The following is a 72,089-nucleotide window of genomic DNA, read 5'->3' as shown; positions in this document are numbered from 1 at the left end:
TTTATATCTTTTGATATTGCATGAGGAATTTCTTTTGGTTTTAAAACCCATTTATGGCCAATGGCTTTTGCTTTTTTAGGCAACTCTACAATATTCTAAGCTTAGTTATTAGCCATTGAATCCATCTTATCCTTCATGATATTATGCCATAACATGGATTTACTACAACTTATGGCCTGTAAAAATGTAGTAGGGCACCTTCAGCACTAATGTCAATGTCAGATTCTTATAAGTATACAATATAATCAGAAGTAATTGCAAGTTTTCTCGTCCTTGTAGATCTTCTTAATGTTACATCAACATCCTTTTGAAGATGATTTTCAATAACTGTATCTTCAGGAATTAGTTATTGATAATCTTGTAAATCTTGAATTACAACTTATTTTCCCGAAGATTCAAGAGTAGATTCTATACTTGGATCTCGCTAAAAAACTAAGTTTCGAGATTGACTAATCCTATTATTTGTATCATTCTCTAGAAAATGTGCATTTCATGCTTCTACAATTTTAGAATTATAGGACGGTTAATAGAATCTATATCCCTTAGACCTTTTCGTATAGACAATGAAAATATCCTTAACATCCTAGGTCTAACTTTTTCTCTTGTGGATTGTATACTCTAACTTCAGTCGGACAACACCATTCATGCACATGTCTTAAACTAGGTTCCAACCTTTTCATAATTCAAGAGGTGTTTTAGGAATAGCTTTTGGTGGAACTCTATTTAACACATATAAAATAGTTTTTAGAGCTTCACTCTATAAGAATAATGGGAGACTGAAGTTGCATATCATACTCAAGACCATGTCCATTAATGTTTGGTTTTATTTTTCTGCTACATCATTTTGATATGGCAAGCCTGGCATTGTGTATTGAGCAACAATACATTCTTACTTTAGAAACCTAGCAAATGGACCTGGTTTTTATCCTTATCCCATGTACCAACTATAATATTCTCCACCTCTATCTAATATGATGATTTTAATTTATTTTCCTAATTATTTCTCTACTTCTACTTTCAAATTTTAAAAGCATCTAATGCTTCACCTTTATCATAAAAAAGTAGAGATATGTATAACATGAATAATTGTCAATAAACGAGATAAAGTATTTCATACCATTTAAGCACACTTATAGGCCACAAATATAAGTGTGCGTAATTTCTAATCTTTTAGAACTCCGTCTACCACCTTTCTTGGTCTTCTTGGTATGCTTTCCCTTAAAGCAGTCCACACAAGTACCAAGATTAATAAAGTCAAGAGTCTCAAGGATGCCATCCTTTATTAATCTTTTGATTCGCTCGATGGCGATATGACCTAATTCCATATGCCATAACATAGAGGAGTTTTCATTTAAAACACCTCTCTTAGTACTAATATTCCCGTGTAAAGTCATAAGGTTATAATAAAAAATAGGTTTAATTAAAGTTTAAATAAACTATCATCTAATATTGCATTACAAATAACAATAGAGTCTTTAAACAAATGAAAAGATATCCAAATGAAATTAAAAGTAAAACCAAGAGGTAAAAGTCTTGAAACAGAGATAAGAATTCTAGAAAATAAAAGAATATAAAAGGTTTTCCCAAGGTCTAAGACAAAGCCATTATTAAGACCAAGTCTGTAGGTCCACATAGCTTCACCATGTGAAGACATCTTATTTCTTGAATAGATTATACATTAACTGTTCATCGATTTCCTTTGGTTTAAGAAACCCGCATGGTATTCCCAACATTGATTGTAGAACCAGAGTCAATTCACCAAGTATTTTGAGAAATTTGAACCGTATTAGATTTGTAACATGCTAGAGATATATGATTACCTTTCTTTTCAAGCCAAGTCTTGCATTTGGGGCAAGCCTTCTTCATGCGTCTTTTCTTTTTAGAATAAAAGCACTTAATAACATCCTTGTTGACTTGATTAGAGATTTTCCTTTTCTTTTCCCCTTTGTCATTTTTCTTTCCGTGAGTCAATATATAACACTTTCCATCCTTTCTTGATTCAGCCTATCCTCTTTTTGCACAGACAAAGTCAAAAGTTCATTGATAGACCACTTTTTTTTATATGTGTTATAGGAGATTATGAAATGTCCATATTCAGATGGGAGTGAATTAAGGATAAAGTGAACTAAAAAAGACTTAGAAATGTCAATTTCTAAAGACTTGAGTTGAGCAATTGTATCTGTTATTTCAATATCCATCATTTCCATAATGTGCTCATGGATGGCTTTGGTGCCGTTGAAATATATAGATGACAATTTGCTCATTAAAGTGCTTGCTAATGCCTTGTCAGATGTCTCAAATTGTTGCTCAGTGGCATTATGATAATTTTTCATATTATCACAATTAGAAATAGACCTATGAATGCTTTTCCCAGCATGAGCCTTGATAAACATCATGCTTAAGCAGCTGGACCGCTCCCACCATTCATATGATGCTTTGTTTTGACTCTAGTGCTAAGTCAAGGTCCGTGCACCTTAATGCAAGGGGAATTTTCTCTTTCCAATCCTTAAAATTGTCACCACTTAGAAGAATGATGCGAGATGCATCATAGCTTGGAGCAGATAAAGATTGAACAACTACAAAACAAATAAGTAACAATTTGTAATTAAAGAGAAAGAAATATAGAAAATCTACACATGTAAATAATTTCAAAAATAAATCAATGCATCATTACAACTATCATGTGGGCAAAATTGCAACATTAATTCTATATAATAGAGCTGACATTTTATTTTTTCTTTTACTAAAATCCATTAGGCCTGTTGGCAACTAGATTTTCTTTTATACATTTATTTTAAGTAAAATAATAAATAATTGCTATCCCATTTTACTTAAATACAAATATTATAATCTCCCTATGGGGACAACCTATGATATTCTAATGTTTAAGTACAATCTTTGATGTCATTAAATATAATGTGTCCTAATTATTCCATTCTTATAATTTGAAGGTGCTGTGGCTATTCCTGAGTTTCTTAAATGTAACTAACTTCAAGATCGACATCTAAAATCAATTGCCAATAATGCATAAATAATGCAAAGGTAAACGAACAAAAATAGTACTCCAGATTCCATATAAAATCAAAATTTTCATAGAACAAGAATAAAGTATTCCAATTCATGTAAAATATATATAAGGAAAGTTAACACATCATTGTAGCATACCAATTTAATTATCTAGTGGCATAATAATCACTTATGTGAGCCACACATGCATGCAATCACATGCAAGCAGCCCTAACATATACATCTATAACAAATATAGAGGAATTTAAAAATGTATTATTGTTGTCTAATATTATTCATGCCACTAATATTAAGAACACTATTTCTAGTCCATTCAAAGAATTGAAAGCCAGATTTAAAGGAATATGCTTTAATGCCAAATATAATATTATTTGATTTGAAAAAAATCAAGCGGAAGCATATGAACTTACCTCCAACCAGAGCCATCAGATTCTCTAGGATACTAAATTATATTTTATAATTTCACTAGAATTTTTCCAGTCTATCTAACACCACTGTTTGTGTAAATAGATAGAATATGCAGGCTTAAGTTGTTAGACCAAGGACCCTTAATTTTAATTTTTTTCTAAAATTCGTTCACTTCTTCTCCCATCAAGAAAAATATAAATGGAAGGGAAAAAGATGGGCCATAATTCCTTAAATTTTGTTAACCACCATAACATGTAGAGATATATTAGGAGTATTGGAAGTTAATTTAACTTCTCTTTAAATTGCTCATATATTAAATTTTGGAATTTAAATAAATATAATAATGATAATAAGTATAAATAAGGATAAGAAGTTTAAATTAACTAAAACAAAATTATGAAATGATAATTATTAATTCTATTAGATGGGCCACTTGACACGACTCAAAAACATTAATTATTCCCAAGTATAAGAATATTTGGTTTTAATACAACTCGGTAAGTTCAGGGTCGATCTAGGGGAAAAAGTTTTAATTTGTTAATTTCTTTTAATGTATGTAAAAACTAAAAACAATAATTTGAATTCATGCTATTTAATTTAAGTAAAACTATGAAAATAAATTAGCTAGGGCTATGTAATCACTTTTAGTTGTAGATATAATTTAATAAATTCTTTTATTTTTTATTGTCCCAATATTAATTGTATAACTTAATATATTTTTCCATTAATTTTATTATGGATACTTTGTGGGCCAAAATTCAGTTTGTCTACAATAAGGCAAAATACAATTTTACCGTACTTGATACTAAGATATTAAGAATTTATTGTGCCAAACTCCCTTATTTATCTACAATAAATCAAAATTTTAAAATATAAAATATGGATAAAATTAAATAGAAAATAATTTAATTTTTATAATTAAAAATTTAATTTGATTAAATCATATTTTTCTATTAAGAGTTTCACATACCGTAACCATTATTATTTAGCTAAGTATAATTGAAATAAAAATAATTGTTAAAATTAAATTACACATAATTAAGATTAAAATATCTAAGATTTAAAATAAAACTAAATTTATTTATGAATTAAATTTCAAATTTCTGAAATAAATTACAAGAAAATTAAATACAAAAGAAAAGAGAAGAAATTTTGAAAACTAAGCCTTCCGTTTCTCATCCCTCTTCTATACTTCACTTTCTGTCTTATTTAGCTCTTTTTCTTTTTTTCCCCTTTTGTTGCTTCTCTCTTTGCTATCCTTTATCTTCTCTCCTTTTGCACTCCTTCGCTGCTCTTTTTATAGGCAGCTAGCAATCATTGTCTCCTCTTTTCTTATTGTTATTTTTATAACTATTATTGATAGTCAAGCGGCAGCCACTTGCCACTTGACTATCAATTGACGAAGTGGCTCTACTTTTTTTTTTTTTTTTTATTTCAATGTAATCCATCTTATGTGTCTTCCGCTTTCGCCTTTGATTTCCTTTTTATTTTTAAAATATATCTACAATATAAAATTAATATAAGATTAATATACCACAATTTAATTTAACATAAAATTATATTGCGGGATTATTAAGATAATTTATAAGTGATGAGTGCATTAATCAACACTGTAAGTGAAAAAAATGATAATTTTAACTTTTATTAAATGTATACTTTCTAGTGTTAATCACACATCTCACTCATCATTAGTTGACCAATCAAGTTAGTAATAAGAGCACAGATGAAGAGGTTTTTCACTGAAACTAGAATAAAATAATTCTTAATTGCATGGTTAATATAAAAATTATTCACATTTAACAAATTGATGGATTTTTTATGAATGTTCAGATGAGCAGTTGCAAAATCACCTAATAAGAAAATGAAAGTTTCCACGTAATTTAAAATTTTGGAAATTCTCTCTTGCATGCTTGAGACAACTAACTCTTCTTGAATTGGTGGCCCAAACAAGTATCCTAGAGGTTTTAAGGCTTTTGAGATGATGCCTACCACTTAGCTTCCTCTAATAAAAACAGCTTCTGAGACAAGTTTTGATAATCCTTGGTCACCTTCTCCATATACAAGGTGTAGTTTTCTCTCTGCTATAACACAACCAAGATTTATAGCTATATGAATGAACTCCTTGTATTTCCTATAGTGAAACTCAGAAAGCACACAAAGGTTCTTGAATTGTCTATTCGAAGTTGTTGCTATTGGAACAATCTTAAAAAATAATTTGTGAGTGTTTGAAAAAAAAAACTCTTATTTGAAGATTTTGGTGATAGGCACAGTCATACACATACGCATATGGGGTGGTAGGTTTGTCAAATGATACGTAAAGCTTTGGCTTATAATTTAAAAGAACACAGAAAAAGAAAATGGTAAAAAGAAAAGGCAAATAGTGATTAGATATAAAATCAACCATTAAAAGCAATAATGCAAAAGATAAAAAAAATATTAAAATAAATGAATATTTACTGGTAGTTGTGATTGTGGCTCACATTTTCTTACGGTTTTACATTGCACATATCCACTTGGACGCATCTCAATGAATCGTAGGATATCATTTAACCATTCTTTTCTTAGGCTATCTCTAATAAATTTAATTTTATCTTCATGATTTTCAGAAGTCATTCCTAAAGTTTTACAATATGGTCGATTGCAATCAAGTCATAAATAGTTAGGATATTTAGAGCCGAGTCAATTAGCTCTCTTTCTTTTAGCAAATGTGTTTTTACCAAAACTAGGCATGCAACAAACAAATAGATTAAAAAACTCACTTGCCAATCGAATTTTTACTTCAATTAACCAACAAACGTTAGAAAGAATTTCATTGATCATCAACAAAAGCAATCATTCACCATGAGCTTTGTAAATTTTTTTAAGGGCATTTTGTGGGAGAGAATGAAAACGCATATGCAATTTACGTTGTATTTCTTCCATACTTAATTTTGGGGTTTCAGTTATTATAGGAAACTAAAGATACTAGCTTAGGAAATCATGGAATACTTCCACCATTTATATAAGAAAATGAATCAAAACATACCAAAAAAAGAGTCAATTATGCGATATCAAGTCAAACATAAAGACGAACAAAATAAAAAAAAATGAAATCACACAACGTACAAACAATGGATATAATCAAATACTTAACTCACCTTCGTTCTTTTAATCGAGTTAACCTTAAGCTCTAATTGAAAACCATATATACTACCCCTCTATTTACTTAAGTTGTCTTTCTAGATTTTCAACATAGGATACTAACATTGGTGGTTGTAAATCCCAAATAAAATGGACTTACAAAATCGTATTAGGCCTCTTAGATGCAATTTCACACATAAACATTCTCCAAGATATTTGAAAATCATATTTCTTATTATGGTACTCATGACATATACTAAAACTGATGAAATGGAACACAATTGCCAAATAAACACATTTAAGCAAAGAACACCATAATCTGAATGATTTAAGATACTTAAGAAACTCAAATAATTCAAATAATAAAATAACTATAAAAAAAGTTAAATCATCCATTAAAAATGAAAAAAAATTAATCAAGATTTGGTGGGTCATTCAAATTTATTTCGGTATCTTCTTCACGTGGTTGGTATTCCAAATATGGTTTTAATCTTTGACCACTAACTTTAAATATAACATCTTTTCTTGGATTCTTAATATATGTGGCCCCATATGGATATATATTTTTTTACAAGAAATGAGCTAGTCCAGTTTGACTTTAACTTCCCTAGAAACAAATGAAGACGAGAATTATAAAACAACATGTTTTGACCAATCTCAAAAAAATTCTTTTATCATAAACAGCTTTGGCTCTTGCCTTGATAATTCTTGAATTCTCATATGCATCATTACTTAATTCCTCAAATTCATTCAGTTGTAATTTATGCACCTACCAACATCATCAAGATATGAATTAAATGCTTTAATATTCCAAAATGATTTGTGATTAAGTTCAACCGATAAGTGATAAGGTTTACAGTAAACTAATTGATAGAGTGACATTCCCAAAGGCATCTTAAATATAGTGCGGTATGCCTAAAGTGCATCAGCCAATTAAAGAGACCAAGCATTTGCTAATTGGGTTAACAATTTTTTCAATTATTTTTTTTATCTCTGTACTTGCTAATTCAACTTGATCACTTGTTTAAGGATGATATCGGGTAGCAATTTTACTTGTAATTCCATATTTCTTCATTAAAGACTCAAATAACTTGTTACAAAAATATTTACCTCCATCATTGATAATGGCTCGAAGGATTCCAAATTTAGTCAAAAGATATTCTTTTGAAAAATGGATCACAGTTTTATGATAGTTGCGACGACAAGAAATTGGGGTTTAAAGGCATTGTGTTTTGTCTTGAGTTGGACCTTAATATTTGATGATTCTTACATATTTTTCAAAAAACATGTAAATCTTTAAATAATATAGATCAACAAAATCCAAACTTTAGTACTTTTACAGCTGTCTTCTTTGAAGAAAAGTGGCAACTACTTGCTTGATGAAAAACTTAATTAGTAGTACTTACCTCGTTGTTTGGTATGCATCTCTAAAAAAATTGATCTGAACAACACATAAACGGGTATAGATCATCTCAGTAAAAACTTTTCACTTTGTTAAGAATTTCTTCTTGTCCTGGGAGTTCCAATTAGATGGCATTTCACTTGTTGGAAAATAATTAACAATGTTAGTATACCAAGGCATATTATGTACGGAAAACAAAAATTTATCAGGGAAAGAATCATTAATGGATATTGTATTAATTGATCACTCATTTGTAAATCTTAAAAGATGGCCTGCAATAATATTTTTGGCTCCCTTTTTGTCCTTGGTTGTCAAGTTGAATTCTTGAAGTAGCAAAACCCATCCTATTGATCTTTGATTGGCATTCTCTTTAGACATTAAATATCTAGCGGTAGCATGAACAGAATAAACAATAGTGAATGAACAAATTAAATACGAAATAAGTTTATCGAATACGAATATTATCGCAAGTATTTTTTTCAAAGGTGGTGTAATTCATTTGGGCATTATTCAAATTTCTACTTGTGTAATAAATGACAACGGGCTTACCTTCTTTTATTTGCCCTAGAATAGCTCTAATTGCATAATCACTAACATCTCACATTAGCTCAAAAGACAAAGACCAATCAGGGGGTTGCATTATAAGGGCAAATTTTAAAAAGACTAATTATATTTTCAAAGGGCTTCTGACAATCTTCGGTCTACTCAAATAATGTATCTTTTATCGGGAGGTTACAAAGTGGTTTAAATGTGTCACTAAAGTCTTCTATAAACCTTTTATAAAACCCGTCATATCCTAAAAAGAAATGGACTTCCCTAATTGTCTTTGGTGAAGGTAATTTTGAGATGACTTCAACTTTAGCTTTATCAACTTCAATTCCATTAGAAAACACTACATGGCCTGCGTACAACAAGGAATTCCATGATGAGGACATCTCATGAGTAGCTCCTTGAATCTTTTCCATGCATCATACAATTTTTCATCTTCAAGTTGATGGAAAGATGTGATCTCAATCCTCAATTTTGTATTCTTGGTCGGTGAAAAGTATTTCATAAAAAATTTGTTAGCCAAATCATTTCATGTAGTAATGAAGTTAGGTGGCAGAGAGTTCAGCCATACTCTTGCTCGATCCCTTAAAGAAAACGGGAAAAGTCTGAGCCTCAATGCTTCCTGTGATGTTTCAGTAATCTTGAAAATATCACTTACTTCCAAAAACAACTTGAGATGTAAATGAGTGATAACCCTATGAAATGAGAGTTATCGTGACTTTTTATTTTTAAATCAATATTACTTAGAGAATAAATGATATGTTTTTGTTGCATTTTAGTTACATTTTGCATGAATAGTCATTTAAGTTTAATTTTGATAAAATTCATATGTTTTTAGATTATTGTGTGCTCTAATTATGTGCATAATTGTAGGTGACCAAGAAACTCAAATTTCGCGAATGGAATATTGTAGCAAGAGGTGTGCAAAGTTACAAAAGAACTTGGATGTAATGGAATTAAAACAAGCCTGTAATAATGAAGATGCTAGAGCAATATGTTGTAGTATTGTTGCTGTAGCAACGACTAAAGCAACGATAAACGAGATTTCGCACATTAGATAGAAAATTACAATCTAAAGTTTCCAAAAATAAGAGATTCACGGCCATACGTTTCTGGTAACCCTAATTTCAACTTATAAAAGGAGCACATTACAACGAAAAGGGGGGCCGTCATTAGAGAAGATGAGAGAGAAATAACACAAGAAAAAACAAACTGAGATCAAGAGAGAAAAGTAAGGAAGGCAACAACAAATTCAAGAAGAACACCGAGCGAATTTCAACACCTGTTCTTGTTCTCTTGTTTCTATATTGTTATGAAAATTCACTACAAGAAAATAAGCAATAGATGACAGAAAATAACTGTCATAAAAGGAAAGTGTATGACAGACAGTTCATTCATCATCTATGTCATTGTCATTAATTTATGACAGAATATTTTCTATCATGAATTCATGATTGTATTTCATAGTCATATATCCGTCATACAATATTTTAAAGTAAAAAAATAATTAAATTAAATTAAAATTTATTTAAATTTTCGGGCCAATTTTTTTAAATTTTTGGTAGAAAATTCAATTATTATTTGAAAATTTATTATTTAATTTTGGCAAAAAATTATTTATGATAGAATATATGATGACTTTTTCCCGTCATAAAGTTTTGATTTTTTAAAATTATATTATAATTATAATTTATTAATGAATTCTTATTTACAAATTTAATTAATTAATAAAATGAATATCATAAAAAAATTAATATTAATTAACATTCATTCAATCCAACAAATTAATTTTAAAAAAAAATAAATCTAATATCCAATGTGATCACCACCAACACATAGTAAAATATCCCAAATTGAAAAAAATCATCCTAAAGTATTAAATGACGGTTAAATTCCAATCAAACTCTAAGAAAATCAATAAGAATTCCGGCCACCAAGCCAAGTTACCCAACAAAACTTCCAAAGATTAATGCAAGTACTCCAACAACAAGACTTCTAGTAAGACTTCCAGTGAAAATTCCAGTAACAATACCATCTTCTGACAGCGCTCTAAATGAAAATTAAAACTTACAAAGCGACCTGCAAGATTCATGGGAACAAAATTAATTCAGACACGAATCATCAGTGCATTTCAGACACAGCTACTGTTTTTCCTGTTCAAAACAGCAGAAACAACTGTTGTTTCTGCACTTTTGAACAGAACAACAGCAGCTATCTTTGCACATTTCGACAGCAAAAACAGCAGCTGTATGAAAAAAGAAGAATGTATGAAGAAAAGCAAGCATTCAGCATTTGTATGTATATCAATATAAATATATGGTTTTGCATACTACCAAGTAGCCTGATTGCAGCAGACAAGGTCCCACCAATTGCAACTAGATCGTCTACTATTAAAGCACGCTCCCCTGCTTGTACAGCACATACATGCATCTCCATTACATATTTTCCATATTCCAAGGAATACTCTTCGGAAATAATCTCCCCTAATGAGACCATCAAATGGCAAAACAGTTAGCATTCAATAAATATAAAGGTACCAATCCTCGTAATAAGAGTTGCATAACCAATATTTGGTTAAGTGAAACAACTCCAAAATTTTCATTTAAGAGTACCACAGCCAAAAGTAATCATGTTGCTTTATAGCTAAGCGTTGACTCTAGTTGAGGTGCCTGCAATTCTAACTTGAAGTCACCTCTACTCTTTTCTAAACTTTTAAATATTGGAACATACTTTTTCAGCTACAACACAACCCCTCCATTTATTTTAAGCTGCATGTTTTTTGTAGCAATTTCATGGGAAGTAAATCCTAATATTCTTCTCATTTTAATTAGAGCAAAAGAACTGAGAATACTACAATCTAGAATGGTTACTCAACCACCAATACGATCAGATTCACACTTTCTGTAATAAGTAATTTGTTGAGTTGGTTTCATAGGGCCATTGTCCATTTATCAAGGTGGGAAAATAACATTTGAAATTGGAGAAAGTATGCTTCAAAAAGATTCAACCGTGCACAACAATTTCTACAGAAGTATAAAATATTTGTGGGAACAAGTAGAGAGCAACAGTAAGCATATGAGGCCAGTTAACACCAAACTAGTGCAAAATACTATAAAATCGTAGAAATGGTGTTATCTTGGATATTCAGACTTTCGACAAAACCAAAGTAAAATACCATGCACACTGAAGAGTATGAATGCAAGTGTTGCCAAACTTTTCACCATTTTGACATTACTGTGATTTGTTCTGTCACTGAAACAGTTGCTAAAGCATGTAGTTTGAGCCACACTTCACACCTTAAATTATTATAAATTCTTTGGTTATCCAAAATTTCTCTAGAAGCCAGAAAACTACACAGCCAAGCAGGAGATTACTAAAGTAGATGTAAAGATTTACCAGGAAGCTTCTTAGGTTTCCTCATAGGAACAAACTTTGCCCCAATAGCCCATGCAATAGGAGGCCCAAATATAAAACCCCTAGCTTTAATACCTGCATTATGCGACCAACATAAGATCTCATAGGAAAGCACAAAAGCTTTAGCTCCATTAAAAAATTCAACTTATCAATGAATTAGAAAGCCGTCACCCAAATATCTACTATTCCAACTTCATTAATTCTTTAGAAATTGTGCCAGTCAACTCTCCTAGTAGGAAGTCTATCTTTTGCAGAAGTTGGTTAAAGACTACCAGTTTTCATCGTCAACTATTAAACTGTGTCCAACTCCAATGATGATACGAGTAAAACTTGAGCATAGCGCTAAAACTCTATAATTTTGATAAAATAAATTCATAAATAGTATAGTTTTCCTTAATTTTGAAGGTACAACCGCTTTGCACATTTCAACAGCAAAAACAACAGCTGTCTTTACACATTTCAATAGCAAAAATAGCAGTCGTTTCTGTATTTTTGGATAGCAGAAACAACAACTGTTTATGCACTTTTGAACAGCAGAAAAAGCAACACAAATTTGCTTGCTGTTTTTACAGTTTTTGGCAAAAGGATTTAACTTTTTTCTGTAGTTTTGTAACATCAAAAACAAAAACCAGATTAATGCTATTGTTTCTGCAGCTTAGTGCACCAAAATCAATTACTTGAATCATGATTATCATCCTCATGACAGATTTACAAACAAAAATTTGTCACCATTTCATGTAAATCAGAACTAATAAGTTTTTACAAAAAAAAACTCATTCTAAATACAAACCCCATGATTTCTGGACCCAATTCAAAGGACAAATTGAAAAGAAAAAGACACTAAGCATTTACCTTGCAAGAATCGAACCGAAGGTGAGGGTTCGCTGAACAACTTGTGGCGAAAGGACAAAGAGACTGAAAAACGATGCGAAATGGGTGTCCAATTGAGAATGATGGTTTGGACGGTGGCAGAATGGTGGCTTTTCTGATCGATTTTTATTCTAGGGTTTCTATTATGAGAGAGTGAGGAAAAATGTTTGGTGAGTGAGCAAATGTAACACCTAGACAAAATTTTGCGTTTTATGTAAACGCACACTTAAACGCCATCGTTTTTGTTTTATTTTTTATATTTTTTATATTTTTAAATGAAATAATATATTAAAAGTTAGTCAAAAATGGTCAAAATCAAATAATTCTATTATGATTTCGTGATAGAGTAAATTTACATCACGACTCTATCATCAATTCTTGATATACAATAATTCTATTACAAAACCATCATTAATTTATGATAGACTAAAATTCTATCACGAGTCTGTCATACATTTATGATATAAGTCATTTCTGTCACAAGTTGTCCGTTATCTATTGTCAGTTTTCTTGTAGTGATTTGTTTGATGGCTAAAACTATTTTGGTTTTTGTTTTCTAATAAATTATGAACTAAAATTACGTGTGATTAGGTGATAAACAATCTTGATAGTTAATTGACTAATATTCTATGTTGCTACATGTTTGCCATAGCATGTTGTTTTAATAATATTTATTTCAATTTACTATTTCGACTGACCACCCATTTAGTGATACTAGCTAAGAAAAAGCCTAAAAAATGCCCAACTTAGTGGAACATATCAAAGCAATACTTGGTTTTAGATTGGGTTTCCTGAGTTGAGTTTAACTTGATTCGAAAAATGTCATACTTAATCTAAAACTTATGATGAACTTGACATAGGGATTCACCTTACAGGGTAATTAGAATCTAGGCATGTAATTTTATATCTTATGTTAGCATAACAATTGGTCACTGTTAAGTTGTATCAAGATATAAGATATCAAACAAGCGACAACTAAGGGTGTACTGTAGCAGATGATGTAGAAACCAAACCAAAAATTAGGAACATAGTCAAAACCATTAAGGTAGCGTTTACTTTTTGGATTGTAGTGGGAATCCTGAGGAGTAGGAATCCTAGGATTGGGAGTGTGGAGTGGGATTGAGAGTAGGTTGTTTACTTGCACTAAAATTGAAGCATGAAATGAAGATCATAATCCAATTTATGTGTTTACTTTGTCTTGGATTGGGAGTAAATAGTTTCAAATTATAATTTTATCCTTATTTAAAGAATAATAATTTTTAATTACAAAGTTAATAAAAATATATTTAATGAATAAATATTTATTTTATTATATTTGTAAATTTATAATAATAATTAATATTCTTAATTATGACCATCACAATTTTTATTAATTTTAATTTTAATTATATAAATTAAAAATTGTTGATAAGGGCAATATAAATGAAATATTTTTACTGTTAACATCGTATGAAATTAATATTTTCTTAGAATAAACTATTTATTAGTATTAATTATTAATATTAAATAAATATAATACTATAATTTTTAAATAAATATAATAATATTATATTTTCAAATAAAGATGGTATATAATAATATTATTAATTCTCTATTAATATAATATTATTATTTTTAAGTAAATTAAACTTAGAATCAAACCCAATTATTATTTAATTAAATATAATAATATTATTTAAATATTTATTAAATATAATTATAGTAAATTTAATAAAAAGAAGGGTAAATATAAAATGAAACTTTATTTTATTTAATATAATTATATTAAATTTATTATTTATTAATATAATATTATTTAGTACAAAATTAATATTTTCTTAGAATAAACTATTTATTATTATTAATTATTAATATTAAATAAATAAAGTACTATTATTTTTTAAATAAATATAATAATATTATATTATTAAATAAAGACAGCATATAGTAATATTTATTAAGTCTCTATTAATGTAATAATATTATTTTAAAGTAATTTTAACTTATAATCAATGTAAATTATTATTTAGTTAAATATAATAATAATATTTAAAAAAATATAATATTATTTAGTTTATTAAATATAAAATATTAAATCAAATTAAATTAAATTAAAAAAAGGTAGAAAAGGGAGAGGTAGGAGTGGATTCCCACTCCCACTCCCCACTCCAAAAATGGGTGGGGCCCACGGAGTGGGATTCCCAATCCTTCCTTAATTAGTTGAAGTAAACACTGGAGTGGGAGGAATCTACACTCCTCACTCCCACTCCAGAAAGTAAACACAGCATAAAAGAATTTAATCACTCAACTACTCCATTCTCATTAATTAGTCTCTGGTGTTTAAGTTTAAATTCTTCTTAATTACACTTTATTATTGCCTTGTAAATTTTAGGTAATCAATTTTATCAATTGTTATTTTGTAATTAATTTAAAATTGAATTGACAAGATTGTTGTAGAAATTGCTATAACATCAATCCCTAAGGAGACAATTTTAAATACTTATCATTATATTACTTGTTGTGTACACTTGCACATTGACACCAATAGCATTAGAAATCATACAACAATGAGGATTTTCTAATGGCAGTCCATTGAATTGCCCTACTATTTGAAGCATCTGAAACATCATTGGTTTGAGCTCAAAATTATCAGCTTGCAGTTCGGGTCTAACTATTCCAGGGTTTATGGCTTGAGGGGTCAACACTGCATAATCTCTAATGACTTTGTCTCTATCATCTGCCATATGAATAATATTGTTATTCCCTATTTGCCCATAAATAATCTGCCCATTCTGACCTTCTTGACCTCCTTGGGCATTTATTGGTTATATTTCTCCTCGAGAATTCAAATTCCTCGTGCCTTGCAAATCATCCATTGCTATAACAGGTTTTGAATTTCTTTACTCTTTTCTCATTCTCTTTGTAGTTCTTTAAATTTCTAGATTAAACTGGAATTCAATAGGTTTATATTTCCACATCAAAGGCTATTAGAGCACTTCTATCAACAAAATAAACAAATTAAAATTAAATTAAAAATTAGCATAGATCAAGATTAATTTCATAAATCACAATGAACAATTATTCCCCAGCAACGGCACCAAAAACTTATTGGGTTATTTCTCTCAAATCTCTATCTTAATTTTTTATTTCCTTGTTGTTTTTATCTATTATTCTCTTTGGGTGACAACTCTCTCTTTTTCTTTTCATGCGTACTCTTTTTATAACTTAGAATTAGGGTAAACGAAAGTTTGTGGTGCGTATCCTCTATTTTTTAGAAACTTCAAATTGCAATCTTTTAGTTATTGCACACAAAATCCATTTTTTTTCATTACTCTAGGATTACTGCAGCAACGGTTACAACATCTTCATTATTCTAGACTTGTTTTAACTCCTTTGTATCCAGGTTATTATATCATCTGTGTAGGTCAGTTGCAGTAGCATTCCATCGCTAAAACTTGAGCTTTTCGGTCACCTACAATCATGCATATAATCTAAGCACAAAATGATCTAAAACAACTCAATTTATTAAAAATAAACTAAAAGGATACTTATGCTAAATGTAACTAAAATGTAATAAAAACACATCATTTACTCTCTAAGTAATATTGATTTAAGTATAAAAATATCATGATAACTCTCATTTCATAGAGTTATCACACCCCCAAACTTAAACTATTACTTGTCCTCAAGTAATGACAACAACATTAACACTTCAATCACACAATCATGCAAAAAACAATTTAGCTCTGTCATCAAGCTTGCTAGGATTCATCAACCCTTAGATCACACTTTTAACCACGCAAAATTGTCATAGCAGCTCAAGTTCTAAACTTAGGTCTTATTTTGTCCACACTATGTGTGTGACTTCTTGATCAAGTTCCAGAGATGCTGCAGCATCACACAGATATCACATATAACTCAAGAATAAAGCATAAGTATATTAATATATGGGGGAACATAAGTCAAAAATAAGTTCAAACTATGCTACAGTAAATTTTTTTTTTTACACTCTTCAATGTATCATTGATGTTTCATGTGAATGTCTATCACTTATAACGATGACACACAATTACTTAACCAATACACATATCAAAGTTGTTATAACAATAACATGTAAAATGCTACATGATAGTCTTATCTATAAACACCTTTAACTCAAGGCTGAACATGAGGCTTATGAAAAGATCTGCTACTCAATATTCTAGACAAATGAGCTTTCTCTCTTTTTTTTTTTTTTATCACTTTCTACAACAATGCTCATAACTCTTGCTGCCTTTTAACTCAAATCTGCATATGGGGTACATACTCAGCCCTAGTTACTCAGCAACTAAGCCATTGGAGCAAGATTTATTTCATATCAAGCATAGTTTATGATAAATCTAAACCCCCCCCCCCAAACTTGAGATATTTTCTAACCTTTTTGGTCTTCTTGGCTTTGCTACAACAGACTCACAAAACACAACCAAAGCCTAAGTGTGAATGCAGAGTTTCAACCTTTGTCTATAAATTATCTCTACTTGGCAATCATTCATTGCCAAATATCAACACTCAATTCATCCTCATTGGGTTCTATAATCCACTGAAAATTACTAGATAAACAAGGCAATACATATAACAGAAACACATTCATTCATTAACACACTACACTATAGCACAGCCCCCCCAAACTTGAGAGGTATTGTGTCCTCAAATGCATATAAAATGATTAAAGACAACATGCATATACTAACTATAAAGAAATGAACAATTTGAAATAAAGAAAACAAAAGAAAAGTTTCAGAAATTGGAAAACTAAATAGGGCTGACAGGGGATACTCCCATGTTGTTGAATGTTCTATTGTAGCTCTTGTTGAAAAAGGGTCACTTTTTCTTAGTTATACTTCGCAAATGTTCCTTAGGTGAACCTACTGACGTAGCATCTAGTTGTTTCTTTTTCTTGCTTTGAGTTGGACTTATTTAAAGGGTTCTAGCAGCTTCAGTTGCTTTGGGCTGAGTTTACTTTTTTCTTTTGTGTTCTAGCACTTTTGGTGTTGTAGCACCTCTAGAAGGCTGTACATTTTGTGTTTGCTGGAAACCTTGAGGGTTGTAATGAGGGATTTTATTATGGTTGGTTGTGTAGCAACTTGTGCAAGTGCTGCTGCTAGTTGTTCCTCAACAGTGATATATGGGCGGCCCAAGAACAAAACTGTGCGGGTCTTGTTAAGGCCCAAAACAGAAAATATCTTATTAGGTCTGGGTTAGGTCATGACACTACTAATAGCTTCCTCTATGGTCGCATCCACATCCTCTTCCCACTCTGATTCTGACTCTTCTTTAACCCAAATTTTCTCTTTTCCTTTGCGTGTGAGAGTCACTTTTGGAGGTTCTGCCTCCTTTTCCTCATAATATGCTTACTCTTCCTCTTTTTCTTCCACTACTTCATGTTGCTCTGACTATTGTTCTTACTCAAATTCTCCTTCAGCCTCTGGATCTTTACTCCATTCTACTGGAACAGCTTCCTCAGCTTCTCCGAAATTAAGTTGTTGCAGCAACGATTCTAGAAAGTTTGTATCTTTATTTTTTATGTATAAAGCAAATTGGTGCTTTTGTTCTTGAAAATGTTGTATGCCCAAAATCTGTAATTTTCTTCCATATGTTGCTTTGACTGCTGTTCTTAATCAAATTCTCCTTCAGCCTCTGGATCTTCACTCCCTTCTACTGGAACAGCTTCCCCAGCTTCTCCGAAATTAAGCTGTTGCAGCTACGATTCTAGAAAGTTTGTATCTTTATTTTTTATGTATAAGGAAAATTGGTGCTTTTGTGCTCGAAAATGTTGTATGTCCAAAATCTCTAATTTTCTTCCATCTGTGCTTGGACAAATGCTTTCGCGGCTTCACTAAGTTCTTGAAGTATATTCTCAATCCATGTAGCTTGTTCTGTATTTGTTGTGGTTGCTACAGCTGTAGATTATACAGTAATCCTCTCAATTGTCTTCACCGCAATGACCCCTTTATTCTTTATTCGTTCATCATTGTCCTCAAGTTACACTTCTGAGGCTTCACATATCCCCGTGATAAGAGAAAGGAATAACAATGCAATAGATTTTTGTGTCTTCATTACACAATATCTTATTTCCTTCTCGATGATCTTGCCTACATTTATAGTTAAGCCTTTAACTATAGCATAAAAGAGGATGAGTCTGTCTTGAGAAACTGTGGTACTGTGAGTAGTTGACATTAATCTAGACTTAAAAAACATTGCACAAACCTTGGCAATAAGTTTCAAATCTATCCTACTAACCACTCGTCCCTCTTCGTTCATCTATTCACTACCTGGGACAGTCAAGGTTTTAAAAACTTCCCCTCATTTCTTCACCATCGTGTTCTCGACAAATTGTGTATATTTACACGCTATGACAGTAGGTAAATCATAAAAGGCATTAATAACTCTAGAGTTTAAAGGAACTTGTACTTGCCTTATAAAGATATTGTGTTGATCTTGCTGTAGTAAGTTGGAGTAGAATTCTTTTACAACCGAGATGATTGGATCTCGGGGGTGTGAGCAAAATTTTACCCATCCTTTTCATGCTACAGTATTATAGATGTTGTTTATTACTCCCGTTGATTGCTTTGGGAATATAAAGCCCTTTTCCTCCAAAGTTTTCGTGGCTTTATAAATTCCTTAAATTTGTCTTTGGCTCTATAGCTGTGGAAGCGTGGAGGGTCGTTCAATCTAGCAACTTGTGTCTTAAATTTCACAATTGTTGTCGCAGTTTGAACAAAATTGTATTGTGTTGAAAACAAAAATAGAAGGTAAAAAGAGTTGTAAATATTGTTGAGCATTATTGATCGAGATAGAAAGAGTTGTAATTAAATTGAAAAATAAAACCCTAATTTATAGCGAGAGGAAAAAAATAGAAAAATGAAAGTAATTAAAAGGATAACTTAGAAAGAATTTTTAGATTTTAAAAACTGATTTAATTGAAAAAGAAAAAGAATATATATTACGGTAATTTAGGGATTGCATAATCTCTCTTTATCTTTAATTTTAATCTACTGACGCAAGCTGTCAGCCTTTTAATGGTAAAAGTCCAAGGATTGTTAGTGCAGTGGTAAAAATCGCTGCTGTAGTAATTAATTCGTTGCTGTAGCAACAACGATAAATTTCCCCGTTGATTGAGAACCAACTTCCAACTGCCATGTTGGCTATAATGTTGCAGCAACTCCTGTCAATTTCTTTGCCCAGATTTTTTTTTAACAAAAACTTACTGTATGAAAAGGTAGAAAAGAAATTGAATGCTCGAATTAGAATGACAAAAAGTAAACAAAAAGTATGCACATCTAGACTTAATGTTTAAAGAAAAATTAAAAAAAATCTCTCATTGGGTTGCCTCCCAACTAGTGCTTGTTTTTTGTTCTTTTAGCCTATCCATCCTTAATTGCTCATGTTAGATCCCTTTGGAACAGGTCCTCCGTTGGGTGATTCACAGTAGTTCCCATGTAATGCTTCACTCTATGCCCATTCACCTTGAATTCTTGACTTATTCTTTCATCTTGAAGTTCAACAACCCCATGAGAATATACTTTGATAAGTTAGAAAGGTCCTAACCATCTAGATTTAATTTTCCAGGAAAGAGCTTTAATCTTAAGTTATAAAGTAAGACTTGCCTGCCTGGAATGAGTTTCATTTGCTTGATTCTTTGGTCATTGTTGTGCAAATTTTAATGTACTCGCAAGCGCACGAATCTATTGTAGTATAGATCTATGGTGACGAGTGTCGATCCCACGAGGAGGTGGATTTTAATTGTGTATAGAATTAATTTTGTAAATGGGTTGTTGGGTTTATGGTGGAAATGATTTGGTATATGCTAAAACTTAAATTAAAATGGCGAGAATAAATTCTAAAATTGGAATTGCAATGGCGAGAATAAATTGAAGATAATTCTATTGAAATGACGTACTTGGGTATCTGGATCCGTATCAACATGCATCATGGGCTAAATAATCCGTATTAATGCCAATTAAATCATGAGGGGGGAATCCACACCTCATGAACCACGCTCTAATCAATATGGTGCTAAGGGCTTATCGTGCCAAATAATAATAACCTTGTACTAGAGGGCCGGTGTAACCAAGGCGGTACTAGACAAGATTAGTATTATTTGTCGACGAGAAGTCAAAACATCCACAAAAACTAGAGGGGAAGAGAAAATAAATTTACCAAATTAAGCCCATGACACATGTTGAGACTTCACCTTCAACCCAAGCTTGAAAGAAAATTAGCCACTCATAATTGAACTAGGGGCAAAATGGAAATTTATTAAAATACGAAGAAAATACAAGATGGAGAGGGAATTACAGAAAATGGATCCCAAAAATGGATTCAGAGATATCAAATTAGGGGGGGGAGGCCCCCTTTTTATAGATACATGGAGTAAATCATGGCCATCGGATTAAAAACAATTTGGACGCTCAGGATTGCGCCACGTCATCAGTCAACAGTCCACGGTTTGACCACGCGGATGAACAGTAACACGGTTTGACCCGACTTTGAACAGTAACGCGGTTTGACCCGGATGAACAGTAACGCGGTTTGGTTGAAAATAATCCTGTGTGATGCATGCACCGTACGCGAGATTTTTCGTCCACTGATATGCTGCCACGTCACCATCAACAGTATATAAGAATTTTAGTCCAACAGGATCGTGACACCTCATCAGTCAATGCCACATCATCGGTCAATGCCACGTCATCATCCGTCTATGTGATCAGTGTCGTGAACAGTAACGTATACAGTACCGTACACGTGAATAGTACCGTACATGTGAATAGTGCCATTTTTCCTTTTATGCTCCTCCTAATGTTTTCGACCGTCCTGAGTTCAAAAGTGATGTCCGTTTTGCCGTCTGATCTCTCCTTTATTGTGAAATGACTATAATGCCCCTAAAATACATAAAATACTTAATTAAAATAAAACACATGTAATTAAATCACAAGAAGGTTAAATATATAAAAGTAAGGGTTGTTAGTAAGACTTAAAATGTAAAATGACGGTTTTCTCCTTTATAAATATGCATTTTCTAACACTCAACACACCCCCCAACCAGCTTATTGCTAGTCCCTAGCAAATAAAGCGAAAACAAAATTCAAATTCAAAATAATTTTTTTTTTTTGTTTTAATAGAAACACTCGTATTTATTCCATCAGATTAATGATAGCAATCAAATAAAAGTATAAGCATTATCTCCAGTCTAAAGCAACATCACACCCACATCAACCATCCACATGAATTAGCCCAGTAGACTTTGTTTTAGCTACTCTCAAGAATGACATGTCAAACCCCAAAATCTCACTGGAAGTGGTGACACTCTCACAAAGAAATTAAAACCCAATAAACATAGTCACTCCAATGAATGGTAATTGAGAGAGAAAATAATAAAGAAATGATATCACATGCTCTCACCAAGATGAAATAAATATGCCCTCAGCTTATAAATAATACGATCTCAAGTCAAATAAAATGTTAGTCAACCCACTTTATTTATCTTTCTTTTTTTTTTTTTTTTTTTTATGCATCACTACATCTTTTTAGCCCATATAACTAGCTTCTACTTCAAACTATAGTTCCCTAAAATCAAGAAGGACTTTTATTAGGACGTAACGTAGGCTAGGGACATGGCTAACAAAGAAAGGAAATAAGGAAAACAAAGTGTATGTTTGAGAAAAATGCAGATTTTTTTTTTTTTGGAAGTTGCAAGGTGGATTTCACCTATTATTGTTATTTTTATTCTTTTGAAACAACAACTTTTGTTTTGTTTTTTTTTTTTTTTTTTTTTTGTTTTTTTTTTTTTTTTGCTTTTATTTGGCATAACTTCACTGAACAACATAATTATTTACATTTTCTCAAACATAAATAGGGATGGGACTTAAAAGACATTGGGTAATACTCCAAATCGGAGTGGGTCAAGATGATAAGTTGACAAAGAAAAGGTTTTTTTTTTTTTTTTTTTTTTTTTAAAGGCTCAAAAGGGGTAACTATGGATATTTAATAACAGGGATGGCTAGAAAGGCTCAAACAGATCAAAGATGGCCTTTCCATCGTCTTTTAGGGCTCTAAATAATTATCCATATCTACTAGTTAGATGGGCCTCCCAATGTAGTAACACACATTTTTTTCTTTTTTCTTTTTTTTTTTTAATTTTACCATTTTTTTTTAAAGGGTTAACTCAAAAGAAATCTAGAGATCGTGTATAAAATAATAAACTGCTAAGCTGTATAGAGAATGGGCAAAAGGGTTACTCTCCAAGAAAATGATAGGCTCAACAACTCACTTGGCACTTATTATGACATGTTCATTCCTTCAAGCAACTCACATTTGTCTCCGACATCAACATGTAAAGTAGCAAACATAGCGTAACATCACTTAAGACCAAAGATAATACAAATACTAAAATTTGAAATTAATCATGTCATCCAATGTTAAAACAAATCACACATTTTCTTTTTTTTAAACATCATTCTACCCCCCAACCTATTCTAAACATGAAAGAAAAATATGCATGCAGGAATGTGAAAATGATGTAGAAAAATTTATTAGAAAAAGAAAAATTTTTTTTTTTTTACTAAGAAGATGCGTTTCTAGAGGCACGACACTCCATATTCAGCCATCTTCGACTCAAAAATTAGAAAATATATATTTATAAAGGAGAAAGAGGAAGAAAACAATTTTTTTTTTTTAAAACGATGAAGATGCGTTTCTAGAGTAACTACACTCCATATTCAGCCATCTTCAACACAAAACGTTAGCAACAGTTAGTTTCTACAACAAAAAAAATAGTAAAAACTTAACCAAGATTCCACAATTGTCGACTATTCCCTCCCCCCAACCAGAACGAAACATTGTCCTCAATGTTTTAAAGGAAAGAAGTAGAGTTTAGAAGACATCACCTGGGTGGTGCAACACAGAAGAAAATATTTACAGGCGGAGAGTTAAATCTAATTTGTACTTCTTACTGCGGCTACTGTTACCATCATTATTTGGTCGCTCCAACACAAAGGTCCAGGGGTCTGGCTCCGGTTTATAAGCTTGTAACATATCAAGTAGCTCATTAGCAGTGTGAGCACAAATAAAAAGTTTTTTCACATTAGAAGGAATGAAGTAGTTTTTTATTGCATGGTTAAGAAATGCGATAAAGCCATCATAAAAGTTATTGACATTTAACAAACCGATGGGTTTCTGGTGAATGTGTAGATGGGCCCAAGATGCTAGTGTCATAAGTGCCTCTAGTGTTGCAAGATCTCCTGGAAGGAAAACAAAAGCATCAGCATGATTAAGCATTTCAGTTATTCTTTCTTGCATACCTGAGACGACTAACTCTTCTCCAGTTGATGAGTCAGACGAACTGCCCAATGATTTTAGGACTCTTGGGATGATGCCTAACACTTGACTTCCTCTGATAAAAGCTGCTTCGGAGACCATTTTTGATAACCCTCGGTTACCTCCTCCATACACCAAATGTAAATTTCTCGCTGCTATGCTTCGACCAAGATCTATGGCTGCCTCAACGAACTCTTTATGTTTGCCATAGGTAAATCCAGAAAGCACACAAATGTTCTTGAATTGTCTATTGGGAGTAGCTGCCATTGTGATACTTCTCGAAAATAATTTGTGAGTGCTTGACAAAAAAGAAATCACATTTAAGAGTCTTGGTGATAGTGGGTCATGGTTGTGTATGAGGTAATATGTCAGTGTCAAATAACGCGTAAAGCACGTGGCTCGCAAGTCAAAAAGAAAACAGTAAAAGGAAAAAGCAAACAGTAATAAAATTATTAAAGACAATAATGCAAACAATAAGACAATAGTGAAATAAAATAACAATAAAGTAAAAGGATATTTACAGGTAGTTGCGACTGTGGCTCACATCTTCCTCTGGTTTTACGTCCAGAAACGGCTTGAACGCCCTCTATGGGTCGAGGATAGGCTTCCTATCCAGTTTTCTTATAAACTGGCAAACAGGGTCGTTTATAGTCAGATTCCCGAGACTATATCGTGCATGCTCTTTCTGGAATAATGGCCATAACTGGAGAATCGCTCCTTGCACATATCCACTGGGATGCGTTTCAAGAGACAAAAGGATATCATCCAATGACTCCTTATTCAAGCCATCCCTAATGAATTGAATCTTATCTTCCCTGTTATCAGACATCATTCCTAAAGAACATGGGTTTTTATTGCAACTCATTCTGGCACACTTATGACAAGCAACAGAAATTCTTCGAGCTCGTCGTTTTCTTGCATAATTTCCTCTACCACAACCAGGCATGTATGCAATAAATTTAGGAGGTAACTCACCTGCTAATCGTACTTTAGCCTCGATTAACCAACGGATGTCTGCAGGTATGTTATTCCTCATGAGCAATCGCATGCGTTCAGATCGGGCTTTATAGATCGTAAGGAGGGCATTCTGAGGGAGTGAAGGGAATCGCTTGTGAAGCTTTGCTAGAATCTCGTTTCTGTCCATACTTTCGCCTCAGAATATCAGTTATTATGGGAAACTGAAGTAACCGACTTGATTGTCACGGAGTACCGTTATCCGCCACTTCACCGGGGTAACAAACTAAAGCACACAAACAGAAAAACAAATTAAAACACACAAAGAAAATTAAAATCGTCCTCTTATTGAATTTACCTCAAGCTCCAACTGGATGTCGTAAACACTTCTCTCAATGTCTCTGAGTTGGCTTTCTAAACCCTCAACATAGGCTACTAATTCTGGTGGTTGTAGAGCCCAAATGCGTTGTGTTTTACAAAATTGAATCTGCCTTTTGAGATGAGTTTTGACACGTTGAAGTGGTTTAAGAATGTTCAGGAGGAACGGTCTAAGTATGAGACTCATGATTAACAATGATAAGAGAAAACTTAATGGTAAAATAAACACACTTATGCAAAAACAATTTCAATTAGCAAAAGAATAATAATAAAAAGAAAGAAAGAAAAATCAAATCAACGAAAAGAATAAAAATCAATTCAAATTTGGTGGGTCACTCAAATTTATTTCGGTGTCTTCTTCATGTGGTTGGTACTCTAGATATGGCTTTAATCTTTGACCATTAACTTTAAACGTGACACCATTCTTTGGGTCTTTAATTTCAATTGCCCCATGTGGAAAAACAGTATGAACAATAAAGGGACCAGACCAACGAGAGCGTAACTTACCTGGGAATAGGTGCAAGCGAGAATTGAATAAAAGCACTTTCTGACCTGGAGTGAACGATTTTCTCATAACGTGCTTGTCATGGAAGACTTTCATTCGTTGCTTGTAAATCTTGGCATTTTCGTATGCATCATTGCGAATTTCTTCAAGTTCTGCCAGTTGTAATCTTCTTTCTGAGTTGGCTTGCTGCATGTCAAAATTGAATTTCTTGATGGCCCAATACGCACGATGCTCGAGTTCCACAGGTAGGTGGCAAGCTTTTCCATACACTAGCCTGTAGGGTGACATCCCAATCGGGGTCTTGAAAGCCGTTCTATATGCCCATAAGGCATCATCAAGTCTTAATGACCAATCTTTTCTGTCCGGCCTCACCGTTTTTTCTAATATGTGCTTTATTTCTCGATTGGAGATCTCAACTTGGCCACTGGTTTGCGGATGATACGGGGTCGCCACTTTGTGTGTGATTGAATACTTTGTCAAAAGAGCTTTGAATGCTTTGTTACAAAAGTGGGCACCACCATCACTGATTATCGCTCGTGGGAATCCAAAGCGTGAAACAATGTTGCTTTTCAAAAATGCTATCACCACCTTGTGATCATTGGTCCTACATGGAATTGCTTCTACCCATTTTGAGACGTAGTCAACACCAACCAATATGTATTGATGGCCAAAAGAAGGGGGAAAGGGTCCCATGAAGTCGATACCCCATACGTCAAAAATCTCAACCACTAAAATTGGATTTAGTGGCATCATGTTCCTTCGTGTAATGCTCCCCATTCGTTGACACCTATCACATGAAGAACAAAAAGTGTAAGCGTCTCGAAATAGTGTTGGCCAATAGAAACCACATTGTAAAACTTTAGTCGCTGTTTTCTTAGCACTGAAATGGCCTCCACAAGCTTGTTCATGGCAGAATGAAAGGATATTCTGAATTTCATTTTCTGGGACACATCGTCTAACAATTTGGTCTGCACAATACTTGAACAAATACGGGTCATCCCAAAAGAAATTCTTTATTTCCGCAAAGAATTTGATCTTGTCTTGCTTGGTCCAATGCTCTGGAAGTTTACCTGTAACAAGATAATTAACTATATCAGCATACCAAGGTAATACTTCCACACTCATTAATTGTTCATCTGGAAATGACTCATTTAATATTAATGGCTCTGTAATTGTGTCAAAGTGAAGACGAGAGAGATGGTCCGCCACAACATTTTCTGACCCTTTCTTATCTTTGAATTCCAAGTCAAATTCCTGCAAAAGTAACACCCAACGAATTAGTCTAGCTTTTGCATCTTTCTTTGTGAGAAGATATTTAAGAGCAGCATGATCTGTGAACACAATTATTTTACAACCAATGAGATAAGATCGAAATTTTTCCAATGCAAACACTACTGCTAGCATTTCTTTTTCAGTAGTTGAATAGTTCAACTGTGCATCATTCAATGTCATACTAGCATAGTAAATAACATGAGGAATTCGATCAACTCTTTGTCCTAAAACTGCTCCTAATGCATAATCAGATGCATCACACATGAGCTCAAATGGTAAGCTCCAGTTTGGGGCCTGAATGATGGGTGATGATGTCAACAATTGTTTTAATTTTTCAAACGCCATGAGACATGAATCATTAAAGATAAAAGGTACATCCTTAGCAAGTAAATTGCATAAGGGTCTAGAAACTTTGCTAAAATCTTTAATGAAACGTCTATAGAAACCAGCATGCCCAAGGAAAGATCTTACTTCTCTGACTGTTTTGGGTGAAGGAAGATTAGAAATGAGATCCACCTTGGCTTTGTCCACCTCAATACCTTTGCTCGAAATGATGTGACCGAGGACAATACCTTGTTTTACCATAAAATGGCACTTCTCCCAATTTAAGACCAAATTCTTCTCGATACATCTCTGCAGAACTAGCGTTAGATGATGTAAACATTGATCAAACGAGTCACCAAAGACAGAAAAGTCATCCATAAAGACTTCAAGGAATCGTTCAACCATATCAGAAAAAATGCTCAACATGCATCGTTGAAATGTAGCAGGTGCATTACATAATCCAAATGGCATTCTCCTATATGCAAATGTGCCAAAAGGGCAAGTGAAAGTAGTTTTCTCTTGATCTTTTGGTGCTATGGGAATCTGATTATATCCTGAGTAGCCATCTAGAAAGCAATAAAATTCATGGCCTGCTAATCTATCAAGCATTTGATCAATAAATGGTAAAGGAAAATGGTCTTTACGTGTGACAGAATTCAACTTTCTATAATCAATGCATACACGCCATCCTGTAGTTACTCTAGTGGGTATCAATTCATTATCAGCATTCGTAACTACTGTGACTCCTGACTTTTTGGGGACAACTTGTACAGGACTGACCCATGAACTATCAGAAATTGGATAAATGATACCTGCATCTAATAGCTTAAGGACTTCAGTTCTAACAACTTCTTTCATGTTAGGATTTAACCGACGTTGCATCTCCCTAGTAGTTTTAGCATTTTCATCAAGGTGAATGTAATGCATGCAGTCTACTGGGTTTATACCTTTAATGTCTGCTATGGTCCATCCCAATGCCCCTTTGTGCTCTTTCAAAACATCCAACAACTTACCTTTTTGTTCGTCATTGAGGGATGCTGAGATGATTACCGGTAGAGTACTTTCTTCTCCCAAAAACGCATATTCCAAAGTGTTGGGCAATGGTTTGAGCTCGAGTTTCGGTGGTGATTCTGATGATGGGATGAGTTTCTTCTCTGATGGTGCTAGTTGTTCAACTCTTGACTTCCATTTATTAGTGTCCATAGATGGTGCTGAGTCAAGTAGGGCATTGACCTCTTCAACCGATCTGTCAATATCAAAATCAAAACCAAAGTGAGTTAAACATGTTTGTAAAGGATCATCACTAAGGTTTGAAAGAAAAGTGTCATCAACTAATGCTTCGATTAAATCCACATCAACAATTCCATCATCTGCACTGTGAGGTTGTTTGGCAATGTTGAAGATGTTCAACTCCATAGTCATGTTGCCGAAGGACAATTGCATATTTCCAGTTCTACATTGAATGTGAGCATCCGCAGTTGCCAAGAAAGGTCGGCCTAGAATAATGGGGATGTGCTTCCTTGAATCCTGTATTGGTTGAGTGTCAATTACAATGAAGTCAACAGGAAAATAAAATTTGTCTACCTGGATAAGCACGTCCTCCACAATACCACGAGGTATTTTTGTGGACCGATCTGCAAGTTGTAACACCACTGGAGTTGGGTGTAATTCTCCCAGTCCAAGTTTCACGAATACAGAGTAAGGCAAAAGATTTACACTAGCTCCTAAATCCAACAAAGCATTCTCAATTGTGTGGTTCCCTATACTACATGAGATAGTGGGGGAGCCTGGGTCTTTGCATTTTAAAGGAATTTTATGTTGGAGTATAGAACTAACGTTTTCTGTTAAAAATGCCTTCTTTTGAACATGCATGTTTCTCTTTTTAGTACAAAGGTCTTTAAGAAACTTGGCATAAGATGGAACTTGTTTAATAGCATTAAGCAAAGGGATGTTAACACTTACCTGTTTGAAGATTTCAAGAATCTCACCTGTGGATTTTCCCTTTTTTCCTTTCGCTAACCTCTGAGGAAATGGAGCTTTGGGAACGTATTCTCGTGGGTTGGCTTCTTCTTTCTCCTCCGGTGATGATTCCTCATCATTCACAGGTACAATTTGATTTTCTGTTGTCACCGGCATCTCCACTTTGTTGTCGACTTCCTTTCCTTTTCGCAAGGTCATTACTGCTTTGACCTCTCCATGCTGTTGTGGTGAACTGGTACTTGCTTCATGTACTCCTTTAGGATTAGGCACTGGTTGACTTGGAAACTTACCTTTCTCAACGGTCATTGCCAAGGTTTGAACTGAAGAAGCAAGTTGTCCCACCATCTTCTCGAGGCTTGAAACAGATTGAGCTTGTGAGTTGAAGCCTGCTCTCAACTCATTTCGTAGTCCATCAATGGTGCGGTTCTGTTGCTCAATCGTGGAGTGAGTAACATTCCTGAAATTCTGAAATGCATCCTCCCATGGTCTAGGTTGAGAGTGGTTCTGGTTCTGATTGTATGGTCTAAATGGTGGCTGAGAGGCTTGAGGAATTTGTTGCATTGGTGGAGCTGGAGCTGTTGGTCCATTCTGTTGGAATCCTTGAGACCATGAAAAATTGGGGTGGTCTCTCCATCCAAGGTTATATGTGTTGGAGTATGGGTTGTAATTTGATGGCTTTCTCATTACACCTATGGCATTGGCTTGATCTGAGTATGAGTCATGGTCATGTGGTTCTGTTGATTTAGCAGTCGATAACGATGCTATTTGTCGAGCAAGACCTTCAACCATCTCCTTGACTTCTTTGATTCCCGAAGTTGACTCGCCAATTTGAACCTCATTTACTCCTTTAATTCTTCTAGTATTCCTGAGTGATCGACTCCGTTGTTGGGAATTATCCGCTTGTCGCTGGAAGAATTCCCAAATTTCTGATGCACTTTTTGACATTAGCTCTCCTCCACTTGTTGCCATTAGCCATTCTTGCACATTTGGTAGTAATCCCTCCAAAAAGTATTGACATTGGTGCCATTTTTCGTACCCATGATGTGGACACTTCAAGAGTAGCCCATTAAATCGCTCCCATGTTTCAAAAAATTGCTCGTCCTCTCTCTGGGTAAACTCCGAGATTTCCCTGCGAATAGCATTGGTTTTATGCACTGGAAAATATTTATTTAAAAATTTTGTAACCATTTGTTCCCATGATGTAATGCTATTAGCAGGCAACGTATTTAACCATGAACGAGCTCTATCCTTTAAAGAAAATGGGAATAGTCTAAGTTTAACATCATCATCTGAAAAATTCTCATATTTGAATGTTTGACAAATGGCATGAAAATCATTCAAATGATTATATGGATCCTCATTTTCTAGGCCATAAAATGTAGGAAGACAATTTAACACACTAGGTTTTAATTCAAAACTCCTAGCAGCTACATTTGGGTATCTTATGCATGACGTGCTCAAATTAGCTAAGGGACTAAAATAGTCCTTAAATGGCCTCTCCTGTGGTGCTTGTAAATCCATTTTATTTTTAACGTGTTTGTGTGTGCGAAGTGTTTTTTCTAATTCAAGGTCTATAGGTTCAAGATTAGGTAATAATGACCTACGACCATGCATGCAAAATAAATAAAATAAAAATAAAGATGCAAACAAAATAAAAAATAAAGATGGGAACAAAACAAATAAAAATAAAGAAGAGGGAGAAATTACGATACTAACCTTATTGCGCTATTACAACCTTTCTATAAAAATACACAAAAATAAATACGTGAAAGAAATTAACTAAAAATTAAATTAATAAGATAAACAAAAAAAAAATTACAAAGAAAAATAAATGGAAAATTAAATTACAGAATTTTAAAGAAGAGAAAAAGAAAAGAAATACTAACCTTTAAATGTAGATTCACTTTTTTTTTAATAATAAAAAAAAATACAAGAAAACAAATAAAAGAAATTATTCACAAAAATTAATTCTATGAATTAAAATTACTTACCTCCCCGGCAACGGCGCCAAAAACTTGTTGTGCAAATTTTAATGTACTCGCAAGCGCACGAATCTATTGTAGTATAGATCTATGGTGACGAGTGTCGATCCCACGAGGAGGTGGATTTTAATTGTGTATAGAATTAATTTTGTAAATGGGTTGTTGGGTTTATGGTGGAAATGATTTGGTATATGCTAAAACTTAAATTAAAATGGCGAGAATAAATTCTAAAATTGGAATTGCAATGGCGAGAATAAATTGAAGATAATTCTATTGAAATGACGTACTTGGGTATCTGGATCCGTATCAACATGCATCATGGGCTAAATAATCCGTATTAATGCCAATTAAATCATGAGGGGGGAATCCACACCTCATGAACCACGCTCTAATCAATATGGTGCTAAGGGCTTATCGTGCCAAATAATAATAACCTTGTACTAGAGGGCCGGTGTAACCAAGGCGGTACTAGACAAGATTAGTATTATTTGTCGACGAGAAGTCAAAACATCCACAAAAACTAGAGGGGAAGAGAAAATAAATTTACCAAATTAAGCCCATGACACATGTTGAGACTTCACCTTCAACCCAAGCTTGAAAGAAAATTAGCCACTCATAATTGAACTAGGGGCAAAATGGAAATTTATTAAAATACGAAGAAAATACAAGATGGAGAGGGAATTACAGAAAATGGATCCCAAAAATGGATTCAGAGATATCAAATTAGGGGGGGGAGGCCCCCTTTTTATAGATACATGGAGTAAATCATGGCCATCGGATTAAAAACAATTTGGACGCTCAGGATTGCGCCACGTCATCAGTCAACAGTCCACGGTTTGACCACGCGGATGAACAGTAACACGGTTTGACCCGACTTTGAACAGTAACGCGGTTTGACCCGGATGAACAGTAACGCGGTTTGGTTGAAAATAATCCTGTGTGATGCATGCACCGTACGCGAGATTTTTCGTCCACTGATATGCTGCCACGTCACCATCAACAGTATATAAGAATTTTAGTCCAACAGGATCGTGACACCTCATCAGTCAATGCCACATCATCGGTCAATGCCACGTCATCATCCGTCTATGTGAACAGTGTCGTGAACAGTAACGTATACAGTACCGTACACGTGAATAGTACCGTACATGTGAATAGTGCCATTTTTCCTTTTATGCTCCTCCTAATGTTTTCGACCGTCCTGAGTTCAAAAGTGATGTCCGTTTTGCCGTCTGATCTCTCCTTTATTGTGAAATGACTATAATGCCCCTAAAATACATAAAATACTTAATTAAAATAAAACACATGTAATTAAATCACAAGAAGGTTAAATATATAAAAGTAAGGGTTGTTAGTAAGACTTAAAATGTAAAATGACGGTTTTCTCCTTTATAAATATGCATTTTCTAACACTCAACAGTCATGTCATTGCTTGGTCTTCTCCTTATAAATTCTTTCATTTTCATAGAAGAATAACCGTAACTCCTCTAACTCATAAAGTTGTAATTTTCTTTGTTCTACTGTAGCAGTCATATCCACATTCAATTGCTTAATTACCCAATATGCTTTGTGCTTCAGCTCTAATAGCAAATGGCAGGCTTTTCCACAAACAATTCTGTATGGGGTTATGCCAAGTGGAGTTTTATAGGCTATTCTATAAACTTATAAGGAGTTATTTAATCTAAGTGACCAATCTTTTATGTTGGGACTCATAACTTTCTCTAAACTCTTCTTTATTTCCTTGTTTGATACCTCTACATGTCACTTGTTTGTGGATGATATTTTGCAGCAACCTTATGCTTGATTCCATATTTAGCCAATGCTGTAACAAATGTTCTGTTGCAAAAATGTGTTCTTTCATCACTAATAATATCTCTTAGAGTGCCAAATCTTGAGAAAATGTTCTTCTAAAGAAATTTCACTACTGTTTTGGCATCATTAGTTGGTAATGCAACAACTTCCACGTATTTGGAGACATAGTCTACAACCACGAAGATGTATAGGTTACTAAAAGAAGGTGGGAAATGTCTTATAAAATCTATCCCCCATACGTCAAAGAGTTCCACTTCCAAAATATTAGTGAATGGCATTTCATGCTTTTGAGAGATGTTCCCTGCCCTTTGACCCTTATCATAACATTTAACAAACTCGTAAGTATTCTTAAAAATAGAGGGCCAATAGTAATTTGATTGAAGCGTGTCATAACATTTAACAAACTCGTAAGCATCTTTAAAAATAAAGAGCCAGTAGTAACCCGATTGAAGAACTTTTACTGTTGTTTTATGCTTTCCAAAGTGTCCTCCATATGCTGCAGCATGATAGGACTGTGGGATGTTTGAAATTTCTTCATCTAGTACACATCTTCTGATCACATGGTCTGAACACATCTTGTACGAGTAAGGCTCATCCCATTAATAACTTTTTATATGATCAAGAAATCTCTTTTTCTGCTAGTAGCTTAAATCAAGTTGTAACAATCCACTCACTAAATAATTAGCACAATCTGTATACCATTGAAATCCAGATTGCTGCATCATCTAAGAGTGCTGTAGCATTAACAACTGCTCATCAGGAAATGTTTCTGTGATATCATGCTTGGTCAATGTGCTTTCATATGCTTCTAGCCTTGAGAGATGATCTGCTATTTGATTCTCAATGCTTTTTTTTTATCATTAATCTCCAAGTCAAACTCTTGTAACAACATAATCCACTTAATCAACCTTGGTTTGGCATCCTTATTTGAAATTAAATACATTATAGCCAAGTGATCTATATAAACTGTTACTTTAGTGTCAAACAAATAAACTCTAAATTTATCAAATGCAAAGACAATAGCCAACAACTCTTTTTCAGTGGTTGTGTAATTTAGTTGTGCATCAATTAAGGTCTTACTGACATAACAAATGGAGTGAAGAATCTTGCTTTTCCTTTGCCTTAGCATTGCTCTAACTGAATGGTCGCTTGCATCACACATTAATTTAAAAGACATACTCCAATCAAGTGCTATAACAACAAGTGATGTAACAAGAGCTTTCTTCAACTCAATAAAGGCCTTTAAACAATTCTCATTAAAATTGAATGGTTTGTTATGTTCTAGTAACATGCATAAGGATTTGGCTATTTTAGATAAGTCTTTAATGAACTTTCTATAAAACCCAATATGTCATAATAAACTCCTAATGCCCTTTACTAAAGTAGGTGGTAGCAATTTGTCGATCACTTCTATTTTTGCCCTATCAACCTTCTTGCACCATAAATGGCACTTCTCTCAATTTAACACCAAGTTGGTCTCCCTACATCTCTTTAGCACATTTTCTAGTTTATGCAAGCAATCATCATTTAATCCCCCAAAAACTAAGAAATCATCCATGAATACCTCAAGTGTTTGTTCAACCATATATGAAAAAATAGGCATCATACATCTCTAAAAAGTTGCTGGAGCATTGCATAATCCAATAAACATCCTTTTGAAGGCAAAGATTCCAAAGGGATATGTGAATGTTGTCTTCTCCTAATCCTCTAGTGCTATAGCAATTTAATTGTAACCTGAATATCCATCCAAGAAACAATAATACTTTTTTTCAGTAAGTCTGTCAAGCATCTGGTCTATGAAGGGCAATGGAAAGTGATCATTCATTGTAGCTTTGTTTAGTTTCCTATAATACATGCAAACTCTCCATCCAATCACTATTTTTATGGCAATAAGCTCATTTTTTTCATTTGTTACAACTGTTACTCCATCTTTCTTTAGAACACATCGTATTGGATTACCCATGAGCTATTTGAGATTGGGTAAATAATTTTTGGCATCAAGCCACTTGATGATCTCTTTCTTCATAACTTCCTTTATTATGGGATTTAATCTTCTCTGTTGCTCGATAGAATTGTTAAAGCAATCCTCTGGCAAAATCTTGTGCGTGCATATAAAGGGGTTGATTCCCTTGATATCTGCCACAGTCTATCCAATAGCCTACTTGTATCTCTACTATACATCCACCAAGCTCTTCTCTTGATCTGCATTCAAAGAAGATGAAATGATTACAGAAAGTATGTTATCGTCACCAAGATAAATATACTTCAAATGTGAAGGTAAAATCTTTAATTCTAAAATAGGAGGAAACCCAATAGAAAGATTAGAAGGTTTTACTTCCCTGTTTGAGGGTCTAAAGATTCAAGTGTTTGTCAGTTCTCATGGATTGTTTCTATCTTAGCCATGCTATGTCTACGGCTTCGAGTTTTTCTTTTTTAAGTTCTTCGAATGTTACAACTTTAACTTCTTCATTACTACAACAACTATTTAGTCTCTCTGTAACAATAAAATCCACAACACTGATAAAATTGCATTTTTCAACATTATCTGGATATTTCATGGCATCTAACACATTGAATGTAACTTGCTGATCATTAACCCGCATAGTCAATTCTCTTTTTTGCACATCAATTAAAGTTTTCCCAATGGCTAAAAAGGATATTCCTAAAATGATGGGTACTTCTTTATCTACCTCGAAGTCCAGCACTATAAAATCCACTAGAAAAATAAATTTATCCACATTTACGAATACATCTTCAATCTTCCCTTCTAGATAGGCATGAGATATGTCAACAGGTTGTAAAGTCATTATTTTTTGCCTAACTTCTCTAACTCCCAATTGCTTGAATAAACTCTTAGATCTAAGATATCTGAAGGATTGAGATTAGATAGGTATTACTTTTTAAAAAAAAATAGATGGATCTATTATAATGAAAATGTAACATCAATATTAATTTTATATCTTTTTCTCTATCCTTTGTATTCAAAGTATGTTTACCTCTCTCCTTTGCTATATATTCTAATCAGTTGTACTAAAAGCTGTTGGGAATTGATTGGGTGAAACAGATACGCAACTAAAGTGAAATTGAGAAATAATAAGATAATAAAATCACATAGGGACACAAAAAATTACGTGGTTCGACTTTTAACCTACATCCACGGGCAAAGACAGAAGAAAAATATTTCACTAGTGATATGAGGATTACAAGTATTATAATATTTTGGCTCACTACCCAAAACCCCAATACACTCGATCTCTCATTCATTAATTCTCCTCTCAAAATGGATCTGAAGAGGAAAAGAAGAATTGGATCATGAAAATGAAACGCCCCTCCTTATATAGTTATAATTCAGCTACTATTCATCCTTTTATTTTAATTTTTTATTATTATTTTTTTTCCTTTTGTCAAATCGCACCAAATGCGGTTTCACATTTTTCTCTCTTTCTTCCCTTTGTGGCGGGACACTAGCACCCACCACTAACTTTTTGACATTCTCCCACTTAGAGATTAGATTGGGAACCAATCAATTTCCACACCATCCTTTCTGATTCGCCATAGTCATACTGCTAACATTTCAATTAGGCCACATGAAGATCTACATCGTACAAACTTGTCAGCATTTATTGGCTTGATCAAAACATCTGCTAGATTTTCCTTTGTATGGATTTTTTGCAAATCAACATTTCCACCTTTTATTACTTCTCGAACGAAGTGATATTGAATTCCTATATGCTTTGTCCTGGAATGAAAAGCTAGATTTTTTGCAATATGCAAGGCACTTTGACTGTCACAAAACACACAAATCTTTTGTTGTTTGTGCCTGAGCTCCTTCAATAACCTTTGTATCCAAATAGCTTCCTTGCAAGCTTGTGTAGCTGCCGTGTATTCTGCTTCTATTATAGATAGAGCTACAATGGTCTGCAGTTTCGAAAGTCAGCTTATAGCTCCCCCTACAAGTATAAACACATAGCCAATAATGGATTTCCTTTTATCAAGGTCACCTGCAAAATCTGAATCCACATACCCCCTGACAGTAAACTCTGATCCTCTATAACATAACGCAATATTTGAGGTTCCTCTTATATATCTCAAGATCTTTTTCACAGTTTTCCAATGCTCTCCACCAGAATTCGTCATGTATCGACTGACTACTCTAACTGCTTGTGCAATGTTCAGTCTAGTACATATCATAGCAAACATTAAATTTTCCACCGTTGCTACATACGGTACTCGAGACATCTTTTTCCTTTCTACTTCATTGTTAGGACACATACTTGAGGATAACATGAAATTAACAGGAAGTGGGGTAGAAATTGGCTTACAATCTTGCATATTGAAGCGTCGCAAAATTTTCTTCAAGTAATTCTTTTGAGAAAGCTAAATCTTTATGTTATTTCTGTTTCGGTGAATTTGCATCCCTAAAATCTTGTTTGTTGGGCCCAAGTCCTTCATTTCAAACTCTCTAGCCAACTGTGCCTTCAATTCTTAGACTCGATCTTTGTTGGGGCTTGCTACCAATATGTCATCCACGTATAACAACAAAATGATAAAATCATTATCTTCAAACCTCTTATAATATGCACAATGGTCTGAACTAAGTCTGTTGTATCCAAAACTCATGATAAAAGAATCAAATCTCTTATACCAACACCTCGGCGCCTGTTTGAGACCGCATAGAGATTTATTCAACCTGTAAACTAAGTTCTCTTTGCCTTTTTTAGCAAAACCTTATGGTTGAAGCATATAAATTCCTTCTTCAAGTTCTCCATGAAGAAATGCAATTTTCACATCTAACTGCTCTAGATGTCGCTCAAATATAGCACACATCGCTAAGACTGCTCTGACTGTTGTCAGTCGAACCACCGGAGAAAATATTTCGTTGAAGTCAATACCTTCTTTTTAAGCATATTCTTTTACCACCAATCTTGCACGATATTGCTCCACTTGGTCATTACTATCTTGTTTGATCTTGTAGACCTTATTGTTACCAATGCCTTTTCTTCTATGTGATGGTGGTACAAGTTCACATGTCTTATTCTTGTGTAGAGCTTCAATTTCGTTCTGCATTGCTGTCATCCACAAAGCAATATCTGGCCTATTTAAAGTTTTATGGAAAGTTGATGACTCTCCATCCTCTGTTAGAAGACAGTATGCAACATTAATCCCTGTGATATACTCCGAGTGCCATGTTGGCGGTCGTCTCTCACGAGTTGACCGACGAACTTCTGGAGTCTCAAACTCAATTGGTTCTTGTTCATCGTGCTTTGGATTATTTTCCACATATACCAGAACAGTCTCTGACTTTTCCTTTATAGTGCTATCATTTTTATCTTTCCTTTGTAATTGATCTTCTATAAAAATAACATCTCTGCTGATGATGATCTTGTGGGTAGTGGGGTCCCACAAACGATACTCCTTCACTCCATCAGCATATCCCAAAAAAATACTTCTTCTAAATTTTGGATCCAACTTTATTCTTTCTTGGGCATACATAGGAGAACTATACATAGGAGAACCAATTAAAAAGAACTAATTAAAACTAATTGTCCAAGGCCCCAAATATGATTAAGCCGGCCCTGGTCTACTCCACTTTCCTTGTACGTATTTCCCTTTAAGGGGGCGGTCTTTGAATTTTAAGTTATATCAAATAGAAATACTATTTCACCCTTAATTAAGATCCAACTTCTACAAAAGTAACGATACGGGTGCTTTGGGTAAATCTTAAAATATATGAAGTAATTAACTCGAATTGGAGAGTCCAAAGGAAAATTTATCCACATTTCACATTCCATGCACATTATGAGTTAAACGTTTAATAGAGTATTTTTTTCTTGAGTTCTTGTAGTTTGTGAAAAAAAAGAAAAAAGCCCGAAGATAAAAAATTCTTTAAATGCATCACTTAAACCTTTCGAAATTAAAATTCATTTCATTCGTCCTTTACTGAACTTTTATCGTAGTCCATTTCAAACTTGTTTACTGATTATTTTACAATTGTAAAAATCTAATCGCCTTCGCAGTAATTATCATCGCAATATCGTACGGTCGCAGATTGTCAATTAATTTACTGTTGATTTTTTTTGTCTTTATAGAGGAATCGCACCATCTTTTGACTTCACTTTTGTCCTTCTTTCGGCACATTTATCAGTTTCCTTAAAAAATTTGTCAATGTTTGAAATATCGCCACCCAGTTCACACTGGCGGACCCTCAAAATCGCTCCAGAATTAATCAAATACAACTCAATTTGATAGCAAAAGTATTCAAACACTTTTTAGCCAATCAATTCAAGAAAGCTCTGAAAAAGAAAATGGAGGTAGAAATAATTTCTAGAGAGAGCATCAAACCCTCTTCCCCGACACCACTTGACCTAAAAACCCACAAGCTCTGTCTCATGGATCAATTTCTGAGTAATGCCTACGCTCCAAGGGTTCTATACTATCCCCTCAACCAAGACGACCTTTCATCCGCCATTGATATTGATCATATTGTCTCGGAAAGATTGCAACTACTGAAGCAGTCTCTATCAGAAACTTTAGTTCACTTTTACCCACTTGCTGGAAAATTGACAAACAACTTTTCCGTTGACTGCAACGACGAGGGAGTTTATTTTGTAGAAGCCGCAGCCAAAAGTCCACTCAATGAACTTCTCATACAACCCGATCTGAACTTGATAAATAAATTATGTCCGGTAGATGGCAGCCAACAGAGTGGACAAGTAGCGGGAGCTCACGTGGCTATGGTACAGGTAACATCATTTGCATGTGGTGGTCTTGTTATTTGTGCTTGTATTTCACATACGTTTGGTGATGGCACAAGTTTTAGCTCGTTTACGAAGGCTTGGGCTGCCACAGCTCGTAAGAAAACTTCGGAAGAAGAAACCATATTTATATGTCCTAATTATGATGCTTCATCTTTGTTTCTTCCTAATGAAGATGATTTATTTCATCAATTAAGAGCCGTCTCAAATGCCTCGTACACTCGACTTCTTGAAACTGGTACATTTGTGAAGAGGAGATTTGTATTTGATGCCAAAGCAATAGCTGAACTCAAAGCCAAGGCCAAAAGCTCACGCGTTCAAAATCCAACACGCATCGAGGCTTTGTCAGCAATCCTTTCCAAGTCCATCATGGCTGTCGTAAACAAAAAGTCAGGTTCCCACAAACCAATGTTATTGTCCCATGCTGTAAATCTGCGTCCAAGAGCAAGGCCCCCGCTGTCAGAATATTTAATTGGGAACATCGTTTGGTATACAAATGCGTTATTTACAGAAGAGGGAGTAGATTTGGATGGCTTGGTGTGGCAACTGAGGGAAGCAATATCGAAATTTGATGGAGAGTTTGTGAAGAGCCTACAAGGTGTTGGAGGGTTACTTAAACTTAGTGAAGCTATTAAATATGAAGCTGAAGCCTGTTCGGACGCAAAGAATAGAGTTATATTTAGCAGTTGGTGTACTTTTGGTTTTTATGGTATTGATTTTGGATGGGGACAGCCTATTTGGGTGAGTTGTGTTGGCTTTGGTGGATCGATTCTCCAGTTCTCACCTATAATCAACCTTGTGGATACAAGATTTGGAGATGGAATTGAGGCATGGGTGTCTTTGCTTGAAGAAGACATGGCTTTGTTAGAAGTTGATAAAAATTTACTTGAATTTGCAACCATCGATCCAAGTCCCCTGAAGCTGGCCAAACAACAATAAGTGAGTAGCGTATGAAAACGGGTCTTGTAGACTCCACCAGTGTCGTTCAATTGTGAGGTTAAAATTATTAGTTCCATTGTTAAGGTCCGCGTTTCTTCTGTATTTTAGCCGCTTTTGCTTTTAAATTACGGGTGCGTTTGGCTTCACTCTTTGATATTCAATGCGTTTGGCTTCACTGGTTGTGCAGTTCTTTTTATATTTTTGTTATTACACATAGTCATCGGGTTTAAATCGAGTACACTTTATGTTCCGATCTTAAAACTATGCTAACTGGTAATGTTGTGTCCATTAAGGAGAATTCGCTTTTTGATTTGAATGAGTCTTCATCCACCATATTTGAGGTGGGTCCAGCAAACCGCAAAATTCTTCTTGTGCTATCGCTAGTGGAGTAGTTCTCTATGCTTAGGTAGACTCCTTAGAAAATTTGTCTTTTACGTTACATATATTATGTTATAATTTATTAACTATCAATATAAGTGTATTTACATCAACAAAAAAGATCATGGAAGAATCTCGATCTGAAAAAAAATAAGTACCATAATCTGTCTGTCTGATAGCGAGAAATCAAACTTTATTGATCTAATGTTTGACAGTGAGAAATCAAACGTTATCGGTCTAATGGTAACGATATAAATCCCGAAAGTGGCCCCAGAGAGGGAAAACATTATTACTTACAAAATCAGAAAAGACCAGAAGCAGCAACGTCAGCCACGTTAAATGGGTCCTTTATCATTACAATAATAGCCACGCATTTTGATGCCTGGACATTTTGTTGTAGAGATCTCGTCTATTACGATAATAGCCAACATTTTGATGCCTGGCCAAGCGATGTACTTTTGTATAAATTGACCTGACTGGATTGGTAGCATTGTAAAACAAGAACGTTAAGAATTAATTAAGAATTGTTGTTTGTGAAAGCAAATCCAGAAAACCAAAACGGCAGAAGACCTTGCGTTTAGAGCTGAAATCACTTAAGCTCAACGACATGAAGACATGCGTTTTGAGGAGCAAAAGAAACACTCTGCTGAACGACATATGAGCTTGCCGTTTAAGTTTAAGTGAGGCATGCTCGTATCACGTGCTTCTATCTCGCTCGCAAGTAGGGATGGCAAAAATCCCCACGGGGACGGGTACCCTCGGGGATTTTTCCCATTCGGGGAGGGTACGGGGATAATTTTATACCCAATTTTTTATTCGGGGAGGGGACGGGGAAAATTTTTTACCCAATTTTTTATTCGGGGAGGGGACGGGGATGAGGTGGAATCCCCATCCCCTACCCATTTCCCCATTTTAATTTTTAATTTTATTTTTATTTTTAAAATTACTAATAAATAAATAACAAAATTATAAATATTGTTAAAAATAATAAATATTAAAATAGTTATATTATTAAACTTTTAAACTTAATTAACTAATTAAAGTCTTAAATTTTTAATCCAAACCACAATGATACAGGAGAGAGCTGCCTAATTATAATTTACAACAGTTCTAATCCTAATTCGTATCCTACATTAGCTCGAATTGCTAGAGATATTTTGGCAATTCCAATTACAACAGTTGCTTCTGAATCAGCTTTTAGCACCGGTGGTAGAGTTGTGAGCTCACACCGTAACAAACTTCATCCAAGCACATTGGAGGCCTTAATATGCTGTCAAAGTTGGTTACGAGCTTACAATAGCAGTATGAGTTTATTTTACATTGTAATTATATTATACAGTTATTAATATTTGCGCTTATAAGTTACGTTACTTATATCATTTTCATTGTTTTAGGTTTGAAATCTGAGGTTAGCTCTCAATTTGCCACATTTCTCGAGGAAGAACTGGAGGAGCAGGAGGTAAATAGTTTTATTAAAAATATTAATTAAGTATCTACATTTATTTTATTGTCGATATAAAAATAATTTTTTTTCTTTTTATTGTAGGATTATGAAGATTGAGTCATTGACAAAGATAATTATTTTAATAATTTATATTTTTGAATGTGACTTTGAAATGGATCAATATTAATGCAAGATATATTTTGAACTTTATTTTTATCTGAATTTTTTATTTTAATATGATTAATTTAAAATCGAAAAAAAAAATGTATTAGACTATTAATTATTCGGGGACCGGGGACCCTCGGGGATCCCCTGTTAGTATTCGGGGAGGGGATGGGGATTCACTTAAGTAATTCTGACGGGGACGGGGAGGGGACGGGGACATAACAAAATATCGGGGATGGGTATGGGGAGATTGGTCCCCTCCCCTCCCCTCCCCATTGCCATCCCTACTCGCAAGGTTCGTTAAAAGCTGTTATCGCATGAAGAACTCACGTGAGTTGCTGGGGAATTTCTGGGTTCGTTATAAAGCTGTTATCAAGCAGCTGATGTGGAAGCAACAGATTGGTGTGGAGGGAGAGCTATAGAGAGAGAAAGGACTGGTATAAATAAGCAGTTCAGATCTTCCTCTGTAGCCAATGGCATTACTCTGTAATTCATCTTGATAATCAATAAAGCTGATATTTGCCCTCCCGTGGATGTAAGCTAGAGAAATCTAGCTGAACCACGTAAAGTCTCTTTTGTTCTTTGTTTGTTCTACATCTTTTGATTTCTTAAATCCAATTGGTTAATTGTCTAGTTCCATAGATTCATCTTAGTCAAAGCTTTTCAGTCATCAATCTTGGAGCATCTTGATTAGTTGGTTGGTGATCTTTGGCAGGATCTAAGGTTGCTTAATCTGTTCATAGCACCTTAGTTCCTACAAGAATACTCAAAAGGAAAATTGAGGTTAAAACAATTTCAAGAGAATGCATCAAACCCTCTTCTGCAACCCCTCTCCATCTCAAGTCCTACAAGCTATGTCTCTCCATCAATATCAGAATCACCAATATCTTTCCCTATTCTTTTACTATCCCCTCAACCTTTCTGGAGCGGCAGCTAATATTGATCTTATTCTCTTCAACAGATTGCAGCTGCTAAAGCAGTCTCTATCAGAAACTTTGGTTCAGTATTACCCACCTGCGGGAAAGTTGACCGAGATTTACTCTATTGACTGTAACGATGAGGGGATTTATTTCGAAGAGGCCCGAGCTAAAAGTTCTCTTAATGAATTTCTCAGCAAACCCGATTTATGCTTGATCAATAAATTTATCCCAGTCGATGGTAATAAGCAGAGTGGACAAATAACAGGAGCACATGCGGCTAAGGTACAGGTAACATCATTTGCTTGCGGAGGTCAAGTTATTTGCGCTTGTATTTCACATATGTTTGGTGATGTCTTAACTTTCACCTCGTTCATGGGGAGTTGGGTTGCCACAGGTCGTAAATATTCGGGAGAAGCAGTACCATATCCTATTTATGATGCTTCATCTTTATTTCCTCCTTATGATGCATACCCAAGAGAATTAAACCAACTTGCTCTGGGCACCAGGTTTTGTAGAACCGGCAGATTTGTTACAAAGAGATTTGTTTTTGAAGCCAAAGCAATAGCAGAACTTAAAGCTAGGGCGATTAGCTCCAGCGTTCAAAATCCAACACGTGTTGAAGTTGTGTTAGCACTCCTTGCCAAACCTATCATGGCTGCCGTCAATACAAAATCCGGTTCTCATAAACCAACTTTCTTGACTCATGCAGTAAACTTGCATCGAAAAGCCAAGCCGCCATTGTCGGAACATTTAGTTGGCAACATTATTTACTACGTAAATACATTATGCACTGATGATGATGTAGAAATTGATGATTTGGTGTGCCAGCTGAGAGAAGCCATAACAAGATTGAATGGAGATTTTGTGAAGAGTCTTCAAGGCGCCGGAGGGTTTCGTAACTTGTGTCAAGAAATCAAAGATGAAGCTGAAGTATATACGGAGGTAAAGGATAGAATTCTGTTTACCGGTTGGTGTAGTTTTAAGGGTTTCTATGATATCAATTTTGGGTGGGGAAAGCCTATTTGGGTTAGCGTTGCTGGTTTTGGTGGATCGACTATCTCGATCTATCCTTATATTGTTCTTATGAATACAAGACTTGGAGATGGGATTGAGGCATGGGTGAATTTGCTTGAAGACGACGTGAATTTGTTACAAGTTGATAAACAATTACTTGCATTTGCTACCTTGGATCCAAGTCCCTTAGGGTAACCTAACTTGGTTGGTCAGAGACTTCTTGTTTGTAACAACATAATAAAGATCAATCTTGGAGGGTATATCAATTTCCTTTTTGTTTGGGAGTATGTTCAATATATTTTGTGTAATTTGTTTGTGTGTTCTGATGATTTAGTATAATCTTTGTTTGTATTTTGGAAGAATTCAGTTTAATTTCTAACTGTCCTGGGGTGAACTTGATGAAATTTGTGATCTAAAAATGAAAATAATACGATTGCCATGAAATCAATGTATGCAAAGTCCATCTTATTTTCTTAAAAAGATTGTCCAACTTTTGTTTAACATAGTAAAATAAAATAATATTACAGGTACATAGTTTTATACAATATTTTTCTTAACAAACTAACGTGACATATAATATATGATTAGTTGAATTAAACAAATAATAAACGAATTTCAAATGAATAGATCGTGTTCGATTTGGTTATAACTCATTTATTAAATGAATTCTCAATGAATAAATGAGTCAATATGCTCAAATCCGGACCCAATTTTTTTAATTAGTGAATCAAATCGAATTCACCGTTTATTAAACGAATTAATTTTTCAAACCTAAACTTATTTAATTCATATCGAATCAAATCTAATCAAATAAATAAGTTTTGACCCAGATTGGCACCCCTAGTGCATAGGTTTTTATATGAGCTCGGGTGGCATTGGTTTCAGTCAATCTGACATTGCTCTATTGCAAAAGCAAAGAGAATTCTAGAATGCATAAGTGTTTTAAAGGTTTTGTTTATGGAATCTTCTTGATGAGGTTTGAGGCCGAGAGGAAATAGGAAAACTATGAAGGGGTTTTGATTTAATGAACCGAAAATTGGGGGGTTGACCAAATTAGGAAGTTTGGTGGTTTTAGGGTTAATTTTACATGGGATTAGAACTGGGTTTCTGAAAATATTAGCCTATTTATAGACTTTGGAGAAGTTTTTCTGAGAATTGAATGGGCTTGTGCTGTTTTTGGGCTTGTTTCTTTACATAAATGTCATAGAAGAAGCTACATTTTGGTCTACAATTTAGAAGCTATAGTTTTGAGGAATTTTAGGTTGAGATTTTTGTGGGTAAATTTGGCTTGAAGGTGGTGTACAGGAGCAAAACTCGATTGGGTTTGTGTTTATTTGTGGAAGTGCTTTGGTTTAGTGTAGTCTATGTTGTATTGCCCTTAGATGTTTAGCTTATCTCTTTTACCTTAAATAAGAATGTTTATTTAGTGGTGATTGTGGAGCAATTAATTTTGTTGCGATACTTGGAGGCCCTAGCCCATGGCCTTGACATCAACATATATTGCCAACAAAATGATGTTAGACAAGCATTGGCTATTAAATTATTTGAACATAGGTTGTCGAAACCAACTATGTTGTGTCACGCACTCAAAGAACTCTAGGACTAGGATTTCGTCATTTTTTGGATAAGTTATTATGAGATATAACAGTTGCAATGGGGATATAGTTGACATTTGATGTAATTGAAGATAGATTTGTATCATATATAAGTTTTATTTTTTGTTAAATGTATTATTGGAAGAACGAAAGATAGTTTTGCATCATATATGTAATATAACAGGATGGTCATAATCATTGAAGGAATGCTCAACCCAAATACACGACTATAGTCAAGTATCTTTATAGATACATGACTACAATTGAGTATCTTCATCTATACACATGACTACAGTTAAGTACTTTCATAGATGGACGAGTAGAGTCGAGTAACTTTATATATACACGACTACAGTCAAATACCTTCATAAATACACAAGACTAAAGTCGAATACCTTCATAGATCTACACACCTCTGTCATTGGAATTCATGATGTTCTTGTTATTCTTGATCATTTGACACTTGTAAATCATTACCCATCAATTAAACATCAATTATTCATATATTAATAAATGGTAATAGTTGAGTAAATTTAGATATACACAACAAGAGTCAGGTAACTTCATAAAAACACGACTGTAGTCGAGTAAATGGACGGAGAATAAAAGCTAGCTAAAACACTCATCAGGATGATAACACAATCAACATAAGCTGTAATATATCAAACTTCAATACATAAAATAACAATAATTTTTTTACATCAAATAGCATAAGTCTAATACATGTCAGAATTATAAATAAGCTTTAAGTGAACACAAGTTGCTACTCAATTATCATAGCTATTAATTTGCTCCAAACACTCTGCCCAGCTAGTAGTGAGAACACATATCATATATAGATAATGTTTGTCCATACCTACACATGCAAATGCATGTTCACAAGATAGTTGATCGAGTTGAAATTCCTGACAATTGCATGTCTTATCAAGAATGTTGACTCGACCATCATGGTAACCATCTTTAAAAATAAACTCATGCATGTTTAGTGTCACCATTTTATTTGTAACATTAAATCTATAATGGCCATTTTGCTCAATCCATTCACCATGAAACATAATAGGCATATGTACTGAACTCCTTTCCTATAATAATACAACATATAATAATTATATAACAAATACAAAAATAAAATCAAAGAAGACATATAACAGCATGTGGAACCATCTAGGGATGGCAAATTTTTCCGGACCCGGATAAACCCGGACGATCCGGTCCGGGTTAAACCCGCTCCGGGTGCATAAAAATGCAGATCCGGATAGCATTTTTTCAAACCCGGATACATGCGGGTCTGGTTGCGGGTTCAATCGAACCCGGATTCCGGAAACCCGGACCCGCACTAAAATATTAATAATTAATTAATTAATTAATTATTATTATTAAATATAAATATAAAAGCCAAAAGTAAAAAAAAAAAAGGAAAGAAACGAAAAGAAACCGTAAATCCCCACCCCAGCCGCCACCTTTATTTTCCTCTTCCTCAACATCAATTCAATTCATCATCATCCACCCATCGTCAATTCATTATCAACAATAATAAAATCAATATCATCCTCAACATCAATTTAAATCATTGTCAATTCATCATCAAAAGCAACAAACAATCTTTGGCACCATCAAATTCAACCTTATCTCTCATCTCTCATCAAATTTGATCTCATTTCTCTCTTGTTCTTGGATGCTGGATCTCAAACCTTGCTCGCTACTCTCATGGCTGCCACCTCCTCGACTCGTTGGTGCCTCAACCGACACCTTAAAGAAACTGCTAATCCACTCTTGTTGGCGCTCGATCTCATCTCTCTCTTGTTCGTGGATGCTGGATCTCAAACCTTGCTCACTGCTTTCATGGCTGCTGCCTCCTGGACTCGCCGGTGTCTCAACCGACACCTCAAATAAACCGCTAATCCACTCTTGTACAAAGTCAAAAGGGGCATGCACAAAGGCTTTATTGTTCCAGTCTCCAACTTTTCGGGTTCAAAACCCGCAATCCGGAAACTCGAATTTTTCCGAGTTGAACCCATACCGGACCCGGAGAAAGAAAATACGGGTTTATATCCGGATCTAGAAAGGAGAATTGGCATCTGGGTCCGGAACCGGAAAGGCCAAACCCGGACCCGGACCCGATTTTTGCCATCCCTAGAACCATCTACCCATTTACATGACTGCAGTCGTGTAAATTTATACATACATAACAGAAGTATGCAATTTGCTAAAATATACGACTATAGTCCAGTAAATAGTCAGATGACATATTTCTTATCCAAAAAATGTATTTTTTGCACTAATAGAATGCTAGGTTCTTATAATAGTTGCGACATTTTACACACTTGCACGACTGTATATTGCAATAATATAATCATTTTAAAATAAGTTTATTTTCAAAACCTATTATCCACTCGCTAAGTTTTATACTCACTGCATTTTACTATATTTGACCCCGTCCCCCCGTAGGAGGTTGTAGGTAAACCAGTCAACCTAGTGACTTTAGTTAATTTTGAGTTTTGACCGTGTGATGGTGCTAGGAGACATAGATAATATTATTAGGGCATTTTGATCACCTCATTTTGAATTGTATAATTATAATATGATTTGATAAATATGGATGTTTAATGTTTGTTGGCATTAGCTAAAATATACTCTTTTGATATTGTGGAGATATTGAGTGGTATTTGTATGAGATCATTTAGGATAAGAATGCTTAAGTATATTATTTACTATGAAGTATGGTATTATGGTTGAGAAGGTTGATTAATGAACCTGGTTGTCTATTGAATTATTTTGGGAGTGCTTATTTTACAAATTTAATAGTTGGAAATGTAAAAAATATAGGGGACTCTATTGAATTTTTGATAAGATTCTTATTGATATGTTTGTTTAGTCATGTTTGATGAAATTAGATAGACTCACTTACTGACATCCGCACTTGAAAATGAGCATATATATACACACACACTTACATATAAAGGGAGATTTTCAAATCCAAAAATTCTCGGATACATAAAACATCTAGCATGCTTCGGTGTCCTTGGATGTGAATCCAAAAGCCAATATTTTGCTGCACATGGGATGTCATGTGCAGCAAACAAATTTGAAGGGGGAAAAAAAAAGGTAATGGTAGTTGGATTGGTAAACCGAGATTCCACATGTGATAAAGAGATTCTATTTGTTCTTGGAACCAAAATTTTATCGGCCCAGTCGACGGTCAGGTTGCTGCCTCTTCTCCATTCCATTTGACAATTATATATTGATACAATTTTCTCGATCTCGATATGTATAATTTTTCAACTTGTTTAACAATTCTACCGATCTCGTCAACGAATTTATTCAAGTTCACATCAGTTGGCCAAGTGTCAAACTGTTGACCATTAATAATAAACAACCGATCTTTTCACGTCCCTTCTTCGACTAAAGTATTGACATTTGATGTATACTTATTTATACGTATATATAGACACACACACATCTTGCGTACGGGGTATTTTTTTTCTTATTAGTTGAGGATTTGCTCTTTACAGGTTTTTTTTTCCATTTTAAATTGTGTACAACTAATTGAAACAATATATTACAACAAAATTATGCACATTTTGTGTTTATATATATAGTCCTTCTCTCATGTGAACATTTTTATTTTTTTCTTTCGGACATATTATCATACCATATGATTTACTGAAGTTAATAAAGACACTCTATCAAACTATATAGCTTTATAGTAAAATAAATATTGACTCTAATAAATATATGACTTTATAGCGTATCCACATGAAATATATATATATATACAAAAATGTTCCAATCCGGAATTTTAAAGTGCGGAAACGTTCAGGAAAACGCATAAACCGTGCGGTTTAAGCGTTTGTCTTTTCATACTCCCCTGCTCCATGCTCCACTTTAGTTAATTCTTTTTCATGCTCTTATGCTCCACTTTAATTAATTCTTTTACATGCTCCATGCTCTATGGATTTGCATGCTTCATTTTTCTCTTCGACATCATGTATGTATGCATACTAGTGAATTTTTTTTTAAAAAACATATTATGATCATGAGCAGCATCCAAAAAAAAAAACCCAATGCTAGCTTTTACAAAGTTTTTCGTAAACATAATGAATAAAATGACCAAATTTTTCGTAAACATAATGAATAAAATGACCAAAAACATTAGATGAATAAATTGACCAATGAAAAGGTTTTAAATTAATTGTCTAATATTTTCGTTGACTAGCTTTTCTTTTTATTTGCTTTTTTTTTAATTATTAGAATTTTTATTAAATTTTTTTTTATTTTTAGATGGGGTTTAATTAGAATTTGTCCTCTTATATAAATCTAATAAAGGGTAAAGTTATAAAATAATTAAACAAATTTTCAAAAATATTTAAGAGGAACCAATAGTCCTACTCTATCCTTAGGGCCAGTTTGGGATTGCGGTAACTGATTAAATAAGTTGCTTCTGTTGTACAAAGTAAATAAACTGCTGATTAAAAAAAGTAGATTGGTGTTTGATAAATTGTGTTGTTATAATTGTTGTGAGTTTAAAAAGCAGTGTACATGTGTTTGGTAAATTTTTTTACGAAAGTATTGTTTTATTATATAATGAACAAAATAGACATAATTTTAAATTACTTTTCATTTTTTAGAGTATGTTTAATAATGTTTAGACATGCCTTTTTCTTTTTAAAATACATAAAATTACATAAAGTGAAAAAAAAATCAATTATATGAAATCTAATGAACTTCATAATCTGATACATAAAATATGATAAAAATTCATATGAATACATAATCCAAATAAAATAAAAAATATATATGCATTACATTCATATTAAACTTATTGCAATAAAACACCTTGTATATAGAAAAAAAAATGATTGAATGTTAAAATCAATAGTTATGAAATTAATTTTAAAATTCATGGTTAAATTTCATGTGAAATTGTTCATAGTTCAAAGAAAATTTACGTAATCATATGCAAGTCTTATTAAATCTCATAATAAGAAATAAAAGTAAAGTATGAAAAATATAAATTTACTGGATCAAAGCTTTATAATGTAAGGGTAATTCAATTATGCTGGTAATGTGATATCTAATGGCTTATTTATTAGGTGTATGGAAAAATAGGACATAATTATCTTTTTGTTAAAATATTAAGATTATAGTAGGAATTTTAAAAAGGGGTAGTAACTTACTAAATAAGCTGCTTATGAAAAGCAACCCTCTATTTGCTTTTAAAAAAATACAGTTAAAATGGAGAAAATTATGAAATAAACAAATTGTACAAAGGTTATCAAACATTATTTTTGTCAAAATTTATAAAATAAGCAACTTATTGAATTTTAACCTCAATCCCAAACAGGGTCTTAAATAGAAGTGAGCCATTGGTTGGTTATCCAAAACAAAGAAAGAGTTGGACTATCGACATCCCTCTAAAACTCTCTTACAACCCCTCTCCTTTGGTCACCCCAGCTAAAATAATTAAAATTTAAAAATAATATAATTTCTCATAACATCTCCTCAAATGACAAAAAATAACCTTAATTAAGCATTTTCCTCAATTTTATTTTATTTTTTTAATGTTTCATCTTTCTCATCATTACAATTGAACATATAACCAAAAAACTTTGTTTATATTTAATAATGCAAAATTTAAAAACTTACACTTTTTTTTATTGCATGGTAATTTTTAGCAAAATATATTTTCTTTTTGGTTTATAATGTGAACTTTTGCTTAAAATGGAGAGCATGTTTTATTAAATTTTATTTTTGGTCCAAAAATATAATGTTAATGAATGATAAATTTATAACATATCTAAGGGTATTAAAAGGTTTTTAGCAGTGGCGGACCCAGAAACTAAAATGGGGGGGGCTTAGTTTAAAATTTTTTATTTAATTTAGATTTTTTTTAATATTCACTTGAATATATTTTAAGTTTTATAAACTCAAATTTTATTTTTTTTAAATTCTAAATAATAATAGCAATAAATTATTATTTTTAAATGCGTGAAAATATCATTTTTCGAAGTAATTTCTACAAAATATTTTAAAAAATAAAATAATGTGGCTAATAGAATTTGAACCAAGGTTTTGAAACCATTAAATAACCATCTTACCATTGAACCACAAAGTCTTTTTATGTATGAAAAATGTGTCCAAATTATTTTATCTAACTATTTCAGAAGGGGCTTGGGGTATATTTAAAAGAAAACTTAATGACCCGAGAGGGCTGAAGCCGCTCATGGGCCTTAATTGGGTCCGCCCATAGTTTTTAGAGGTTGCCAATGGTTCATTCAACTCATTAAGAAATCTAGTTTGAAAATATTTTAAACCAACCTAACTTTAAATTGAGTAATTGACGTTCTGGTTAGGCTCAAATTTTAATCATTATTTTGTTTTTAGATCTACCAAATAGCGGGAATAGTTTCTTCCTCAATATAGACGCAGTAATTCGAACCGCGCTTGATATCGACTAGTCTCAATATTTTTTTTATTAAAAAATATCACTAGTAATGTCATTATAATTCCAAAAAATTATATATAAACAATATATAATTGATCATTAACTTATCATGCGATTGTTACGTGCTCTTTTGCTGCTGGCTTGTGAGATTCGCTGTTGGAGGAACTCTACACCTCTACTGAGGTGCTGACTGAGGTGGTGGGACTCGCTAATTTTTAATTATAAATAATTATTTATAATATTAAAGAGGGTTGGTTCACTCACCAGCTCATGTAGCTCATGTAGCATCGCTATAGCATGCTGTGGTGATGAGAGTGACCTACACATTTAATTAATTGATAAAAATCACTATATGATTCATCCTTTGACCTTAGGAAGTAGAAACTTTCTATATCATGACTAAAGATGGCCAATGGGCCGGACGGCACGGCACGAGCACGTTTCGGTGAGGCACAAGGCACGGCACGGCACGCACGTGGGCCGTGTCGGGCCTAGAATTTTAGGCACGCGGGCCTTAAAGCACGGCACAATTAGAGATGAGCCAAAGCACTGCACGCGAAAAAGCACGGTTCATTAGTGGGCTAGCACGCGGCCCATGAGCCATTAATAGCACGTGGGCCAAAATATATCTAAGTAAATTTTTTTAACAAAAAGTAAATATAAAATGTTATGAAATTAAAGTACAATATCTTGAAATTAAATGTTTTAATATATTTTTTAGCATAGACTTTTAAAAATTAATTTAAATCATTAAATCTTAGTTTAAATAAATATTCTAATCTTTTATGTTTATAATTTATTAAATGAATAAGTAAATATCATGATTTTAATAAATAAAATTATAAATATTATAATTTTATTTATGATATTTATTAAATGAATAATGTTATTTATGATATTTAATTTTATTTATGATATTTACTTAATTATTTATTTATGTTTATAATTTATTAAATGAATAAGTAAATAATTAAATATCATGATTTTAATAAATAAGGTTATAAATATCATAAATTATAAATTATAAATAAAAAATAATTTTTTTTACAAAATTAATAATAAAATATTTTTCATATTAATATTAAATCATAACTTAGTTAATAATTAATAGAGATACGTTTCATTTGTGAATAAAATATTTTCCATTTTATACACAAGAAAAATTATGATAAATAAAAAATACATTTTCATTAAATGAAATTAAAGTACAATTATAATATTAGTAATTCAAATAAAATTAGGTGTAATTTGCATCACTACAGTTAACAGTAGATCCCAACTAGGTTGGCACCTACTGAACCATCTATCATTTGCAAATTTACAACCTTCTCACTAATAAAAATTGTTTCAAAAAGTTACAAAAAAAGTTACAAGAAAAAAAAATCTCTAGTCTTTGGAAGTGACTTCAATGTTCAGTACTCTGCATAATTTGGATCCACTTCATCTTGATCAACATTCAAACTCTCAATTTGTTTAATTAAAACATTTTGCCAATCTTATTGCACTCGGCGTTCAGCATCTTCCTAATCTTTCAAACACAACAAAAAGTCTAATGTCTCTGATGACAATCTTGACCGATGTTCATTTAGAAATTAATTATTATAATGATTATTCGAGGATTGTATTTTTAATTTTAATTAATTATTATTATGATCTATGGAATTAAATTTATGTATTGTTGTGTTATGAATTATGATTGATTATTGTGAAATTGTGATAAACTAATAATAAAATGTTAATTGCTCTCTTAATTAAAATTAATATGATTATGATTGTGAATATTGTTATTATTATTATTATTATTATTATTATTATTATTATTATTATTATTATTATGTTGGTGGGCTTAAAAAAGCACGTCAGGCATGTGGGCTTGAATAAAGTACGCTAGGCACGTGAGCTTTTTTAGGCACACTAAAAAAAAAAAAGTTGGTGGACTTTTTTTGGGCACGGCACGAGCATAGCACGAGAGGGCTCGTGCTGTGGGCCGTGCCGGGCTCAACTGAAAAAAATGTAGGCATGACATGGTGGGCCGTGCCGTGCCGGCCCACGAGCCCTTGTGGGCCGACACTTGGTGGCCGGCACGGCCCATTGGCCATAGTTAATCATGACTCGTAATATAAAATATGAATATATTTCATAATTTTCAAATGATTAACAATATTTTAATAGAAATAAAGAGAAAACAAACAAATAAATGGTTTAACTAAAAACATTTTGGTATTCGGAAAGGTGTAATATATGACTATATTTTACATCGTGACTCGTAATGTAAAGCAAATATATTTTATAATTTTCAAATGAAAAATAATATTTTAATAGAAATAAAGAGAAAATAACAAACAAATGGTTTAATTAAAGATTTTTTTGGTATTCAGAAAGGTGTAAAATATGAATATAATTTATATCGTCACTTGTAATGTAAAATATGAATATATTTATAATTTTCAAATAATAAATAATATTTTAATAAAAATAAAGAGAAAATAACAAACAAATTGTAACGTATCAAAAAAAAAACAGAGAGGTGGTTAAAAAGTAAAATAATAAAAGAAAAAACTAGAAAGGGGGAAGCATGTTCACACGTGAGAGAGAGGAAGCCATCAAACTGACCTGAAACTCAACCCAAACCCACGACCTGGCCATATCCGATTTTCAGCCACCTCACCGGTCGAGCACAGTACCAATCTGAAGCTTGAAGATTGGCCGTCATATCCCAGTTGTCACCATCGTCGTCAATTTCACCGGATTTGTAGCATGCCATCGGCTGGGTTTCACTCCTCAGCTCACCCCCATCATTTTCCGACCGGTCCCGTAACCTAAAATGGCCAGATTGTCATCGAACGGCCACTTGGAGGTTCACAGTTGTCGAGATAGATTCTGGCACCATCGTCGCGTGTGGGAGGTCACTGCCGGCACCATTGGACTGGAACTATTAGACCTGAGCTTCCCGACCACCGTTGACCGGTGATAGCAATTCGGTAATTTCATATTTTGAAGGCAATTTTGTAATTTCTGACCTTGTAGAGGTTATAGTAAGTTCTGAAATTGAGGATTGGTTGTAATTACGATTCCGAGGGTAATTCGATGATTTATGATTTCAGAGTATTTTAATGATTTACGAACTCGAGGGTATTTTGGTAATTTTATCGCTCAGGAGCTGTAAATTATGGATAGATGTTCGTTTCGAGCTCATTGCATAAATTTAGTCTTAATTCAAATTTACGAAAAATAATTATTTCATTTCATTGATTTAGGAGGATTCGCGAGCGAGAACAGGTCTGCAGGTGTGGACAATAACTAAGTCTAAGCGTCGTCATTGTGAGTGAAATATACGAAACATATTTTCATGGTTAATTATGATAGTAAAGCATGTTTGCAAAATAAGTATTTTAAATATTCTGATTTAATAATTTTCTTGAAATATATTTAATTCACACATTGATATTTTATTAAAATGTTGGTTAATGGTTTTCTATATTGACTTTGGATAAAATATGATAGTGTTTTAAAGATAAGAAAAGTGGATTTGGATGTGATAAAGAAAAGAAAATAGATTTAAACTATGTTAAACAAAAAGGAAATGAGATTTATAGTATGATTTTATATTCATGTACACGTGTATAAGATGTTGCTCGTAAAATCATTAGATAGTATCCTTCCCTGGTTACAATGCTACAGATATTATGAGGCCTTTTGGGCCCATCTGAACACACGTAGAGGTTTTAGACCTTGTGTTTAGATGCTTCTGCCTTTTGGGGGCATATGCATGTAGTATGATGATAACAGTGATATAGATACAAATGAGATACAGGCCTTTGAGATCTATCTGAGTACACAAAGAGGCTTTGGGCTGTGTGCTTGGGCGTTTTTGTCCTTTAGGGAGTAGATTATGCATGCACAAATATGATGAGATATATGACAAGATATGAGATTGTACTTCCCTGTCTATCCGTGTAACTACAGGGCATGACGGTACCTAGCTAGTACGTCATTGCTTGTCCGTTGAGGTCTGAATACAATGAGATTATTCCCTTGGGTACTTATTTAGTGATGATTTCATATTTGTGTATTTTATATGATATTGTGATATGATTTGCATGGTTATTACCTACGTTATTATATATGATCTTTAAGGTTAGTAATTTGATTTAGATGTTAAATGATTTATTAATGTTTTCTTGCATATGGTTTGATGAAATTGTGTTCAGAAATGATATGGTTATTATTTTAAAAAATAAAAATTTATTTTTAAAAACTACTATCTACTCACTAAGCTCACTAAGCTTTATACTCATCTCATTTTTATTATATTCCCCCCCCCCCCCAACAGGAGGTTGCAGGTACACCAGATCAACCCAGTTACTGTAAATATATTTTGAGTCTGGCCACATGATGGTGTTAAAAGATATAGGTGATTTTTATTAGGTCATACTAATCATCTCTTTTTTTTTTTTTTGGGATTGTATAATTTTATTGTTTTTTTTATTAAGAATAAACCAATATATATTAATATTAGTTATAATATAATCTTTTGATACCTTGGAGATATCTTGAGTAAAATTCAGTGTTTTTGTTGAGGGTGTTGATAATTGGAGTTGGTTGTATATTGAATTATTTTGAGAGTACTTGTTTTACATATTTGTGGACTGGGAGTGTTATATTTATAAATGAGACTTTGCTGAATTTTCAGCAGAATCCTTACTAATTATATTATTATTTATCTAGTTTTGATGAGACTAGATAGACTCGTCCTGGGGGTTCAAGACGGATTATTTCACAAATGGTTTAACTAAGACTTTTTAGTATTGGGAAAAGTGTGTAAAGCAAAAATCAATTTGTTAATTTATTTAGTGAGTATTTATTTAGGATAAAAATAAGTCAATCCAAACATTAATAGATATATTTAAGACACACTTTGCAAACATTAATTTCATGAAAATTCTAATGTCGTAATAAAAATTATAGCATCGATATCATGATAAATATAAGTATTGTAAATTATATATATAACTAGTAAATGTAAAGTAAAATCAGTAAATTCATACCAGATTATTAATTATTTAAAAAATTAACATTGTTTCTATAGAATTTTAGTGAAAAATATTTTATTCATTTACAAAAAAAATTTCTTTAATTAAACAAAGAAAAAATTATTCATTAATTAAACAAAAAAATTATGCTAAAAAAAGTAGAATAAGTTTTATTGAATTGGTTTAACCATAAATTCTATAGTTATTCTAGGACATTTGTATATTTTTTCCCTTTTCTATAATAGTATCTATTTATTACACAAGTTAATTAAGGACAATTATTTATCTTGATATGGATCAAGAAAAAACAAAATAAATAAATATTCTTACATCACTAGACACATATATGATACATCAATAAAATTATGTCTAATTTTGAGTCTTATGCATACTTCACGTAGTTTCAAACTTTTTACTTGTACTCAAAAATCATTTAGGACTGTTCTTGAGGAAATGTAGAAAGATGCAAAATGACCTCATCTTATAGCAATTATGAAAGATATTAAAATAATATTTTTTCAAAATCCAATTTTGAGAATAAATTTCATCCTTAATAAAACATCACATGTATTACATAAATACAAAACTAGCATTACTCAATTTAAATTAAAAATCAATAAATATGTAAAGTAATAAACATTATAATGAGTTTTCATTTTACAATTGTGAATTTTTTTTTCAGTAGCTCTTATATTAATTAATTAATTTATTTATTTTACCTTTTATTCATAATTTTTAGGCATAATCTACAAAATTTATGTTTTATTTTGCACTTAGTGTTGATTTACTTCTTTTATGTTATATTTGGAAGTTTTTATTTTATTTATCAGTAATACATCAAGTTATCAGCTTTATAGTAATTTACTTGTTTTATATTCCTTTTACAAGTCTTATGTTCTATTTCCAAAATTTATATTTTATTTTCCAGTTAGTGTTGATTTACTAGGTTTATATTTTATTTGCAAGTTTTTTATTTTTTTACTATTGATATACTAATTTACTAGTTTTATATTAATTTACTTGTTTTACCTTATATTTACAGGTCTTGTGTTCTATTTCTAAAAGGGAAATTATCATTGCACCACCTTTAATTTGTCTTATGTTCATCCAATCACTACAAAAATTTAACATGTACTTTGCACCACCTTTCTTTTCACATTTGTATCAAATAGCCACTTTTACATTAATAGTATTAAATAATTTTAATAAAATGATAATTTTACCCCCAAATAAATTAAAAGACTATTTCATCTTATAAAAACTTTTAAAATTAGAAATTATAATCATAAAAATATCCCTAAATTTAATAATAAAAATAAATCCCAAATAGAGGTGCTCAACTGATTTTTACTAAATTTAGATTTTACAAAATTTTAATAATTACTTTTTTAAAAAATTATAATTTTACAAAATTTTAATAAAATAAATGAATTTAGTTATTAAAAATTTATAATTTTGTAAAAGTTTATTAAAATAACTGAATTTATTTCTTAAAAGAATAAATCCTAAAATTTTAATAATTTAGGGGATTTTTATTAATCCCAAAATTTTTCATTTTTTTTATAATTATAATTTTATATTAAAATAATTTTTATTAAAAATAAAAATTCTAATTTTGGGATTTATTTTTATTAAATTTAGGGATATTTTTATCATTATATTTTTTTTATTTTTTAAAGTTTTTATAAAATAAAATGGTCTTTTAATTTATTTGGGGGTATAATTGTCATTTTATTAAAATTATTTAATAGTGTTAATGCAAAAGTGGCTAGTTGATACAAATGTGAAAAAAAAAAAGTGGTGCAAAGTACATGTTAGAATTTTGTAGTGGTTGGATGAACATAAGGCAAAATAAAGGTAGTGTAATGATAATTTCTCTTTCTAAAATTTATGTTTTATTTTGCCCTTAATGTTGATTTACTAGTTTTATGTTATAATTCTAAGTTTTTATTTTATTTACTAGTAATACATTAATTTACCAACTTTATATAAATTTACTTGTTTTACCTTTTCTTTACAAGTCTTTTGTTTCATTTCCAAAATTTATGTTTTATTTTACAATTAATGTCGATTTACTAGCTTTAAGTTATATTTACAAGCTTTTGCTTTGTTTACTAATAGTACATCAATTTACTAGTATTATATTAATTTACTTGTTTTTTCTTCCGTTTACAAATCTTATGTTTAATTTCTACAAATTATGTTTTATTTCACACTTAATGTTGATTTAGGGGTTTTATGTTATATTTGCAAGTTTTTATTTTATTTACTAATAATATCTCAATTTATTAATTTACTTATTTTATCTTCTATTTACAAATCTTATGTTTAATTTCTAAAATTTATATTTTATTTTGTAATTAATGTTGATTTACAAGTTTTATATTAAATTTATAAATTTTATGTTTTGTTTACACAATTTATGTTTAATTATAGTATTAATACTGTAAATTTAATCATGGCATTATAGAATGGCACAATCCTTATTACTTTTATTTTGAATCGCAAATCCCAAGACAGACACAGATTAAACTAAATTCTTCCAGAATACAAACACTGTTTACAGTAATTAAATCATCACAACAACACAAAACAAATTACATGAGGAAAAAAAATTAGAATACTTCACCAAAACACAAAAAAGAAGTTTCTACCCTCCATTATTATGTTGTTCCAAACAACAAGTCTTACCGATTAGATTACCCTAAAGGACTTGGATCCAAGGTAGCAAATGCAAGTAACTCTTTATCAACTTGTAAAAAATTCATGTAGTCTTCAAGCAAAAACACATATGCCTCAATCCCATCTCCAAGCCTTGTATTCATAAGAACCACAGTAGTCGCAAACGAGATAATCGATCCACCAAAACCAGCAAGGCCAACCCAAATAGGCTTTCCCCATCCAAAATCAATCTCATAAAAACCAAAACTAGAAGAACTGGTAAAAGTAATTCTATCCTTCACATCAGCATACTCTTCATCTTCATCTTTCAGAGCTTGAAAATAATTACGAAACCCTCCGGCACCTTGCAGACTCCTCACAAAATCTGCATCGGGTTTTGTTATTGCTTCCCTAAGCAGGGAAACCAAACCATCTAAGTCTGCTTCATCATCTGTGCATAATGTATTGGCATGGCAAATGATGTTTCCAACTAAATGTGCTGACAATGGCGGCCTGGCCTTTCGACGCAAATTTACAGCATGAGTCAATAAAGTTGGCTTATGGGAACCTGTTTTTGTTTTAACGGCAGTCATGATACATTTGGAAAGGATTGCTGACACAACCTCAACACGGGTTGGATGTTGAACGCTGGAGCTGGTAGCCTTGGCTTTGAGGTCGACTATTGCTTTGGCTTCAAATACAAATCTCCTCGTAACAAATCTGCCCGTTTTTTTAAATCGGGCGAATTGGGCTTTTGCGGTTGCTTCTCTTGGGTATGCATCACGTGGAGGAAATAAAGATGAAGCATCAAAACTGGGACGACAGACTGCTTCTTCCAAAGTCTTACGAGCTGTTGCAGCCCAACTCTTCATGAACGAGCTGAAAGTTGTGCCATCACCGATCATATGTGAAATACCAGCACAAACAACAAGACCACCACAAGCAAATGATGTTACTTGTACCTTAGCCGCGTGAGCTGCTGCTATTTGTCCACTCTGATCATTGCCATCTGCTGGAAAGAATTTATTGAAGATCAATGATAGATCTGGTTTGCTGAGAAATTCATTAAGAGAAATCAGAGCACGGGCCTCTACAAAATAGACCCCCTCATCGTTGCAGTCCACAGAATAATTATCAGTCATCTTTCCGGCAAGTGGGTAGTAGCGAACTAAAGTTTCCGATAGAGACTGCTTTAGAAGTTGCAATCTCTTGGATACAATAGCACCAATATCAGCCGTTCCGGAAAGGTTAAAGGGATAGAAAAGGTACCTAGGAGCATAGTAGTGATTGGGATATTGATCCAGGAGACAAAGCTTGTAGTATTTGAGATGAAGAGGGGTTGGAGAAGAGGGTTTGATGCATTCTCTTGCAATTATTTGTGTCTCCATTACCATTTTCTTTCTGAGAATTGATAATTAATTTCTCAACTCGTTTTACAATTATATCAATCTTGTCATAAGGTCATATTACTTGGCTATGCATCGAAGTGTCGACTATTCTCGTAATAAATTAAACAAGCAATCTTTTCACGTGGCTGCTCTTCTAGTATATTAATTATTACTATTTGATATATTTATATATACATATGGAGAGTAATTTTATAAAAAGAAAATCTTTTATTAGAGGACAAAGTAAAAGATAAAAAAATCTCGCTCCTTTATCCTGTGTTGAATCTGTATTTATTTATTTTTTGTGATGTGTTTATCAATCAATAATCGGAATAGGCTGCAATCGCAATGAATTAGAATCATAATGGGGTAAAATAGAATGGAGAGTGTAAATCAGAATTAAAATGAGTTGTAGTGTTGTTGATTTGTTTATTTTGTCTTTAAATTGAAATGGATTGTTGGAAGTCAGTAAAATGATCTAAGTTGATTATTGTCATTATTTATTATAAAAATTGTGATTGTTATTATAATTATTTAATAATAATAATAACAACAACAACAACAATCATTATTATTATTATTATTGTTGTTGTTGTTGTTAAAATAATTATAATAATAATAATAATAATTATTATTATTATTATTATTATTATTATTATTATTATTATTATTATTAACAACAATTACAAGAATAAGAATAATAACAAAGCTTGTAGGATTTGAGATGAAGTGGGGTTGGAGAAGAGGGTTTGATGCACTCTCGAGCAATTATTTCTATCTCCATAACCATTTTCTTTCTGAGAATTGAATATTAATTTCTCAACTTGTTTTACAACTCTATCAATCTTGTGGAGGAAATTTATGCAAGTTCATATTACTTGGCCAAGCATCAAAGTTTTGACTATTCTCGTAACAATAAACAAGCTATCTTTTCACGTGGCTGTTCTTCGAGTGTGTGTATATATATAGAGGGAGTAATTTTTTAACAGAAATATCTTTTATTAAAAGATAAGTTAAAAGATAAAAAAGATTTTTATATTTATTCTATATTAAATTTTTGTTTATTTATTTTTTGATTAGTCTGCTTAGTAAAAGCCAAGCCCACCATTAGTCTTTATGTATTAACCTTATTAATTAAAAAGAAAAGCATTTTCATTTTTTAGAAGAGAAGCTACTGGTGGAGAACGAAAAGGAAATGGAAAAAAATTTCAAGGGTTTGGGTTGATGAAAAATTAAGATTTAGGTCCTCCAAAATTGATTTAGGGAGTCACTTTGAAGTGATCCCAATTTTAAATTCATTTAGGAAAACCCATCGAAGGAGGAACTGAAGGAGAGAAGTGTAGAGAGAGATTGTGTGTTTAGAGTGAGAGAGGTATAAATCAAGCATACAACTTGGATTTCTCACTCAAGGAAATAAGATTTCTGTCATTTTGTCTCTATTTATATTAAATTTATGGAAATGAGTTAATTTAAAGATTTGTATACTTTATTTATAATTAGGATTTCCCAGAAATGGATACAGTTTGCTCCTAAGCTAATTTTCATAATTGGTGGACGAGGGATAGTTTTGATATTTATTTACCTTTGATGGAATTTGCTTCAAATATTAGTTATTTGCTTAAAATATTAGTTATCTAGCTCGAGAATGGCATCATATGAGGCTTTGTAGATAAAGTGGTTACTAAGTTAATTTTTGTAATTGGTGGATTAGTTTAGGAGTCAAGGCGTTGTGGAGCCACAAACATGTCCCCCTTACTGTTTTCCTGATTCAGTATGTAATTAGCCTATAGTTTTATGTTATGTTTAGTAGTTTATAGTTAGTAATGAGAATTTTTTTTTTTTTTAGGTTGAAGTAACTACAACTTTCAGTATAGTCAGTTTAAACACATAAACAACTCCTTTCTGAATTATTAGTACTATTATACGATATTAAAATTAAATTACTAAGGGTGAAATATGGAATTTTGGACATCCATTGTGTAGTTACACTGCATAAAGTTAGTTGTATTTTCTCAAACTCATAAAGTAATGATGTAGTTTTTTTTTTGTTTTTTTTTAGGAGGAGCCACTGATATGACTCAATCTGTGGCCATCGATAGTAACCAAACTTGAGCGCTCATTGTGAGTGGAATATACTAAACTTACATTCATATTTTTCTTACAATTTTAATTTTAGTAACATAAAGCATATTTATTGAGTAATATTTGGAACTTCGATTAAGTTTTCTAGAAAACAAATTTTATTTGTATATTGATGTATTTCTTTAAAGATATGATAATGTTTTCTTTGTTTATTTTGATTGCAATACATGAAAGCATTTTAATGAAAAGGGATATAGATTTATGTTAAGATTTTAAGTCTAAACCACAACAAGACTCACGAATCTTGGTGAGTAGAAACACCAAGAACACAATCGAATCAAGAAAAACCAGAACAAAGAAGCTAAACCAGAGACAAAACAAAAGACACAGACCAGCAAACTTAGAAGGAAAATTTACTCATTATTATTGATCAAGAACTAACCCAATCACAGGTGATTTACAGAATTACAGAAGATTATGCACAGATCACAATGAAACAGATTCTATGCAAAATGATGAACAAATGAAGACGATATTAGCACAGTATGAGGCACCATTCGTCAGCCTCTGTTTTATATCAGTGTGCTGGGCTTCGTTATAACAGATTATAACGAATTCATGCCACGTCAGCGGAAGATATCAAATAGACCCCATCAACTGAAGTCAATCTGCACAACAGCTCTCTACTTTTCCAGTTTCTTCATTTAAGTCCATATACACATATCTTCACAATCTCCACCTTGCAGTTGATTCAGTTGATCCCTTCAATAATACAGCACCTAAAAACCTTCATTCAACTACAATTCATCTTCTTGAATTTAGTTAGATTTGGGCATGATGCCCATTAGATTCACACAGAACTCAAATTTTGTAGTGGGAAGTGATTTTGTTAGAGCATCAGCTGGATTCACACTGGTATGGATCTTGGACACAACCACTGTACCCTTTCCAACTTCATCTCTGATAAACTGGAGCTTCACATCAATGTGCTTGGTTCTTTCATGATACATTTGATTCTTCACCAAGTGTATGGCACTTTGGTTATCACAAAAAACCTGAACAGTTTTCTGACTTAACCATAGCTCATTAAGCAAGCCCCTCAGCCACATGGCCTCTTTTACTGCCTCTGTAGTTGCAATGAACTCAGCTTCAGTTGAGGATAAAGCAACAACAGACTGAAGAGATGACTTCCAGCTGATCAGGCAACTATTTAACACAAACATATATCCTGATGTAGACTTTCTTTTGTCAAGATCTCCAGCAAAGTCAGAGTCTACAAACCCCATGACTTCAATTTTGTCACTCTTAGTCTTCCCATACAGCAAACCACAAGTAGAAGAACCCTTTAAATACCTCATTATCCATTTGACAGCATTCCAGTGAACCTTGCCTGGACAACTGAGATATCTGCTGACAACACTTACTGCATAAGCTATGTCTGACCTGGTGCATACCATTGCATACATCAAGCTCCCCACAACCTGTGCATATGGGAATTCATTCATCTGAGACTCATCTTCTGATGTTGGAGCTGCTGACAACTTGAATTGTGGACCAAGTGGAGTCTGAACAGGTTTACAGTCTTGCATCTTAAACCTCTCCAGAACTTTCTTGATATATTTCTCTTGACTCAAGAATAAAGTGCCAGCAGATCTATCTCTGATAATGTCCATCCCAAGGATTCTTTTGGGATTGCCAAGATCCTTCATTTCAAACTCAACCTTTAACAGATTCTTTAACCTCTCTATCTCTGACTTGTCTTTGCTTGCAATTAACATATCGTCAACATACAGAAGCAAATAAGCAACTCCACCTTGATCTGATCCACCAAAGTAAACACAGCTGTCATATCTGCTTCTGTGATAGCCCTTTGAGACCATAAAATCATCAAACCTTCTGTACCACTGTCGAGGGGATTGCTTGAGTCCATACAAGGACTTATGCAGCAAACAAACATAATCCTCCTTTCCGTTACACTCAAATCCTTCAGGCTATGCCATCAATATTTGTTCTTCAAGATTACCATGAAGGAAGGCTGTTTTTACATCCATCTGCTCCAGCTCCAAGTCAAGTAAAGCTACCATGGCTAATAAGATTCTTATTGAACTGTGCTTCACTACAGGAGAAAAAATTTCATTGAAATCTACACCTTCCCTCTGTGTAAAACCCCTAGCCACTAGCCTTGCTTTATATTTGGGAGGTTCAACATCTGGAATTCCTTCCTTCCTCTTGAAAATCCACTTACAGCTGATCAACCTCTTGTTTCCTGGATTTGGTATAAGTGTCCAGGTCTGATTTCTTTGAAGTGACTCCATTTCATCTTGCATTGCCTCAAGCCACTTGTCACAGTGCACACTTTCCATGGCTTCAGAGAAGTTAGCAGGCTCTTCAATTGTCACTTCATCAGCACACAATAGTGCATAGGCAATTAAGTCAGCATAGCCATACCTCACTGGTGCTCTGACTTCCCTTCTAACTCTATCTCTAGCTAACTGATAGTTTTGTAAGTCAGCTTGTGGCAATTCTGATACCTCATGTTCCTCACTTTCAGCTGTGGCCCTCTCATCATCAGAAGCTGCTTCTTTTTCACTGCTTTTATCAGTCAATAGCTCCACCTTAACCTTGGAAGTTTCAGATCCAGATCGTTTGTTAGCTGCTGGATTGTCTTGCAGTCCAGCATCATGTTCTGCACTTTCTTTCAGCAATACAGATTCATGAAACACAACATCCCTGCTGACTATGCATTTCCCTTGATCCTTACACCAGATTTTGTACCCCTTAACCCCATCAGGATATCCAACAAAGACTCCTTTCAAGGCCCTTGCTTCCAGCTTGCCTTGATTGATGTGGAGGTAAGCAGGGCACCCAAAAACTCTGAGATTTTGGTAGTTTGCTGGTTTTCCATTCCACAATTCTTCTGGTGTTTTGAAGCCAATTGCAGAAGATGGGCTTCTGTTAACTAAATAACTTGCTGTATTGACAGCTTCTGCCCAAAAACTCCTTGGAAGCTTTGAATTTATCAGCATACATCTGGTTTTATCCACCAAGGTCCTGTTCATCCTCTCAGCCAAGCCATTCTGCTGGGGGGTGAACCTCACTGTTTTGTGCCTCTTTATGCCATGTTTTTGGCAATATTCTTCAAATACTTTGCTACAAAATTCCAAGCCATTATCAGTCCTCAAGCATTTCAGCTTGAAGTCAGACTGATTTTCTACCAATGATTTCCAGACCTTGAATTTTTCCAAAGCTTGATCTTTGATCTTGAGTATGTAGATCCATACTTTCCTTGAGTAATCATCAATAAGTGACATGAAATATCTGCCACCACTCAAGGAAGGAACCTGAGCAGGTCCCCAAAGGTCAATATGTGCATAGTCCAAAACTTGTTTAGACATATGCTCCCCTTTGTTAAACTTGGACCTGTGTGATTTGCCAAAAATACAGTTTTCACAAAACTCCAGTTGCTGGATTCTATCCCCACCAAGTAGCCCTTGTTTACTAAGCTCTTGCAGCCCCTTGATACTCATATGACCAAGCCTAAGGTGCCATAACTTGGTTCTATCTTCCTCAGAAACAGCAGAAACTCCTTCTTGAACAGGCACTGATGAGCCTTGCAATACATATAGGCCATTCTCTTTAACCCCCTTCATTACTATCTCAGTCCCCTTTCTTATCTCTAAACCACCAATTCTTGATTTAAAGAAGTACCCTAAGCTGTCTAGCATGCCTAAAGAGATTAAATTTCTCTTTAGCCTAGGAGCATGCCTCACCTCATGTAGAGATCTTATAGTTCCATCAAACATCTTGATCTTTACAGAACCAATACCAACAATATTACACACATTATTGTTTCCCATTAAGACTCTACCACCATCAACAGCTTCATATTTGTAAAATAAGGTTTTTTCAGGACATAAATGAAAAGAGCACCCAGAGTCTATGACCCACTGACCTTTTGTATTGCTGTTTGAGGCCACAAGTAAATCAGCACTTTGATATCCATCAGAACCATCATCAGAGGCTACTGCTGCATCTCCTGACTTTTCTTGACTTTCTTTCTTCTTCTTCTCAAAGCAATCCCTTATGTAATGCCCCTCCTTTCTGCAGTAGAAGCACTTTCTTTTCTTTTTCTTCTTGTCTGCAGTTTCTTGGTTCTTTCCATGCCCTTTTCCTTGATTTTTGTTCTTCTGATCTTTCTTCTTTTCTGTTCTTGCCATCAGCCCCTCACCATTACTTGTTTCAAGCTCACAGTTCTTCTGAATCTCCTTTGAGCTGAGGGATGCTTTGACATCTTCAAGAGTCAAAGTGGTCCTCCCATAGAGCATTGTATCTACAAAGCCTTCATAAGACTTTGGTAGAGAGCTCAGCAGGAAGAATGCCTTGTCTTCATCACAGATTTTTACATTTTCCACCCCTTCAAGATCAAGAATGATCTTGTTAAAAGTGTCAATGTGATCTTGTATTGTAACCCCTTCTCTCATTGAGAATGTGTACAACCTTTTCTTCAAGAACAATCTATGAGCCAGGGATTTCTTCATACACAGGGTTCAACCTTGTTCCAAATTCCTAAGGCTGTCTTCTCTTCAGAGATCTCTCTCAAGATTGAGTCACCAAGACTCAAAATCAGAGTGCTATGAGCTCGATTCTGTATTTGTCTCCTTTTGTCATCAATCCCAGAACCTGTAGAGGCCTCTAGATCTTCTTCGTCCAGGGCAGATTCAAGCCCTTGATGCACAAGGAGAGCTTTCATTTTCAGCTTCCAAAGCGAGAAATCACCACCAATGGTGAATTTTTCGATTTCATGCCTTGGAAGAGACATGGCTGAAATTCACCAGGCTCTGATACCACTTGTTAAGATTTTAAGTCTAAACCACAGCAAGACTCACGAATCTTGGTGAGTAGAAACACCAAGAACACAATCGAATCAAGAAAAACCAGAACAAAGAAGCTAAACCAGAGACAAAACAAAAGACACAGACCAGCAAACTTAGAAGGAAAATTTACTCATTATTATTGATCAAGAACTAACCCAATCACAGGTGATTTACAGAAGATTATGCACAGATCACAATGAAACAGATTCTATGCAAAATGATGAACAAATGAAGACGATATTAGCACAGTATGAGGCACCATTCGTCAGCCTCTGTTTTATATCAGTGTGCTGGGCTTCGTTATAACAGATTATAACGAATTCATGCCACGTCAGCGGAAGATATCAAATAGACCCCATCAACTGAAGTCAATCTGCACAACAGCTCTCTACTTTTCCAGTTTCTTCATTTAAGTCCATATACACATATCTTCACAATTTAAAGTATGTTTAAAATCTTATTTTCATTTGTATAAGATTTTATTTTCAAAATAGTTAGACATTACCCTCCCTCCATATATAAAGATTCTGTTAATACAGTTGAGATAGAGAACTTTAGGACCCGTTTGAGCACATACAAGGCCTTAGTCCGCGTGCTTGGGGGCTTCTAGCCCTTGGAGGCTACTTTATGCATGCAATATAATAAGATATATGAGATGGTACATCATTGGTCTATTGGTTGTAAATTCGGGCACAATAATGTTAGCCTAAAGGGCTTACACATAATGTAATTTTGATGATAAAAAACATATGTCTTAAGTGATTTGAAAAATATTGTATTTCACATTTCACTAGTTCTTGAAGGAAAATATTTATGATGAAATGAATCACATGAAATCAAGTTCAAGACACTCAACTGACAACGACGCGATCAAGAATAAAGTTTAGAGCTCAACGGACTCATTATTGCGACAATTCTTATAAATCCGGTATGGTTTAATATATGAATGGTTTAGCATTTGAGAAGCTCAAGATTTTGTTTAATAAATCATTATTTTTTTCATAAATCAAATGTTTTACAAGTATAAGCTAAATATTTTATGAAGTTAGTTGTTTTTCAAGATGTGGACTAAAATCAAAAAATTTTGCAATCTTTGATTTTACTAAGTCTTGTTTTAAGTTCTGGATTTAGACCTATTTATAAATTTTTCAAACATTTTGGGTAATACTATAATTTCTAAACGTTTAGGCCCAAAGTATAAATATTAAAAATAGATAGAGAGTTAGCGGCTAATCGCCTGAGGCCTAGTGGCTAGCCACCTGGGAAAAATTTCATATTTTCAAATTTTGGATTAAATTGAAAAGATTTTGAAAACTTTAAAATTTATAAGTATTTTGTTAAAGTTTTAAAAGGACTTCTTTGAAAAATATTATTATATTTTGGGTCATATCGTACTGGCAGAAAGTTTTGGGAATGACAGGTATTATTTAGAAATTCTAAAATTAGATTTATTTGCAAAGTTCTATATCATTTTGGGCCATAGTATAATTACAGAGAGTTTTGGGCAAAATATAATTTTGTGAACAGTATTACTATAGTAAATTCAAATTTAAAGGTAAATTTACTGTTCTGAAGCGGAGAGCCGGCTAAATTAAGTGACTAGCCACTTGCTTGCTGAAATTTGCCTATAACGGCTAATTTTTCGAATTAAGCTATATAAACTCAAATCCAACTTCAATTTTAAGACTTTTACAAGCATAAACAAGTTTGAAACAACATATTTTGAGCTTTCAATTCGCAAATCATCAAAGATTAAATCTTCATTGAGCTATCATTTGTATATTTACTCTAAAAGAGAGTTGTTTGTTGTAATCTTCATTTCTTTATCAATTTTGTGAGAGTTTGAGTGTGAGAAACACTTGGGTTAAGAGATTGGAGGATAATCTCTTATTGTAAAGGTTTATTGACACCTTAGAAGTCAATTGTTAAAATTTGAAGGCTTGTGAGGCTTGGATAGTGAAATCCTTAAGTTTGGTTTGCTTGGAGGCGTGGACGTAAGCTAGGATTGCCGAACCACATAAAAATCTTTGTGTTTGCTCTCTCTTCCCTTACTCTTTTATTTTTTAGTATTGTTAAATTTATTGTTTTTTTATTTGAGTATTGTTAAATTTATTTTTTTTTATTTCATTAAGGCATTAGATTAAATTGTTGTGCGATTTATTTAGCTTAAGTTTAAAAAACTCAATTCACCTCTCCTCTTGGGTTGCATAACTAGCATTTCAGATAACACACTTTTAGTATGTCATTTATCACACAATATGAGGTCTGAGTATGATAAGGTTATTTTCCTGAGTATTTGTTTAATGAAAGTTTTAGAATCATATATTTATAATCTTTTGATATGATTCCATGATTATTACGTACAGTATCAACCAATTACTTGATTTAAAGTTTAAACATTTTACTTATGTTTTTATGTACAGTGTGAGATATTGTATATGGCAATAGTATAATTATTTTAAAATAAGTTTATTTTCAGAACCTATTATCCACTCACTAAGTGTTATACTTACCTCATTTTATTATATTCCCCCTCTCCCACGAGGTTGTAGGTGCACTAATCGACCCAACGACTATAGTTATTTTTAAATTCAACGTTTAATGTTTGTTGGCATTAACTAAAATATACTCTTTGGATACTTTGTAGATGTTGAGTGACATTGGATGAGATCATTTAGGATGAAAATGTTTAAATATATTATTTACTATGAAGTGTGGTATCATGTTGAGAATGTTGATTAATCAATGTCTATTGAATTATTTTGAGAGTCCTTATTTTGCTTATTTACAAGATGGAAATGTAAAAAATACAGAGAGAATTCTATTGAATTTTCAGCAACATCCTTATTAATAAGTTTATTTAGTCATAGTAGATGAAATTAGATAGATTCACTCAGAGTTCAGAATGGATCATTTCAAGTTGTCTTTTACTAATTACTATATTAAAATAAGGGTTCCTTTATTAAAAAATTACTATATATAAAGGGGGATTTTCAAATCCAAAATTCTCAGATTAAAAAAGCATCTGGGATCTTTGGTGCCTTTGGATATGAATCCAAAAGCCA

At 33.0% G+C, this 72,089-nt stretch overlaps 4 protein-coding genes, 1 long non-coding RNA gene and 2 other non-coding genes across 10 annotated transcripts; 5 read left to right on the top strand and 2 right to left on the bottom strand.

The window, feature by feature from the left end:
* Window positions 1–8,874: 8,874 nt before the first annotated feature.
* On the top strand, window positions 8,875–8,981 carry LOC112496506 (small nucleolar RNA R71). Its single transcript, XR_003063064.1, has one exon. It is a non-coding gene; the product is annotated as a small nucleolar RNA R71 (small nucleolar RNA).
* Window positions 8,982–10,245: 1,264 nt separating this feature from the next.
* On the bottom strand, window positions 10,246–15,513 carry LOC102618730 (uncharacterized). Its single transcript, XM_015525270.2, has 5 exons — window positions 15,371–15,513; window positions 12,773–12,981; window positions 11,903–11,995; window positions 10,840–10,989; window positions 10,246–10,585 (listed from the first exon to the last, which is right to left on the bottom strand). The coding sequence occupies exons 1-5, from the start codon at window positions 15,511–15,513 to the stop codon at window positions 10,473–10,475; spliced, it is 708 nt and encodes a 235-aa protein (XP_015380756.2). The 3' UTR covers window positions 10,246–10,472.
* Window positions 15,514–30,570: 15,057 nt separating this feature from the next.
* LOC127898978 (small nucleolar RNA R71) lies at window positions 30,571–30,674 on the top strand. Its single transcript, XR_008050746.1, has one exon. It is a non-coding gene; the product is annotated as a small nucleolar RNA R71 (small nucleolar RNA).
* Window positions 30,675–39,474: 8,800 nt separating this feature from the next.
* On the top strand, window positions 39,475–41,200 carry LOC102618165 (stemmadenine O-acetyltransferase-like). Its single transcript, XM_006464584.4, has one exon. It carries the CDS (start codon window positions 39,637–39,639, stop codon window positions 41,023–41,025), a length of 1,389 nt encoding a protein of 462 aa, XP_006464647.1. The 5' UTR covers window positions 39,475–39,636; the 3' UTR covers window positions 41,026–41,200.
* Window positions 41,201–42,184: 984 nt separating this feature from the next.
* On the top strand, window positions 42,185–45,221 carry LOC102618449 (stemmadenine O-acetyltransferase-like). 4 transcript variants are annotated; one of them, XR_008056484.1, is made up of 2 exons: window positions 42,185–44,220; window positions 44,327–45,221. XR_008056484.1 is itself a non-coding variant. In XM_052444251.1 (2 exons), the coding sequence occupies exon 2, from the start codon at window positions 43,816–43,818 to the stop codon at window positions 45,139–45,141; it is 1,326 nt and encodes a 441-aa protein (XP_052300211.1). In that variant the 5' UTR covers window positions 42,185–42,705; window positions 42,798–43,815; the 3' UTR covers window positions 45,142–45,221. The 4 variants fall into 4 exon arrangements, 3 of the variants coding, with proteins under 3 accessions (XP_052300211.1, XP_024956703.1, XP_006464648.1); XM_052444251.1 differs by having other exon boundaries at window positions 42,185–42,705; window positions 42,798–45,221; XM_025100935.2 differs by having other exon boundaries at window positions 42,185–44,214; window positions 44,439–45,221.
* Window positions 45,222–55,456: 10,235 nt separating this feature from the next.
* Window positions 55,457–57,554, top strand: LOC127903708 (uncharacterized). The gene is made up of 3 exons (XR_008056485.1): window positions 55,457–55,967; window positions 56,244–56,307; window positions 57,320–57,554. It is a non-coding gene; the product is annotated as an uncharacterized LOC127903708 (long non-coding RNA).
* A 3,164-nt stretch (window positions 57,555–60,718) lies between these two features.
* On the bottom strand, window positions 60,719–62,074 carry LOC102619032 (stemmadenine O-acetyltransferase-like). Its single transcript, XM_006464815.4, has one exon. It carries the CDS (start codon window positions 62,072–62,074, stop codon window positions 60,719–60,721), a length of 1,356 nt encoding a protein of 451 aa, XP_006464878.3.
* Window positions 62,075–72,089: the final 10,015 nt, after the last annotated feature.

Source organism: Citrus sinensis, chromosome 7 (assembly GCF_022201045.2).
Source record: "Citrus sinensis cultivar Valencia sweet orange chromosome 7, DVS_A1.0, whole genome shotgun sequence".
Classification (NCBI taxonomy): Eukaryota; Viridiplantae; Streptophyta; class Magnoliopsida; order Sapindales; family Rutaceae; genus Citrus; species Citrus sinensis.
The sequence above is the reverse complement of the archived record's forward strand: the minus strand, read 5'-3'. Positions and strand labels throughout refer to the sequence as shown.

Coding starts and splice junctions, on each gene's coding strand:
- LOC102618165 (XM_006464584.4), top strand. CDS start 39,637: ATGGAGGTAGAAATAATTTCTAGAGAGAGCATCAAACCCTCTTCCCCG.
- LOC102618730 (XM_015525270.2), bottom strand. CDS start 15,513: ATGGCAGATGATAGAGACAAAGTCATTAGAGATTATGCAGTGTTGACC. Junction 11,996..12,772: donor TTCGGTTCGATTCTTGCAAG/GTAAATGCTTAG, acceptor CGCATAATGCAG/GTATTAAAGCTAGGGGTTTT. Junction 10,990..11,902: donor GAAACCTAAGAAGCTTCCTG/GTAAATCTTTAC, acceptor TGGTCTCATTAG/GGGAGATTATTTCCGAAGAG.
- LOC102618449 (XM_052444251.1), top strand. CDS start 43,816: ATGCATCAAACCCTCTTCTGCAACCCCTCTCCATCTCAAGTCCTACAA.
- LOC102619032 (XM_006464815.4), bottom strand. CDS start 62,074: ATGGTAATGGAGACACAAATAATTGCAAGAGAATGCATCAAACCCTCT.